The 72,089-nt window shown below is 41.2% G+C and overlaps 1 protein-coding gene across 2 annotated transcripts; it reads right to left on the bottom strand.

Moving 5' to 3' along the window:
* Nucleotides 1-38,271: 38,271 nt before the first annotated feature.
* Nmd3 (NMD3 ribosome export adaptor) lies at nt 38,272-66,803 on the bottom strand. 2 transcript variants are annotated; one of them, XM_006972647.4, is made up of 16 exons: nt 65,173-66,803; nt 64,807-64,860; nt 62,754-62,888; nt 60,646-60,742; nt 58,301-58,381; nt 57,016-57,144; nt 56,634-56,724; nt 51,184-51,262; nt 49,991-50,087; nt 46,697-46,814; nt 45,291-45,436; nt 43,280-43,392; nt 41,966-42,038; nt 40,377-40,483; nt 38,910-38,980; nt 38,272-38,545 (listed from the first exon to the last, which is right to left on the bottom strand). In XM_006972647.4, the coding sequence occupies exons 2-16, from the start codon at nt 64,848-64,850 to the stop codon at nt 38,415-38,417; spliced, it is 1,512 nt and encodes a 503-aa protein (XP_006972709.1). In that variant the 5' UTR covers nt 64,851-64,860; nt 65,173-66,803; the 3' UTR covers nt 38,272-38,414. The 2 variants fall into 2 exon arrangements, with proteins under 2 accessions (XP_006972709.1, XP_015845408.1); XM_015989922.3 differs by lacking the exon at nt 65,173-66,803 and having other exon boundaries at nt 64,807-64,984.
* Nucleotides 66,804-72,089: the final 5,286 nt, after the last annotated feature.

The following is a 72,089-nucleotide window of genomic DNA, read 5'->3' as shown; positions in this document are numbered from 1 at the left end:
AGTCTACAGAGGCATGGGTTGGGCAGGCAAAGGGGGGTAAGGAAACATTCATCAGAGAAATAAATGACCTTCAGACCAGGGAAAAATAGGAGTAAAGCCAATTTAATAGACTAGTAAACACCTTGATCAAAGTTGACATTTAAGATAATGTCTGAGTCCGGCATGGTGATGCATACCTCCAATCCTAGTACTTAGGAAGCTAAGGCAGGAGGATTGCTATGGGTATGAGCTCATCTTGAGCTGCATAATAAGAACCTGTCTCAAAATACCATTAAAATTAAAAAAAAAGAGTTGTGAAGGATATTCCAGGTAGATATTCCAGGTAGAAGAAACCACAGTTACAATAAAGGTGTAATTATGGGAAATTACTAATTTATTGGCAAGTTTAAAGACTGGTTCCTTCTTTCTCAGCTACTATGAGAATAATCAGGTCAGTTTTATGTAGGGAAAAAAATCAAATTTTTTTCCTATAACCTGTTGCTGGCTAGTTTTAGAAATCTTCCCCTCTACCCTCAGGACCTTCAGGGTTAGCTGACCACCCAATAGCACTCCTTCTCCGCTGTGTGTGAGACCTGCCTGTTGCCTTCCTGACCCAGGGCTTTGAGACAGCCTTCCTCCAAACCTTAACATAGTTGTTTCTTTTTCGTAAACCTCCTTCCCTCCCAACTGGCTCCCTTCCCTGGTCTCCTCTTCTCTTCTGTATCTCTACGATGCCATAGCTAGTCCATCTGTCTTCTTTCTATTACCCAGTACCACCTCCACACGTGTACTTAGGTAAGGCCCCTGAGAGCAGATGCATGATTTCCAGCACTCAGAACAACATCCCGCTCCCTCCCAAAGGACCAGGCAATTGACAACCATATGAATAAATGAACTCCACAGAATCCACCTGTTTTCTGGAAAGGAACATTTTCTTCTGCTCCCAGGTTTCTCCCCTGTGATCTGAGGCCATAACATAAGCAATCTCTAGGGCTCCCTTCAGTCTGTAATTGAATACGCCCTCTAATAGTTGGCTCAGTCAGGGAATCCTTTCCACACAGGTACTTAGGGCTATTTGAGCCTTCTGCTGAAGTATCAATTAGTGTCTCCAAGAATGGGGTGAGACTTCATTAGTCATACAGTCGAACCTTGCCAATAAAGTAAGGCACAATAAAGGAGAAGATAGAACTCACTTGCTACAGCAAACCTCGGCACGAATGGCCTGGGTGCAGGGTTTATTTATAGCTGGCATTTAGTTTTTCTTTTATTTGTCTCTTCCGAGTCAGAGCGCCAAAAGCAAATGCAAGAAAACAGAATAGAGACAGTTCATTTCAAATGGTTCGTTGTGTTCCTGCTTGAGGCAATATTCTTTATTGTCAACAGTACATGATTTTCAGTTTCCTTTCATTTTTCCCATTTCTTCCTGGCCCCAAAGTAAAAGGGCAGAAGAAATGCTCTTGATTTTGGCAGAGCTCACAGCCACATGAGTTCAGCTCACTGGGTCCTAGCAAATGGCTGCAGGACTCTGGCTGTACAGCAGAACCCTCCTCCCCCAGTGAGAGACTGCCTTTGAAGATCCTGAAAATGAAGGGACTCTTAAGCTCTCTTTTGAGACCCATAACAGGCTTGTTCCAAACCAGGTCTGTGGTCCATTTTACCATATGTAAACACACTGGCTTCAGAGCCTAATGGCATGAAACAATGAGCTTTGGGAAAATGTGGAACTTTGATTAAGAAGATACTAACTAAAATGAACCCCAAAGCATTTGTGGAAATTTCCCTGACGCTCCCCTATACTTGCACAATCTAGCTACCCCAGCCACCTTAAAATTCCCTTCTGCGTGCATGCATATCCTTAGACTTGGCAAGTTGTTGTTTAGATACACTTGCCTCCTGGGGGCAAACCACCTTTCCTACAACCCCAAAACACAGAGAAACTGAGTCCTTCTTACTTACTAGACTGCTCAATCAAAGCTAGGCAGTGATGGCCCATGCCTTTAATCCCAGCACTGGCAGAGGTAGACATCTCTGAGTTCAAGGTCAGTCTGGTCTACAGAGCAAGGTTCCAGGGCAGCCAGGGCTACACAGAGAAATTCTTTATGGAAAGACAAAAACAAACAAACAAACAAACAAAAAGAATACTCGGATTCAAGATGGTGGACACAAGCAGACGCAGGTAGGCCTGTGGCAGCGGCCCGCGGAGGTAGACGGGTCCGGCAGCAGTGGCTGACAGGGACATTTAGGCCCAGCGGCAGCTGGCAGAGACATTCAGGCCCAGCGGCTGCCCACAGAGGTGTACAGGCCCTGCGGCAGAGATAAGCAGACAGAGGTGGACAGGACCTGCGGCGGCGGCCCACAGAGACATTCAGGCCTGGCGGCGGTCCACAGAGGTGGACAGGCCACGCGGCGAAGACAGGCGGACGACTTGAGGAGGTGGAAGGGCCTGGTGGCAACGGCCGACAGGGACATACAGGCCCAGCGGCAACCGGCAGAGACATACAGGCCCCGTGGCAGTTCGCAGAGGTGGATGGGCCCTGCAGCAGTGACAAGCAGAGGTAGGTAGGCCCGCGGTGGCAGCCGGCAGACACATACAGGCCCATTGGCCGCCCGCAGAGGTAGACAGACCCAGCGGCAGCTGACAGGGACATACAGGCCCAGCGGTGGAGACAAGTGGACGAAGGTGGGCCTGTGGCGGTGGGCCATAGGGGTGGACAGGCCCAGAGACGGAGAGGGGCGGACACAGCTTGGAACGGGGACGCCCCTAGCCCCAACACCTGGGGAAGAGGCTATCTCCGTGGGTCGGAACCAGGGCAAGTCTGGACACTTCCTCTGGGGACAACCCAGGGCCCAACTGCTGATCCTGTGAAACCCAACAACTTGGAGGTGTTGGTGAGACTACCCCACTCAGCTGAAACCCATATGGGAGAGGATTCAGATGCCTACAGTTTGAAATCTGAAGAAACAAGATCAGCTGAGGAGTTGACAAATGAACAAAACGTGACTTGGGAACACAGAAGAAGGCGCTACCCAGTCACCAAACCAGATCACGAGAATCATAAGTATATAATTCACCAACTGAAATCAGCTGTCCCCGAAGAAACAGCCCAATAGCACCAATTTAACCAAGAACCCCTACTAAACCAAGACTAAAAATTAGAACAAGAGAGGCACTCTCAGACACAGACACCACCTGCACCGCACAGAGGAAAAGATGAGTAGACGCCAGTGCAAAAATACAGGCAACAACATAAAGATCTATATGGCAACATCAGAACCTAGTGATTCTACACCTGCAAGACTTAAACATACCATGACAGAAGAAACAGAAGAGATCAACCCTAAAAATGACTTTAAGAAGATGATAGAGGCCCTTAAAGAAGAAATAAAACATTCCCTCAATGAGGAAATAAAAACTTTCCTTAAAGAGGAAATGAAAAACTACCTTAAAGAGGAAATAAAAACTTTCCTTAAAGAGGAAATGAAAAATTCTCTTAAAGAGGAAATAAAAACTTCCATTAAAGAGGAAATGAAAAACTCCATTAGAGAGGAAATTAAAAACTCCCTTAAAGAAATGGAAGAAAAAACGAACAAAAAATGGGAAGAAATCAAATCAAGCCAAGAAAAAGCAATTAAACAGATGAAAGAAACATTCCAAGATCTGAAAAATGAATTTGAGACAATAAAGAAAACACATGCTGAGGGAATGCTGGAAATAGAAATCCTGACAAAACGAACAGGAACTACAGAAACGAGCATAACCAACCGATTGCAAGAGATGGAACAGAGAATCTCTGACACTGAAGACATGATAGAGAAAATAGATTCATCAGTCAAAGAAAACACTAAAGACAAAAAAGTCATAACACAAAACGTCCAGGAAATTTGGGACACCATGAAAAGACCAAACCTAAGAATAATAGGGATAGAAGAAGGAGAAGAATACCAACTCAAAGGCACAGAAAATATATTCAACAAAATTATAGAAGAAAACTTTCCTAACCTAAAGAAAGAAATACATATGAAGATACAAGAAGCTTACAGAACACCAAATAGGCTGGATCCAAAAAAAAAGTCCCCTCGCCACATAATAATCAAAACACTAAACACACAGAACAAAGAAAAAATATTAAGAGCCGCAAAGGAAAAGGACCAAGTAACATATAAAGGTAAACCCATCAGAATAACACCAGACTACTCAATAGAGACTATGAAAGCTAGAAGATCATGGACAAATCTCATGCAGACACTAAGAGACCACGGATGCCAACCCAGACTATTATACCCAGCAAAACTCTTTTTTTTTTTTTTTTGGAGGGGTCTCAGCAACACTGAGGCTGAGACAAGTTTATTGCAAGCAATTAGACCTTTTATCCCCTTATCAGAAACAGAGTACAATGGCGGTTGCCAGGGATAATACATTGTGCCAGAATACACTGATGTTTGCCAGCCATACAGAATACACAAGATGAATGTCTAAGACTAATTGTCCAGCCAAGCTTCCATATGCTTCACTGACTTCTAGGGAATGCAGAGACACACAGGTGGCCGGAATGCTCCACTCCCTGAGGGAATGCTTCAGTTTCTCAGGAACTGAAAGCACACAGTGCCCCAGAAGCCACAGACTCTAACCTGAAAAACCTTTGACGCATGCCTCTTAAGGCATCCAGACCAGGCAAACTCCTTGATTCCCTGAAAATGTCCCCATCAGATTGACCTGAAATTTCAAAGACATGCTGATCTTCCTGGGACTTGTGATAGGACTGGAGTAATGCCTGTAGGGCATTTTCTTGACTGATAATTGATGTAGGAAGGCTCAGCCCACTGTGGGTGATGCCACCCCTGGGCAGGTGGTCCTGAAGTGTATACGAAAGCAGGCTGAACAAGTCAGTAAATGGCATTGCTCCATGGTCTTGAGAATTCATTTCAAGTACACAAGAGCATCAGAGTGCTTGGCTCATAAGCTGATTTAGGTTCTAGAGAAAACAACTTTGGTTGAAATAAGTAGAAAAGAAATGTTTTTTGAAGAATATATAGTTGCTCACTAATGGAAATCTGAATTGGAGAAGATACAAGACAAAGGAGCTGAGGAAGCAGGGACCACAGCTAACGACAAACCACAGGCAACCCAGCATCAGTGGCATGGGTCTCTGCAACACCTCAGATGTCCATACCGATGAAACAGATTCTGGATACTACTTTCCTGCTGGATGCAAGTCTCGAAGGCAACCGGCAGACTTGCATGGTTATAGCTCTCACCAGTGGGATGCTCATAGGTGTTTCAGCAATTCTGGAAGCTCCATTGGAGGAACTGAAATGTAACATCCACGAAATAGCAAAGGCAGACGGGAAGGCAATAACCGGCTATTCAGAGGGCCTGATCCAGCTGGGAGCCCCTCAGTCTTTGGTTCATAGTTCATGTGTTTCCATTCATTTGGCTATTTTTTTTCAATAATTGAGTAAAACTGAAATTTATTATATGCCACAGTCGTCCTACGGACCTCCATGCTATATATATATAGCCTCTATGGTTCTATGGGTTGTGGTCTGATTGTTCATTTTATATCTAGAATCCACCAATGAGTGAGTACATACCATAACTGTCTTTCTGGGTTTGGGTTACCTCACTCAGGATGATATTTTCTAGTTCCATCCATTTGCCTGCAAATTTCATGCTTTCATTGTTTTTCTCTGCTGAGTAGTACTCCATTGTGTATATGTACCACATTTTTTTCATCCATTCTTCCGTTGATGGGCATCTAGGTTGTTTCCAGGTTCTGGCTATTACAAATAGTGCTGCTATGAACATAGCTGAGCATGTATCTTTATGGTATGTATCAGCATTCTTTGGGTATATGCCCAAGAGTGGGATGGCTGGGTCTTGAGGTAGTTTGATTCCTAATTTTCTGAGAAACCGCCATACTGATTTCCATAGTGGTTGTACAAGTTTACATTCCCACCAACAGTGGAGGAGTGTTCCCTTTGCTCCACATCCTCTCCAACATTGGTTGTCATTGGTGTTTTTGATCTTAGCCATTCTAACAGGTGTAAGGTGGTATCTCAGAGTCGTTTTGATTTGCATTTCTCTGATGATTAAGGATGTTGAGCATTTCTTTAAATGTCTTTCAGCCATTTGTAGTTCTTGTTTTGTGAATTCTCTGTTTAGCTCTTTAGCCCATTTTTTAATTGGACTGTTCAGTGCTTTGATGTCTAGTTTCTTGAGTTCTTTATATATTGTGGAGATCAATCCTCTGTCAGATGTGGGGTTGGTGAAGATCTTTTCCCAATCTGTTGGCTGTCTTTTTGTCTTATTGACTGTGTCTTTTGCCCTGCAAAAGCTTCTCAGTTTTGAGAGGTCCCATTTATTAATGGTTGTGCTCAGGGTCTGTGCTGTCGGTGTTTTATTTAGGAAATGGTCTCCAGTGCCAATGCGTTCAAGAGTGCTTCCTATCTTCTTTTCTATTAAGTTTAGTGTAACTGGATTTATGTTTAGGTCTTTGATCCACTTGGACTTGAGTTTTGTGCATGGTGACAGATATGGATCTATTTGTAATCTTTTACATATTGACATCCAGTTATGCCAGCACCATTTGTTGAAGATACTTTCTTTGTTCCATTGTATAGTTTTGGCTCCTTTGTCAAAAACCAGGTGTTCATATGTGCATGGATTAATGTCAGGGTCTTCAATTCGATTCCATTGGTCCGTATGTCGGTTTTTATACCAGTACCAAGCTGTTTTTATTACTATAGCTCTATAGTAGAGTTTGAGGTCCGGGATGGTGATGCCTCCAAGGGTTGCTTTATCGTATAGGATTCTTTTAGCTATCCTGGGTCTTTTGTTTTTCCATATAAAGTTGAGTATTTTTCTTTCCAAGTCTGTGAAGAATTGTGTTGGGATTTTGATGGGGATTGCATTGAATCTGTAGATTGCTTTTGGTAAGATTGCCATTTTTACTATGTTAATCCTACCTATCCATGAGCATGGGAGATCCTTCCATTTTCTGATATCTTCTTCAATTTCTTTCTTTAGAGATTTAAAGTTCTTATCAAAAAGGTCTTTCACTTGTTTAGTTAGTGTTATCCCAAGGTATTTTATATTATTTGTGGCTATTGTAAAGGGTGATGTTTCTCTGACTTCTTTCTCAGCCCTTTTATCATTTGTGTATAGGAGGGCTACTGATTTTTTTGAGTTGATCTTGTATCCTGCCACTTTACTGAAGGAGTTTATCAGCTGTAGAAGTTCCCTGGTAGAGTTTTTGGGGTCACTTATGTATACTATCATATCATCTGCAAATAGTGAAAGTTTGACTTCTTCCTTGCCAATTTGTATCCCTTTGATCTCCTTTTGTTGTCTTATTGCTCTAGCTAGAACTTCTAGTACTATATTGAATAAATATGGGGAGAGTGGACAGCCTTGTCTTGTTCCTGAATTTAGTGGTATCGCTTTGAGTTTCTCTCCATTTAATTTGATGTTTGCTGTTGGCTTGCTATAAATTGCTTTTATTATGTTTAGAAATGTTCCTTGTATTCCTATTCTTTCTAAGACCTTTATCATGAAGGGGTGTTGGATTTTGTCAAAGGCTTTTTCAGCATCTAGGGAGATGATCATGTGGTTTTTTTCTTTCAGTTTGTTTATATGGTGTATTACATTGACTGATTTCCGTATGTTGAACCATCCTTGCATCCCTGGGATGAATCCTACTTGGTCGTGATGGATGATTGTTTTGATGTATTCTTGGATTCAGTTTGCCAATATTTTGTTGAGTATTTTTGCATCAATGTTCATGAGGGAGATTGGTCTGTAGTTCTCTTTCTTTGTTGCATCTTTGTGTGGTTTGGGTATCAGAGTAATTGTAGCCTCATAAAAAGAGTTTGGTAGTGTTCCTTCTGTTTCTATTGTGTGGAACACTTTGAAGAGGATTGGTATTAGTTCTTCTTTGAAAGTCAGGTAGAATTCTGCACTGAAACCATCTGGTCCTGGGCTTTTTTTAGTTGGGAGACTTTTGATGACTGTTTCTATTTCTTTAGGGGTTATTGGTCTATTTAAATGGTTTATCTGGTCTTGATTTAATTTTGGTATTTGGTATTTATCCAGAAAATTGTCCATTTCTTCCTGGTTTTCCATTTTTGTGGAGTACAGGTTTTTGAAGTATGATCTGATGATTCTCTGGATTTCCTCATTGTCTGTTGTTATGTCTCCCTTTTCATTTCTGATTTTGTGAATTTGGGTGTTCTCTCTTTGCCTTTTGGTTAATTTGGCTAGTGGTTTGTCTATCTTGTTGATTTTTTCAAAGAACCAACTCTTTGTTTCATTGATTTTTTGTATTGTTCTCTTGTTTTCTATTTCGTTGATTTCAGCCCTCAATTTGATTATTTCCTGGCGTCTATTTCTCCTGGGTGAGTTTGTTTCTTTTTGTTCTAGAGCTTTCAGTTGTGCTGTTAATTCATTGGTATGGGATTGCTCCATCTTCTTTATGTGTGCATTTAGAGCTATGAATTTTCCTCTTAGCACTGCTTTCATAGTGTCCCATAAGTTTGGGTATGTTGTACTTTCATTTTCATTGAATTCTAGGAACTCTTTAATTTCTGTCTTTATTTCTTCCTTGACCCATTGATGTTTCAGGTGGGTATTATTCAGTTTCCATGAGTTTGTGGATTTTCTATAATTTTTGTTGTTATTGAGTTCTAACTTTAAGGCTTGGTGGTCTGATAAAATACAGGAGGTTATTCCAATTTTTTTGTATCTGTTGAGATTTGTTTTGTGTCCAAGCATGTGGTCAATTTTTGAGAAGGTTCCATGGGGTGCTGAGAAGAAGGTATATTCTTTTGTGTTAGGATGGAATATTCTGTATATATCTATTAGGTCCATTTGAGTCATAACATCTGTTAGGTCCTTTATTTCTTTGTTAAGTTTCAGTCTGGTAGATCTATCTTTTGGTGAGAGTGGTGTGTTAAAATCTCCCACTACTAATGTGTGGGGTTTGATGTGCGTTTTAAACTTTAGTAGTGTTTCTTTTATGAATGTGGGTGCTTTTGTATTTGGAGCATAAATGTTTAGAATCGAGACTTCATCTTGGTGGATTTTTCCTGTGATGAATATGTAATGTCCTTCCTGGTCTCTTTTGATTGATTTTAGTTTGAAGTCTATTTTATTAGATATTAGGATAGCTACACCAGCTTGTTTCTTAGGTCCATTTGCTTGGAAAACCTTTTCCCAGCCCTTTACTCGGAGGTAGTGTCTGTCTTTGGAGTTAAGGTGTGTTTCTTGTATGCAGCATATGGATGGGTCCTGTTTTCTAATCCATTCTGTTAGTCTGTGTCTTTTTATAGGTGAGTTGAGACCATTGATATTGATGGATATTAATGACCAGTGATTGTTAATTCCTGTTATTTTTTTGGTTGTGTTGTGTTGTCCTTCTGTGGTGTATGTTGGTGTAGGATTATCTATTGCTTGATTTTTCATGGATGTGTTTAGCTTCTTTGGGTTGAATTTTCCCTTCTAGTGCTTTCTGTAGGGCTGGGTTTGTGGACAGGTATTGATTAAATCTAGTTTTATCCTGGAATATTTTGTTTACTCCGCCTATGGTGATTAAGAGTTTTGCTGGGTATAATAGTCTGGGTTGGCATCCATGGTCTCTTAGTGTCTGCATGAGGTTTGTCCATGATCTCCTATCTTTCATAGTCTCTATTGAGTAGTCTGGTGTTATTCTGATGGGTTTGCCTTTATATGTTACTTGGTCCTTTTCCTTTGCAGCTCTTAATATTTTTTCTTTATTCTGTGTGTTTAGTGTTTTGATTATTATGTGGCGAGGGGACTTTTTTTTTGGATCCAGCCTATTTGGTGTTCTGTAAGCTTCTTGTATCTTCATAGGTATTTCTTTCTTTAGGTTAGGAAAGTTTTCTTCTATGATTTTGTTGAATATATTTTCTGTGCCTTTGAGTTGGTATTCTTCTCCTTCTTCTATCCCTATTATTCTTAGGTTTGGTCTTTTCATGGTGTCCCAAATTTCCTGGACGTTTTGTGTTAGGACTTTTTTGTCTTTATTGTTTTCTTTGACTGACGAATCTATTTTCTCTATCGTGTCTTCAGTGTCAGAGATTCTCTGTTCCATCTCTTGCAATCGGTTGGTTATGCTTGTTTCTGTAGTTCCTGTTCGTTTTGTCAGGATTTCTATTTCCAGCATTCCCTCAGCATGTGTTTTCTTTATTGTCTCAAATTCATTTTTCAGATCTTGGAATGTTTCTTTCATCTGTTTAATTGCTTTTTCTTGGCTTTCTTTGATTTCTTCCCATTTTTTGTTTGTTTTTTCTTCCATTTCTTTAAGGGAGTTTTTTATTTCCTCTTTAATGGAGTTTTTCATTTCCTCTTTAAGGGAAGTTTTTATTTCCTCTTTAAGGGAGTTTTTTATTTCCTCTTTAAGGAAAGTTTTTATTTCCTCTTTAAGGTAGTTTTTCAATTCCTCTTTAAGGAAAGTTTTTATTTCCTCATTGAGGGAATGTTTTATTTCTTCTTTAAGGGCCTCTATCATCTTCTTAATGTCATTTTTAGGGTTGATTTCTTCTGTTTCTTCTGTCATGGTATGTTTAGGTCTTGCAGGTGTAGAATCACTAGGTTCTGACGTTGCCATATAGGTCTTTATGTTGTTGCCTGTATTTTTGCACTGGCGCCTACTCATCTCTTCCTCTGTGAGGTGCAGGTGGTGTCTGTGTCTGAGAGTGCCTCTCTTGTTCTAATTTTTAGTCTTGGTTTAGTAGGAGTTCTTGGTTAAATTGGTGCTTTTGGGCTATTTCTTCAGGGGCAGCTGATTTTGATCGGTGAATTATATACTTATGATTCTGGTGATCTGGTTTGGTGTCTGGGTAGCGCCTTCTTCTGTGTTCTCAGGTCACTTTTTGTTCATTTGTCAACTCCTCAGCTGATCTTGTTTCTTCAGACTTTAAACTGTAGGCATCTGAATCCTCTCCCAGATGGGTTTCAGCTGAGCAGGGTAGTCTCACCAACACCTCCAAGTTGTTGGGTTTCACAGGATCAGCAGCTGGGCCCTGGGTTGTCCTCAGACGGAGTGTTCAGATTCGTTCTGGTTCTGACCCACGGAGATAGCTTCTTCCCCAGATGTTGGGGTTAGGGGCGTCCCTGTTCCAAGCTGTGTCTGCTTGTCTCCGTCCCTGGGCCTGTTTACCTCTGCGGTCCGCCGCCGGGCCTGTATGTCCCTGTCAGCTGCCGCTGGGTCTGTCTGCCTCTGGGGGCCGCCACCGGGCCTGAATGTCCCTGTCGGCCGCTGCACGTCTACCTCAGCGGGCTGCCGCTGGGCCCGTCTTCCTTCACAGGCCGCCGCCACAGGCCTACCTGCGTCTGCTTGTCTTCGCCGCCGGGCCTGTCTACCTCTGTGGACCGCCGCTGGGCCTGAATGTCTCTGCCGGCTGCCGCCGGGCCTGAATATCTCTGTTGGCTGCCGCCGCTGGGCCCGTCTACCTCAGCGGGCTGCTGCTGGGCCCGTCTACCTCCGCGGGCCGCCGCCGCAGGCCTACCTGCGTCTGCTTGTCTCTGCCGCCTGGCCTGTCTACCTCTGTGGGCCGCCGCTGGGACTGAATGTCTCTGCCAGCTGCCTCCGGGCCTGAATATCCCTGTAGGCTGTCGCCGCTGGGCCCGTCTACCTCAGCGGGCTGCTGCTGGGCCCGTCTACCTCCGCGGGCCGCCGCCGCAGGCCTACCTGCGTCTGCTTGTCTCTGCCGCCGGGCCTGTCTACCTCTGTGGGCCGCCGCTGGGCCTGAATGTCTCTGCCGGCTGCCGCTGGGTCTGAATATCCCTGTCGGCTGCCGCCACTGGGCCCGTCTACCTCCACCGGCCCCCGCCACAGGCCTACCTGCGTCTGCTTGTCTCTGCCGCCGGGCCTCTCTCCCAGCAAAACTCTTAATCACCATAGGCGGAGTAAACAAAATATTCCAGGATAAAACCAGATTTAATCAATACCTGTCTACAAACCCAGCCCTACAGAAAGCACTAGAAGGGAAAATTCAACCCAAAGAAGCTAAACACATCCATGAAAAATCAAGCAATAGATAATCCCACACCAACATTCACCACAGAAGAAACAAGCTGGTGTAGCTATCCTAATATCTAGAGAAAAAGGATGTTTCAAAAGAGAAGAAGTCTTGTGGCAATGCCTCAGTGGTCCAGGTAACTACCAGAACTCGGAAAAGTTGGTTGAATTTGGGATTGACTGGGAGGCCAAAGATTTAAAAAGCAGAAGATTCTCTCAAGACACAAGTTGTGTGATAATAGTGTGTTTTGTGTGTGTGAATGAGAATTTGTAAATGTTGAATTCTAGGCTTCGACAATCATTGTCAATGCAGATTAAGCTGCAAGTATTTATGCTTTAAAACTTAAATTATAAAGCTAGTTACGTCTTTCTAACAACTAGTTTTAATGTTTATGAGCATATTTTACCTACATTACCTTTTCAGGATGTTGAGAAAGATGCATCACAAGCAAAGGCTGGAGGCTGGGGGCTAGATGGTTTTGAGGAAGAGGTCTTGGTGGACTCTTACATAGAGCAAAGGGAAGCAATGCCTTCTGGGAAATGAGCTAAGTTTTAATCTAGTCTTTAGGATTAGAAGTCAAAAACAAAAATATTAAGGAAAGGAAAACCTAATTGATCTTTGAAGTATTGTTATATGGAATTGAGTGGGACTTTTGAGGCCTTTCTTCCAGAAAACAAGGACTTGTTTGTCAGGCCTATATTAGGCCTAAACCTTGGTGCCATGTAGTTGTACTTAAATCATTTCAATGGAAAGCGTCTTAGTGATTGGAACTTCTAGTGCAGTTTGGAGTTCTTCCATTTGAAAAATGTGATATTTGCATGGGATTGTTTGAATCTTGTTTTCTAGTCCCTCCCCATCACCACCCTCATAGTCTGAAGGTAGATTTTTCTCTTGATAAAGGAACAAAAAAGGTGAACATCTTGTTTGTAAATAGGTATCTAGTAACTAGTGGTAAACTTGAATTGGTAGAATTCTTTAAAGCCTAAATCTAGGTAGCCTTAAGAAAATGTATCTTAATTATTTTTGAACCTGTGTTCACCTTGTTTTTTTCAAATATCTTAAGTTATATTTTCTTTTTCAGAGCTGCTTCTTATTTGGGGCTACTGTTTTTTTTTTTTTTAATTGAGGCGTAATTCATAAAAGGGTATATTGTTTTGATGAGACTTTTTACAACTGTGGCTGGATGTCTTTCTTTAGTCTTCCAAGAAGGGCCATTTTACTTTTTTAGAGTTACTTTTTAAAGTCATGAGGTCAACAACTTGGACTACTATGCATGTAAGTGCTAACGCAGATTAAAGCCCAAGTTGACCTCCAGCAGCAGCTCATTCTATGTTGACAGTGAGAGAACACTTTGCCTGTTAGGATACTGTTACTCGTGGACTGAAATGCTGAAGAAACCCCTCCCCCTATTTTGTTTTTTTGCAAAAATCAAGGTATATTCTACGGTTTCCTGGTTGACCTCAACAGATAAACTGAGATGATAGTCTTAGTTCAGAAATGATCTGAATGTAGATTTATAGTCTACGTGTTCAGCTGGCTAAGTGAGATCGCTTTCACAGTTCTGCTTGTATCCCATCGGCTCCCCATTAGTCACTGAACTCTTAAAACTGGTATTGTAACATTATTACAATGTTTTGCGCCAATTTTATAAACTTTACAGTATAATATGTGTTCCTTTTCTGAGGCAAACCAAAGGTATATTTCTCAAGGTTCTACTGCTATCAGCAATGTTGATGGAGGATTTTTTATACATTTGTAATAGATAGAAATAAACCAGAAAAAAGAAGAAAAAAAAAGTGGTGGAGGAAAAGGTGAACACTGCAAGAATACTCAAAAGGGCTGAGAGTTGCAAACGCCAAGATTGGCTTTGCATAGTAAATGGAATAGAACAGCTCTGAACTAAAGCTTACTTTTCCTGGTTTGGACTGACAGAATGATTGAATGCTTTTGTACAAAAATCAGAGCCTTAAAAACAAGGATTTGGTGAGATTGTAAAATGGTGTGCCACTTTGGCAAAACAGTCTGGTGGTTGGTCAAAATGCAAAACATTGTTACTCTGTTATTCAACAATTCTACCCTTAGGAATATAACCTCAAACTACTGAAAATGTGCATCTATGAAACATGTACATGAAGGTTTACAGCAGTGTGTTGCTAATAGTAAAAAAGTTAAAACAACTCAAATAGCTATCAAATACTGGAGAGAAATAAAATGTGGCTTATTCATACAATAGAATATTATTAAGACATAAAAATGAATGAGAAACTAACAGATTAAATGACTTTGGTGAACCTTCATAATTTCATTTGTAGATCTTTCCATTTCTAATTTATAAATACATTTGGGGTTATAAATTATAAATGTACTGCCTCCTGTCAACATTGTATACTTCTATTTGATGATTTCTGTGTCAAACATTATATGGAAATGTTTCCAAGTATTTTCTGTATTAACTGTGAATGAATAGAACAAAATAAATTGCCTCTGGAAAAAAAAAAAAAGAATACTCAATAAAGCCTAATATCACACTTTTTTTTTCAAAGTCATTATTGCTCCTTGCATACTGTTGCTAAATGATAAATACTCTGTTTTTGGTTTTGTTTTTGAGAAAGGATATCACTGGGCAGCCCATGCTGGCCCTGAACTTAGCAATCTTGCTGTTTCAGCCTTCCAAACTTCTAGATATTCTTAACAAACATTTTCAGTCCCCGTATTGATTTTTTTAAAAAAATCTTTTTCATTTTGAAATAATTATAGATTCCAGGAAATCGCAAACTATCCAAATTTATTATACACATCACACAGCCCTTCCTCAATGGTAATATTACTATACCCAAATAGGAAAGTGGTATTGAATAATGCCGTTATCATGACCCTTGGCCTTACTCAGTTTGGGGGTTTTCACACGCACTCTTGTATCTGTCTGTGTATTTGTAGTTTTGTGTGGTTTTATCTTGCATGTACAGTTCTCCTTCCTGTTCCCATAACAAAGCAGATGAAGCAATCAGCTCTCCAACTGAGGTTTATTTTGACTCGGGGGCTCAGTCCCCGCCTAGTTGGCCCTGCTGCTTTGGAGCCTGTAGGAAGAGCAAGTGTGAGCAAAGTTGCACACCTCACGGAGAGGGGAAGGAATTTGGGTCTCACAGTCGCTTTCAAGGCCACCCTCTCAATGGCTGGAAGATTTCCTGAGAGTTTATCTCTTCAAGTTCTACTGCCCTTCACTAGTGCCCCGGAGGGACTAACCCCTTGAATGGGGGACATTCAGGATCCAAACAGTAGCGTGTGTGTGTGTGTGTGTGTGTGTGTGTGTGTGTGTGTGTATTTATGCTCCCATCAGCACACTCACGGTGCTGGACCACACTGGAACCTCCACATGCTCTCTGTGTATTCACACTCTCCTTGCTTGCCTCTGCCTCTTTGGAACCATTAACGGCGCCATCTTCATTTCAAGAACGCCACATAATTGAAAGATACAACATATCACCTTTTGAGATCTTGTATTCCCCTCAGTATAATGCCCTGGAGAGCCATACAGGTTGTTGCCTATGTCAACAAGTCATTCCTTCTTAATGCTAAATAGTAGCTCATGGTATAGATGTGCCAGAGTTCTGCCTATTCTGTTTTGGGCTATAACAGTAAAGCTGATTTCAATATCCATTTACACGTGTTTGTGTGAGCATGAGTTTTTATTTTTCTGGAAGAAATGCTGAGGTGTAAAACTGTTGGCTCTCTCTGCTACGTACGAATTTAGTTACATAAGAACTTTCCAAGCTGTCTCCCCAAAGCGGCTGTGCTCCTGCCTTCCGGGGAGTACCTGAGCAATCCAGTTTCTCTGCATTCTCCCCAGCATTAGGCATCCACCACCCTAGCTCATCCGACTGGTAAGTAGACTCTTATTTAGTGTGACTTTAATTAGCACTTTCTTAATGACTGTTAATAAGCATCTTTTCCTGCGTTCCTTTGCCATCTGTAGCTCTGGTGAAATAGCCTTCCATGTCTCTTGCCCGTTTTCGAATTGAGCAGCCTAGTTTTCCACTGTTGACTTTGAAAGGTCTTTGTCAGTCAGTCTGAGGCTTGTCTGTCATGTTCTTGTTTTTTTTTTTTTTTTTTTTGGTTTTTCAAGACAGGGTTTCTCTGTATAGCTTTACGTCTTTCCTGGAACTCACTCTGTAGACCAGGCTGGCCTTGAACTCACAGAGATATGCCTGGCTCTGCCTCCCGAGTGCTGGGATTAAAGGCGTGCGCCACCAACGCCCGGCCTGTCATGTTCTTAATGAGATCTTCGCAGCACAGATTTGAAGTTGGATGCAGAGCCACTCGTCAGCTGTCCGATGAATGACGTCATTGGTGTCCTCCCTAGGAACTCTTCACGGCGCCCTCAGTGCAAAGGAGTCTTCCTTTTGTTTTTCTCCTGGGAGATGTTGTTCTTGCATTCTTGTGCACGGCGGGCATGGGGAAAGCAGAGGACAGCAGAGTTGCCTCTCTCCTTCTACCCCGTGGGTCGGAGGACTCAAACTCGGGCCCTCAGACCTGGCTGCAGAGCCTTTACCCACTGAGCCATCTTGTCAGCCCTTCAAAGTTTTTATGGGTGATCTGTCTTTGAGGAATTAAGATTTCGGGGTCAGATCATGCGAGGTTGGCTCTGTGGCTCGCTTGGCTCCGGGCGCTGCTCTGCCCCAGTGCCTTTGTTGAGAACAGTCCTTTTCCGCCACTGAACTGCTTGGCCCTCCGTCTGACGTCAGGAGGGCAGTTCTACCCGTCCGAGGTGAAGCAGACACTCCAGCAGGCACATGCGCACTGAAGTTCACAGTAGCCAAAAGGTGAGAACGGCCCAAACGCCCATCAACAGAGAACGAACACTCATGTGCCGATCTGCAGGCCCAGGAAGGAAGAGATGAAATGATGCGGTGTCACGTGAACGTGAAAAGGAAGACAGTATTGACACATGACCCCCGGAAATCTATGCTTAGTGGAAAGGAATCAGACACAAAAGGTGACAGGTTGTCCAATTCCGTTTATATGGAGTATCCACGAGACACAGCTCCATGGAGACAGGACGAAGATTGCGGTCCAGTGGGGCCGGAAGCAGCCTCCAGACTTCCTCCTGGATGATGAAAATTTGGAGCTAGAGACGCTCACAGCACTGTGAGTGCAGTAAGGGCCACTGGATTGTTAAATTTGAGCGAATTTCATTCCATGTGAATTTTCCTTCTGTTTTTAAAAAAGCCATTTGAGTAAATGTGCAGGGTGGTAGGCATGTCGCTACCATTGCGCTCTTCACACTCAGGAATCCCACAGAGGAGAGCAGAGTGGGGGTGAACTTACACTTCACTGTGTACTTCCTGTATGGGCAATTTTATCTGAGGCCCAGATCCCTGACACCAACACACATTCCCGAGCCCCTGTAACACTCTGGTGGGGTTGGCTGGACTGACGCTATGGTGTACCGTTGTCATCCCACCGACAGGAGGACGATAATGTCCAATAACTGGCTCTCAGGAAACTACAGATTCGGCCAAAGTCAGTTCCTTTGATCACTCTTCAGTTTTCTTTTGCCCACTTTACTGTCAAAAAATCTCCTCCATGGCCTGGCATAGTGGTGCCTGCCTTTAATCCCAGCACTCAAGAGGCAAAAACAGATGGATCTCTGTGAGTTCAAGGCTAACCTGGTCTACATGGTGAGTTTCAGGACAGACAGGGCTATGTAGAGCAGTGATTCTCAACATGTGGGTTGTGACTCCTTTGGGGGCTGAATGCCCTTTTAACAGGAGTCGCCTAAGAAGACCATTGGAAAACACAGATACTTACATTATGGTTCATAACAGTAACAAAATTACAGTTATGAAGTACCACCAAAATAATTTTATGCTTGGGGTCACCACAACATGAGGAACTGTATGAAAGGGTTGTAGCATTAGGAAGGTTGAGAACCCCTGATGGAGAGGGGCCCTGTTTCAAAAAAAAAAAAAAAAACAAAAACAAAAAAAAAAACCTCCAAATACTAAAGGTACTGTTTGCATTATTTAAAATTGTATCCAAAGGGGCTGGGTGTGGTGGCACATGCCTTTAATCCCAGCACTCGGGAGATAGAGACAGGCAGACCTGTGTGAGTTCCAGGCCAGCCAGGACTACATAGTGAGACTATATAATAATAATAATTAATAATGATAATAATAATAATAATATCAACTGTATGCATGAAACAAGTGGGAGAGGAGAGCTTTTCATCTTCCCTGGCTCTCTAGAGCTGTTCTGATTAGGGTTTCACAGCTTCCCTTCCTTCCAGTTTTGACAGTGAGGAGGAAACTTCCGGAAGGCATTATTACCAAGACCTGCATGAACGCTCACCATGTTGCCTCTGCAGATCTGCCGCACACATCTGCCACACACATCTGCAGCACACATCTGCAGGACACAGAAGGCTGTGCCTGTGATTTGCTTTCTTCACTCTCCAGGCTGGAGGCTAGCTGGGGAGGACAGCCTCCCCTCATAGCCGTTACCTAACTCAAGAGCTTCGAGCATCACACCATCCATTCACTGACGTCACGGATCTGACGTGAGGATTGATTTTTGCTGCCCTGTCCTTCCACTCTAACACTGACAGTGGGTCGATGAGAGAATCTGCTCAGTCAAACTCCAGCTTGGAGCCCTTGTATCCAGCGGCTCGGGATATGGCCCCACAGCCGGTGTCACGTGAGCCCCTGGCTTGTAGCTTCCTCGGCTCCCTTCTCCAGCCCCAGGGCCCTGTCTCCCACCCTGGCGGGATACTTACCTTTCAAGACAAGCCCCACCCCCGCTCTTTGCATGGCGAATCTCACAGGTGCTGTCGACTCATCTTCCTTTCCCATAAGACTAAAGACAAAGATTATGTCAGGAATATGGCAGATGCTCCAATGTTGTTTTTTTTTTAATAATGCAATTATTAATTATTTATTTTCTAAGAAGTTTGTTGAACCTTTACTTTACGCCACCAGACACTGCTCTCAGTATGAAGGCCCAGCAATCACTAATAACGCAAAGTCTCTGCCCTCTTGGAGCTTATAACACAACAAGAAAAGGGAGAGACAATGATCCTGTGTGTGTGTGTGTGTGTGTGTGTGTGTGTGTGTGTGTGTGTGTGTGCACTCACGAGAGCATGTGTGTTTTCAAGCAGTACTAAAGGATGCAAGGATAATAAAAAGCAAATTGATGAATGAGTGAAGGAACTCAGAGCTCAAAGTCAAGTAGCTCAGCCCATGCTGCCATAGAGCCCCATTGAACTGCTACCAATCCAAAACTTGAAAGTGTGTGAGAGCTGAGCCTGGTGACTCAGGCCTGTAACCCCAGATATTCAAATGGCCGAAGCAGGAAGACCATGGTTTCAAGGCTTGCTTGGGCTACAAAGCAAATGCAAATTCCTCCTGGGAAATTTGGTAAGACGGGGTCTCAAAATTAAAAGTAAGCACAGGGTGTAGATCAGTGGTAGTGTGCTTACTTAGCATTCACAAAGCCCTGGATTTGATCCCCAGTACGTGCACGCACACACACGCACGCACACACGCGTGCGCACACACGCATTTACTTGTAACATATATAATCTATAAACACTTGTCAAGTGCTTCTAGGGCCAGCTAGTGCTGTACGTCCGGGACAGAGCAAGATCAGAAAAGAAAACATGTTCTTGTGGAGTGTGTCTGTCAGTGTGAGCAAGTGAATATGTACTATGTTAGACGGACAATAAGCAATTTAAGGGAAAATAAAACATGGAAAAGGGAGATAAAATTTTTGGATATGTGTCAAAAGCAGGGAGTTATTCATACTGTAACTACTCAGGAAAGAATTAACAAATAAAGAACATTCTCCCACCCCCTGGCCATTCCCAGAAGGCGATTTCTTCCACCACCAGCAGCAAGATGAACCTCCCTGAGAAGGTTGGTCTAGACCGCATGGCCGGTCCTGTAAGACTTTAGGGGTTGATTTCAACTCCGTCTTTCAGGAGAGTGGAATGCTGACCATGCCAGAGAACTCTGCATTGTCCTGGTCAAGGACTTGAAGTCAGCACGGAAGGATGAGCAGGAATAGGCATTTCACAAGTGACCCTCTCACATACACACCGTCACACTTCTCCAGGCACCCGCCCCAAAAGACTCCTTTCTCTTTACCCAGGATTGGTTTAGTCAATAAATGGATAGAATTGGAAAATCACAAATGAGTTAATATTTGAGCAGAGAGGTATAGGAGGTGAGAGGAGGAGATAAGCACACAGCAAACAGCACTGAGGAGGCAACAGGAAGGTCCTGAGGCAGGTCGGACTTCTGATCCTGAAACCCACTCCCAGGATGCAGCAGCACACCTGATCAAAAGCCAGAGACCCAGGTGAGACTTGGGAACCTACCTTACTTGGTGATTGTGCGTTTCTTCTCTCCTCCCCAGTGCCAAAGGAAAACCTGAACTTGAAGGGCTGTGCTATGCTGTGGCAGAGAGAATGGAGAAATAGGAATCCTTGTCCTGCTCGGTTGGGCTGACCCATAGCTTTCCCCAGAACCAGGGCAGATAGTCTCTTAGTTCTAAACCACTAAATGCTCTGGATTTTCTTTTAAAGTGTATTTCTAGCTAGGTGTGGTAGCACATACTTGTAATCTCAGGAGGCAGAGGCAGGCAGAACTTTGTGAGTTCCAGGTCAGCCAGAATTATACAATGAAAGTCTGCCTATAAAAATAAAGTGGATTTCTATTCATTCATCTCTCCCTATTTCTAGAAGAATATGAGGGAGTTATCCTGACCTACCAAGAACTGTGGTGGTAATCTAATTGTATTGAAATATTATTTTGATTTGTACTGAAATATTAATTTGATTGTATGTTAATAAATAAAGTTGTCTGGGGGTCAGAGCTATTAGAGCCATAGCAAGAGTGTGGCGGTGGTGGCACACGCCTTTAATCCCATAGATATCTGTGTGTTCAGGGTCAGAGCTATTAGAGCCATAGCAAGAGTGTGGCGGTGGCGGCACACGCCTTTAATCCCATAAGATCTCTGTGTGTTCAGGGATACAGCCAGCATTGGAGACATATGCCTTTAAGACCTAGGGGGCTGTACATTCAGACAGTGACGAGGCAGTCATGTGTTTGGGTTTACAACCAATGAGAAGGCAGAACAACATACTTTAAAAATACGAACCGACAGGAAGTAGGTCTTTTTTCGCGAAGCTGGGACAGCAGGAGGAAGGGTGAGATTTTAGCTCTGAGCTCTGACTTCTCGGCTTTCTCTTTTACATTGTTTCTGTGTTTCTTATTTAATAAGACGGTTGGTTACATCTACAAAGAACAATCATATTAAAAAAAAAAATGAAAGGGGCTGGAGAGACGCATACAATTTAAGAGCACTGGACGGTCTTTCAGAAGACCTGGGTTCAATTCCCAGCACCCATGTGGCAGCTCACAACTGTCTATAATTTCAGTTCCCTCTCTGGCCTCTGAAGTTACAACCAGACACTCATGTGGTACACAGACATAGATGCAGGCAAAATGCCCATACACATAAAATAATGTTTAAGAGAAGAGATGAGTCTTTAAATACTCAATGACCAACCTAAAGTCAAGCTCTGCAATCATTGTCCACAATCCAAAATTTATTAGGTTGAAATAAACCAGCTGCTCAAGGCAAACCCAACTACTGTCCAACCTGAGGATCAGACGAGCATTTTCCCCTAAAAGCAAAGTGGCGGCCTGTAACAGGATGAGCAATCTTCATCGGCTGAGATGGCAGCAGACTGTGGAGCCAGGCTGTCTCCGCACCTAGTACAACCTGTCTGGCCTCAGTTTCTTCTCCTGTGAATGGGAAATGAGCAACCCTGGAGGGTTTTATGAGATAATGGAGGGCCTTTCTCACAGTGTCTGGCCAGCAGGAGGACCCTGCACACGCAGGTACTGATGCTGTCATTGGCCTGCTTCTGAACCAGCCAGGCACCTCCTGCCTCAGGCTTCTGTATCTAGCATCCCACTCTCCTGGCCTGGTATGCTTTCTCCATGATATGCCTGTCTGACTCCTCCTTTCTCATCATGGTTTTTCTACAGGACATTTGAAACCAAACTGCTTTGGGGCTGGGGTGGGTGATGGGTCAGTACTAGAGTTCTTATCTAGCATATGTGAACCTCTCAGTTCAATCCTTAGTACCACCAAAAAGATAAAAGGACAGATGTCTTTTCCTACTTGCCTGTCCAAAGCGGCAGTGAACCTCCCCTGCCCTGGCTCACTTTTCTCGGCAGCATTTGTCATACTCCAGCAAGCAATTGCTCGGCTTTCTTTATCCGTAACAAGGCCCCTGACCTGAGTAGGCCCCCAGAACTAAGTACAACAGACTCCACGACGGAAGTACCCTTCAGGCCATAAAACTCAGCACATTACACTGCACCACCTTCCAAAATGAAAACAAAGACCTAGTCCATCAAAGTCCATAGTTCTGGGAAAGTCCCTAAATGCACTATAACCTTGCTTTTTGGGCTTCTGTAGTTCTGCTTCTGGCTAACTGTTCTTGTTAACTGAAGTATGTCAACCCAGGGCATGGTTTTTGTGCTTAAAAGCTCACCCTGAGAAAGGTTCAGGGCTACACTGAGATCCTGAACATCCAGTGTAGTAGTAGCCTAGCTAATAAAAAATTTTCTATTGGCTTAACTCCATGTCTGAGAAGTCTTCTCTGGTGAATACCCCACACCACCATCTACCTCCCTCCATTAAATGAGAGATATCTCTGTCTCATATACTGCTCTATTCCTAACAGCTAAAACAGCAGGGCAGAGTAGAGACCTCATGAATGAGTGAATGAATGAGGTAGTCGGTCAACAAACTTTCTACTTTACAGCTTTCTACAGGATCCCCTTCACATACTTATAGGATTCAGTTACTCAGAAGGTGATAGCAAGTTTCTAGACCTTTCCAACCTGTAGTAACAATTCCAGAAGGCTTTGGAAGTCTCAGAGAATGGAATGGTGGCAAAAATCATGATGTTGAGATTTCTGGTGGCAGCTATCATTTTACCGTTTTCCGGCGAGCTTAGAATTAGTGATTAGACATCACTTCCTGCAAGGGCAAGGCTGTAAGAATTACTCAGAATGAAGAGGAAACACCAGAATCAAACCACTCCTGTCAATTATGCCAATTCATGTTTTTAAACTTAAACTCTCCTGTGTGTGTTTGTGCTCGTGTGTGTGTGTGTGTGTGTGTGTGTGTGTGTGTGTGTGTGTGTGTGTGTGTGCGCGCGCGCGTGTGTATGTGTGTGGTGTATGTGTGCTCTTGCCCTCAGAGATCAGAAGAGGGCATCAGACAGGTAGTTGTGAGCTATTCAACATGTGTGCTGGGTCCTCTGCAAAAGCAGAAAGTGTTCTTAACTGCTTTACTTTTTTATTTTATTATTATTTTACTTTTTGAGAAAGGACTTTTCTGTTATGTAGCTCTGGCTGTCCTGGAACTCGCTCTATAGACTAGGCTGGCCTCCAACTCACAAACATCCACCTACCTCAGACTCCTGAGTGCTGAGGTTAAAGGCATATGCCACCATGCCCTGCTTAACTGTATTGTTTTAACAAATACAGAAAAGCCAGAAAATTGTGGGTATTCATGAAGAGCTGCCAATTCTTTATGCAGCTGGTCTGAGTGACCACACGCTCTGGTTTGCAGCTCTGTCATGGCACCAGACAAAGGCAGGACAGCAGGTCACTGGCACCTTCTGTACTCCGCACCTTGGAGACACTCAGAATCCCAGGGTCCTTGGTGTGAAATGCAGGAACTCGGGAAGGTGCGTGTTCTGGAAAGGCGGCAGGAGAGGTAGGGCTCTGTTTATCAAGGAGAGGTACATGCCTGCACAGGCCACCGGCGAGAGGTCATCTTTTCAGCCAGTGAGAGGCAACCTAGCAGAACAGAAAACGTGCTCCAGAAAGAGCATCAAAGGCATTCAGAGTGAGTCAGACTGCAGGTGGAGCTGAGAGACTTGCCCAGTCACTCCGAAGGCCAGTCCATGTGGTGAACCGTGGCCCTCTCAGAAGCAGCCGCCATTGTGCCTCCCCCTCCCTTACCAAATAGCAGGGTTTGAGGAGCCGCCCTGTGCTTCCCCATGTGTAAGTATTTGAGCCTGGAATATTCCCCAGATAAATACTATTTTTAAGATATTCAGAAGGAGAAAATGTAATCAAGTATGAAGCTGCCTTCAACAAAATGGTCTAGCACCGTCACCTTTGCGTGAACTGTGGCCAGAACACGGGGATCCCTGTGGTGTCTGTGCACTAGGGATTGCTGGCTGGGAGTCAGCGGGGATTTCTGAACTCTGCCTGCTGCAAAGCCCCAAAGCCTTCACGCCCTTTTAGTTCTCACGGACTCAACCCTTTCCCACAGAAGCCTTCATTCCAGTCTTCTAGTTTCTAATTAAACCCAAGTTCAGCCTACTCTTCTTTTAAAAGATGGGATTCCTCTCTCATAGCTAGGCTACACGTTCTCACCAAGCAGAAATATACATTTAAGAAGTTGGGTTTTTGTTGTTGTTGTTGTTGGTGGTGGTGGGGTGTGTGTGTGTGTGTGTGTGTGTGTGTGTGTGTGTGTGTGTGTGTGTGTGTGTGTGTGTGTGTGTTTGCAGGGCGGGTTAGTATCCACAGAAATAGACGCCACTGTATCTTTAATAAACAAGCTGAGCCACTCCCAAAGAGAGCTGAGATGGGCATGATGGCACAGCATGCAATTCCAGCACCCAGGAGTCGGAGGCAGGAGGATCACCAGTTAGAGGCCAGTGTGAGCTCCACAGTAAGACCCCATCTTAGCCTAGATCTCACCACCCTGCGTGTGTGTCTGTCTCCCTTCCTCTCTCTGTTTCTCTCCCTCCCTCTATCCAGGCTTTAGCTCCCATCCCTTCAACTGTAACTCCATCCCTGAGCTTTGAAAACTGCCCCTCATTTCCTATCCCACTGGGTTAGAAATAAAACCAGCTTTACGATCCCCCTTCACCCTTGCTGTGCCCACCCTGGGCACTTACTCCAGGAGATCCAGCCTATGTTGGATCCCAGGACCCACCACTGGGCTCCTCACAATTCCAAGCCATCGGGGAGAGCTGGATGTACTACAGCCATGTTGAGGGTGTCAGAGCAGGCACCTGTCAGGTGAGCAACGATGAAGGTTCCGGCTCAGCTCACCATCCCCTGAGGTGACAGCTGTTTTTATCAGGGACAGTGAAATGAAACTGAGGAAACAAAGTATAAATTGGATAGGCCTGTAGGTTCCCTGAAGGTAAGAAACATGTCTTATTCATACTTCATACTTAGGGCAGACAGGTGTCTGGATAGGTGGCCCCTGAGATACTAGTTGAAATAACGAATTAGGAAAGTAGCAGTCTCTGGCCTTCCTCTTACTGACCTTTGAGGGAAGTTAATAAGCTCGTTATTCTATTCACAACAGAGAACCTGCAAACATGGGAACGGGTGGACAGGGTACACTGGAGCTGCGGAGAGACTTCAGTCCATAGAGTGCTTGCCACTCAAGCACAAGTACCTGGGTTCCATCCACAGAACGGAAAATTTAAAGTCAGGCATGGTGATCCTGGCTTGTAATCCCAGTGCTAGACAGACAGACAGACCCTGAGGCTTGCTGGCCAGCAGCTTAGCCTACTTGGCAGACTTCCGGGCAATGAGAGATCAACCCTGTTCCAAAAAACAAGACGATGGTGCCTGACAAAAGACACTGAAAGTTGATCTCTGTCTTACACACACACACACACACACACACACACACACACACACCACTCAGAAGAGAAAAGCAACTCTTGCTCTTGATAAGCCTATAGCAACTTTAAAGCATACAGGCAGACATATTTTAGATGCTTGTGACTTGCTTGATCAGCAATATATATATATATATATATATATATATATATATATATATATATATATATATAATGCTATGACACACAGACAATATAGAGTAATTTATTCTATTGAGAACCTATAAAAAAAAATGTGACAGCTGAGCTGGGACTTGAAATAGGCAGTATTTCAAAACTGACCTCATTACTAGGACTGAGGCCAGCCCTAGATTCAGCAAGAGCACCTAGTGCTGCTCAGATCCAGTTGCTGACCACAGTCTTCTACCACAAAAGGTCTAAGATCCATCGGAGAAGCCCCAGCAGAACCCAAGGGACAGTGATGGGAAGCAAGTAGCCTTATGATCAGCTTTTCCCCAGGGTCTGCTGATGACACACAGCTCAGCTGAAATGTGCCTCCTTATTCTTGGGGCACCTCTAGGGATTCTCAAGCTGCTCTGAGTGAGCCCTGGGAACTTACTCTGGCTTTCTGATTTAGAATCCTGGAGTCTGGAACCTCAGGGAGGGCCTAGAACTATCTGAGTTTCTAGAGTGACCAGAGTCTCCTGCAGCATTCCCTGAAGTTCTTAGGTGACCAAGAACAAAGGTTCTATGAAGAGCCAGGCTGGTCTGCACACATGGGTGGTAGATATAAACGGGATTCTCTGACCTGCAGTCATTTAAGCAATCTGTAAGCTACAGACTGAGATAAAGCCTGTATGACAATAAGTCTCTCCATGCACGACCAGGAAGAAGCTATGGGGACACAAGAAAGCCAGAAGGTCAATTTGTAGAAAAAGGGTATCTACTTCCCTAAACAGTGTATTAGTTATGTAGAGGAAGGAGCTAAGGGTAGTGTTGCATTGAAAGTTTGAGACCAGCCTGGGCTAGAAAGACACTGGGAGAAGGGGAAGGGAGGAGAGGATGAGGAAGAGAAAGATGTGGGCAAAAAGGCCATGCTTGTTCAGTGTTTGTCCACTGGTCCCTAGCTACTCCAAGCACTCATACTGTACCTCAAGACAGGCATGTGCCACGCCCACCCTTCCCCGCTAGGTGTTTCAGCTGTAGGGTGCTTTGTCCAAATTCCACCTCATCTCTACTATTCCACCTCGTCTGTCTCTACTATTCCACCTCGTCTGTCTCTACTATTCCACCTAGTCTGTCTCTACCATTCCACCTAGTCTATCTCTACTATTCCTAGTCTGTCTCTACTATTTCACCTCGTCTCTACTATTCCACCTCGTCTGTCTCTACTATTCCACCTAGTCTGTCTCTACTATTCCACCTCGTCTGTCTCTACTATTCCACCTAGTCTGTCTCTACTATTCCACCTAGTCTGTCTCTACTATTCTACCTCGTCTGTCTCTACTATTCCACCTAGTCTATCTCTACTATTCCACCTCGTCTGTCTCTACTATTCCACCTAGTCTGTCTCTACTATTCCACCTCGTCTGTCTCTACTATTCCACCTAGTCTGTCTCTACTATTCCACCTCATCTCTACTATTCCACCTCGTCTGTCTCTACTATTCCACCTAGTCTGTCTCTACTATTCCACCTAGTCTGTCTCTACTATTCTACCTAGTCTGTCTCTACTATTCCACCTAGTCTGTCTCTACTATTCTACCTAGTCTGTCTCTACTATTCTACCTAGTCTGTCTCTACTATTCTACCTAGTCTGTCTCTACTATTCCACCTAGTCTTTACTATTCCACCTAGTCTCTACTATTCTTCAGTCCAAGTTTGAAAGCATAGGCAGGCCTCCATGTTGGATGGGTAATAAATTTGTATTATAGTCAAAAAGAAATGAAAACCCAGTAAATAGCTTAACAAAACGTGGCAGCAGGCATCAAATAAAAATGTTCTAGTACAAAATAAGTTTAGCTAAGGGACAACTCTCTAGACTTTTAAATATAGTAGCTCCCAGATTTACCAGACAAGGCATTCTTGTAGTAAGCCATTTTTAACACCTTAATTACTACCCTGAAATAAAATTCAAATAAACTCTGCATCAGCCTAACTTCCAAAAGAGGCAACAACGGTTTAGTTAGATCATTTCATCTGTATTATCACCACGAAGGCGACAGCTACCAATGTAAGCTAGGCTACACAGCTACGCTCAAGCAGTCATTCAAATGCCAACAGCAGTGTTGACGGTGGTGAGCAATTTCAGGAAAGTTCCATGCAAAGTAAGTCTGTACTTGATTTACATAGTCATTATATTCTTAAGCTACTCAGTGTCTATATAAAATCTCAATTACTCCGTATTCCAATGTAAACAGACTTAGGCAGCAGTCTTAGTTATATACTGCCACATGACTTAACAAGATGAGCTAAAATCCAAGGGGGAAGGGAAGGGACACTTGCTTTATGAGCCTCTTTCGGAGACAACATGCTACCCAGCATCCACCTGTGGTTTCCAGGACACTGTGACAACAACTCCCATAAAATGTCCCTCAGGGAGTAATGCCAGTCATTGAGAACCACTGCCTTTAATAGGATAATGTAAGCTGAACAGAGGCAAAGACAAAACCACCTTTTCTTAACCCAAATTCCTACACTCCCCCAAAGCAGCTTCTTGGGGGACTATTGCTTCACTGATCACACTTGGAAGATGTGGGTATAATTTTTCAAAGTTTAGTCAACAATGAAATTATACAGAGTACCAACCAGAAGGATCTGGAGATTTCTATTCCATGAGTGGGAAGCCATTAGTCACCGGTGCCTCCCAGTGCACCAGTAATAAAGATGAACTAGTTAGGAGGCTGTGGGAGCTGATGGGAACCTTCCTAGGGCAATCACACAGACAGCCTGGCTCCCATTGGTGCCATGGACGCTCCATGGCCTTTTGACTATTATTTGGAGTCCAGGAAGTTGAAGGTTATGTTCCTTGGATGTATTAATTCATAATGAACTTATCTTTTCAAGAGCCTAATCTTTACGGTCCTTTCCCACGAGAAAAGAGGATTTCTAGGTCAGTCTAGTAAATAAGGTAAGCAATATTATCATCAGTTCAACTAATAAAATTAAGCAGTTTAATTCCAATTTTTCTGTGAACCTGTAAAATTTATGAGTTCCAACACACTTTTTTTTTTTAGATTTTGTAGTGTTCTGCCTGTAGGTATGGCTGCATGCCGGAAGAGGGCACCAGATCTCATTATGGATGGTTGTGAGCCATCATGTGGTTGCTGGGGATTGAACTCAGGACCTCTAGAAAGAGCAGCCAGTGCCTTTAACTGCTGAGCCATTTCTCCAGTTCCCTCAAACACAAACTGGGAAAAATCTACACTTGAATTTTTTTCTAAGCCTAGCTTTAAATCATAACCCAAAAGTCACTTAAAGAAAAAAATCTAAAATGTCTCACTGTTCAAAGCCTAAACTAGTGAAACTGAACATGTTCTGATCTTTACCTCAAGTGGTGGAGACTCATGTAAATAGAGAATCAGTGAGTGGTGTTAACCACAAAACCAGAGGAAAGACTCTCGCCCACCCAAGAGCCTCACATGGAGTTTCTTGAAGAGTGGCAGCATGCCTTTCATGATTTGTCAGGCATTAGTGCCACCTGGTGGACATTTGAACTAACCCTAGAACTACTGCCTAATCTTAAAACTTAAAAACAAAAGGTAGAAAACCTTTCTATTATCTGGTAAATACTTCATTATCTTCGCTTCAGAGACTTAGTTTCAGAAGACCAAAACCCATGCCAACCACTCTACCCAGAGGCTAGTCCTCATTTTAATCCAGACCGTGACTGGATAAATTACATTACTTATAAAGCACTGGGCAGAGGTGTTGAAAATTCAGCCAAGACAGGGATTGTTCGGGGTGGTATGTCTACACATGAAAATTCAACAGACAAAATAATCGACCACACAAGTCATTCAACAATTTTATTTATTATTCATATTTGCATGATCAGAGTTCCCTTCCCAACATGTGGGTCCCAGGAATCAAATTCAGGACATTAAGCTTGATGGCAGGAGCCTTTACACCGCTGAGATATCACACCATCCCGCCCCCCTTTCTGGTTTGTTTTGAGACAGGGTCTTACTATGTAGCCCCAGCTGGCCCGAACTAGCTATATGGACGGACTGTTGACTATCCTGGAACCCAGAGACTTGCCTGCCCCCTGCCTCTCCAGGGTGGATTTAAAGGCATGCACCACTGAATCTTGCTCCTAAACAACTTAAGTTTTTTATTTTATGTATATGGGTATTTAGCTTGCACATACTTTTGTGTGCCTCATGGGTGCCTGGTGCCCTCAGAGGCCAGAAAAATGCAGCAGATCCCCTGGATCTGGAGTTCCAATGTTGTTACAGAGTTGTGAGCTGGGAATACAGCCAATTCTCCCAACCACTGAGCCATCTCTCCAGCCACACGCTCACCAATACTTAATACAAAGGCCACTGGAGTATTTGAAAATCTGAATTTCAGATGTCAGTTGTCCTGCCTAGTAAGAGACAAATCTTAAACAAAATGAATGTGACTGTAACTACGTCAACGTGAAACTTGTTTGGCAAAGGACAGCAAACAAGCACACCTCAGGGCATTTTCAATATCCAAAACCATGAAGAGCCACTTATGTACGAAATGTCTTCAAATCAACAAGACAGAAAAATAAATATGAACACTCAGAAATGGAATCTCAAGTATCTAGTTAAGTAATATGAAATGCTATTCAATATGTAATCAAGTAAATGTAATTAAAATGAATACCACTGTTACCACCTACCAGGCTTACAAAAAAAATTAAAATGGAAAAGTCTAGTGTGTGGGAAAGTCAGGAAAGAGAAACCCTTGTATAATGACAGTGAAAAAAGAACACTGTAGACCTCGAGGGTACATATAATAGTTACCTACTGTTAGCCAGCAGATAATGCACCCCCACCCCCACAGATGTAATGATTAAAATAACACTTGTCATCTTAGCTCCTGTGCCCAGACATGTCTTGCTTGAGTGTCTTCATAAAGACTGCAGTTTACAGTTAGTTGGGGTTGCAATCTTAGGAAGGGTCAAGTGCTGTGTAAAGCCTCAGAAATCAAGTTAGGCCAGTTATGACCCTCTTATACCAGGACATACATGGACTGTGACTGAAGAGGATGTCTATGTTTAATGGTTGTTAAGGGTTGGAGAAATTTATCCCATTATTTAGAATGGAGTGTGTACCTCAATGAGGGTAAGGGGCCCTAGGTTGCTAACAGGTTGCAAGGTAAATTATTTGGGCGCGCGAGAGAGCGACAGACACAGAGACAAAGACAGAATGTGTGTGTTTGTGTGTGTGTGCATGTTACACACAGATAATAGTCTTAGAATGCCAGGTGTGTTACTACAAGAGGGGTGTGTGCATACCCAAGCCAAGCAATTACTGTAGTAAGCATCACTGAACTACTTTCCAGTAAGTAGAATAAGATCTGTGGAAAATGGCCAACTCAAGGGAGGTAAAACACAAGCTGAGCATAGACATTTAGCAATTCCAAAATGAAAACAGATGCTCAGTGCAAATACATTATGCCAATCAAAAGGGCACAAGTGGTAACTGAACGAGTTCTCAATGACTGAAGCTAGGATAATTCTAAGATGAAACAGTGTAAGATGGTAATACAAAGTATAAAATAAATACCCATGAATCCATACTGAGTTAAGTGACTGAAGAGTAAACAGGATAATTCTCCCATGCAAATGAATCAAAGAGTTTAGGTACCTCACCCTCAGGGTTGAGGAGAAAAACTCACTACCTCTTAGCTATGGGTTGTATGCTGTACACAATGATTTTCTTCTGAAGGAAGGGGAGGGGGAAGGAGTTACTTTACAGGATAAACGTAGATCAGTAAGAATTTCATCTAGCATGCTTGAGGTTCTAGGTGCTATCCCTAGCAAAATACACACACACACACACACACACACACACACACACACACACACAGGAACCAGATACTCAAAGTAGCTGGCTATTAGGTGGAAGAAGGTAAGAGGACTCCAAACTGTTTCTTTTTCTGTCTTGCGGAAGTGGGGACTGAAGCAGAGCCTCAAGCATGTCAGACAGGGGCTACACCACTGAGCTACATCCAACTCCCACACCCCAAATAGGCCATTATTTCTCTATCTGCATCACAAGGCCTGCCTAGAGGAATTGCTTATTTAGCACTTCAGGAACTAATGCTAATGAATGTTATCTCAAAATATTTCCCAAGAATGCTCTAAGTACCAACTCACAGGACACTGACAGAATCCTAACTGCAGTGCTAACCCCAGCAGATCAAATGCAAGCAGCACTGCTAGAGAAATGCGTGGCTACCCCAACTCCTCCTCAGAGAACAGGCATGGAGACTTCTACCCCAACTCCTCCTCAGAGAACAGGCATGGAGACGTCTACCCCAACTGCTCCTCAGAGAACAGGCATGGAGATGTCTACCCAAACCGCTCCTCAGAGAACAGGCATGGAGACGTCTACCCAACTCCTCCTCAGAGAACAGGCATGGAGACGTCTACCCCAACTGCTCCTCAGAGAACAGGCATGGAGATGTCTACCCAAACCGCTCCTCAGAGAACAGGCGTGGAGACTTAAGCCTTTCCCCCTGGAAACAGGCAGTTCATTCAAAGTCAACATCATTACAAGAATTCAAGTCAAACAATTAAAGATGAGTATTTTCATCACACCACTCTGCAGGAAGAAGAGATACCTAGACAGATCTCTTGCCTTCCTGAAACTGGTCGAGTTATTTGAACATGTGACAGAAAGCCAGGCATGACAGTAGACACCTTTAATGCCAGCCCTGGGAGGTTTGCAAATGTGGGTCTGCATCTGAGGCCGGCCTGGTCTATACCATAAGCTCTAGTCCAGCCAAGAGTACACAGTGAGACCCTGTCACAAACCAACAAAAACCCAACATGTGACAAAACCCTTACATGTATCTGACTTTTTATGAGAAACTCTTTCATGATTCCTTAAAACAGATGGCTCAACAGAGCGCTGCCCTATTTCTAACTAACAGCACAGCCTCATGAAGCAAAATAAAGCAATGAGGGCTGGAGAGATGGCTCAGAGGTTAAGAGCACCAGCAGGCAGCTCTTCCAGAGGTCCTGAGTTCAATTCCCAGCAACCACATGGTGGCTCACAACCATCTGTAATGAGATCTGGTGCCCTCTTCTGGCACGCAGGAATATATGCTGACAGAACAATGTATACAAAGTAAATAAATCTTTAAAAAAAAAAAAAAAAAAAAAAGCAATGATATAATGTAGGACCTGATCAAAGGAAATCCAAAAGAGTACACCACCCTTGAACAAGATTTTATGTAGCGAAAACGCAGGTATCAAAGACAGAATCTAACTTGAAGAGGCATCCACTGGTTGGTTCTGGTATGTCAGCATTAAATTTAAAAATTAACTGCTCAGCAATAAGAGCAAACAACCTTCTAAGGGCTGGAATGTATGGTCCCCAAATGTACATGATAAAATCTAATCCTAAACCGGGCGGTGGTGGCGCACGCCTTTAATCCCAGCACTCGGGAGGCAGAGCCAGGCGGATCTCTGTGAGTTCGAGGCCAGCCTGGGCTACCAAGTGAGTCCCAGGAAAGGCACAAAGCTACACAGAGAAACCCTGTCTCGAAAAACAGAAACAAAAACAAAAACAAAAACAAAAAAAAAAAAAATCTAATCCTAATGTTAACATTAGGCAAGGCCTTAGGCAAGTAATTAGGTTGTGAGGGTAGCACCCTTACCAAGGGATTAGTGCTCCCAGGAGGTGACTCAGAGAGAGCTTGCTCTGGCCTCTGAGGACTCAGGGTCTTTGCAAAACTGTAAGGCCCTCCTAACCATAATGGAACCCTATACTTGACTTTCTAGCCTCCAGAAACATCCAAGTTTATAGTGTTTATGTAGCCCAGTCTATAATATTATTCATAGCACCCCACACTAAGATTAAAAACCATGTTTAAAAAAAATAGACAAAAGGAACTACAGACAACTGAGCAAAACTGGGAGCCGGAGATGTGGTATTCCCCAGAGAACAACACATCAATCATTTGTCCAGTGCCAAACAGCCAGCCCTGAAAACATACAGGCAAGTAACATTATATGGACAGAGCAGGCTGTATTTAGGAATATATGTGTGTATAAATTATACATATATGCATGCAATAACAATTAGCAAAAAAAGAAGCCAAGTATTTAAAGGAGAGTGGGGAGAGTATATGAGAAGGTTTGGAAGGAGGAAAGGGAGAAATGTTCTAATTATAATCTTAAAAAAAAAAAAAGGTTAAAGATTTAAACGACCATTTTATACAGGAGACACACAAGTAACTAGCACATGAAAAGATAGTGCTATGAAAGTGCCTATAAAATCACAACTAGAGGGCTGGAGATACAGCTCAATGCTGGACTACTTCTCTAAAGTGCACAGGCCTGGACCAGTCCTCAGCAACACACACACACACACACACACACACACACACACACACACACACACACACAACACACACCCCAAGTCACAAAAGATACCATATCACCTACCAGGCTGTCCTTAAAAACACTGACGAGGATCAGAGTAATGAAGCTCTCATCCACTGCGGGTCTGAAAACTCAATGGCACAGCCACTTTGGTAAAGCCTGGCAGATTTTTATAAGCTTACATTCACTATAGGATGCCACAATCCCATTCTCACTTGCTGTTGTTTTTCTCTAGTGTTGGGACCCAAAGCCAGGGCCTCACACATGCTAAGCAGGTACTCTACCACTGAACTATAACCACAGATTCCTCTTACCCCCAACTTGTAGTTCTTTACTAAGGTAAAATGAAAAAACTAAAGACAAAAACCTGTACAGAAATGTTCATACCAGTTTCACTTAAGAATCTAAAGCTAAAAACAAATGTGCCTTGACAGAGGAATAGATAAATCCATCTATACAGTATAGTATCAGAAATACATGGAAACTCTGGACATAAATAACTTGAGAAACTAAAGTGAATATGTGACTACACACACATACACTATGTGATGTCATTCACTTACTTTAGAAGAAGCAAACTAGGTTCAGAATCCAGATTAGCTATTACCAAGGGAATACAGGTACAGCATAAAAACAAAGAATGAGGGGATATTTAATGTGTGTGTGTGTGTGTGTGTGTGTATGTGTGTTTGTGTGTGTGTGGTGCGTGTGCACTCGAGCATGCTTGCATGTACTGACCTACACCTTGATTGCAATTACATAATCTGCACATGTAAAACTTCAGACCTATATATCTGAGTGATTTTGTCTACATGTTGAAAATGAACTTTTAAAAGAACAAGTAAGCCGGGCAGTGGTGGCGCACACCTTTAATCCCAGTACTCAGGAGTCAGAGGCAGGCGGATCTCTGTGAGTTTGAGGCCAGCCTGGTCTACATAGTGAGACCCAGGTCAAGCACCAAAACTACATAAGAGAAACCCTGTCTCTAAAAAACAAAACAAAAAAAAGAACAAGTAAAAATAATAATTGTACACAATTAGATCATACTAGAATCGAGGGGGAGAAAAAAAAAACCCTAGTCTATAATGATATAAAAAACAAATGAATAGGGCTGGAGAGATGGCTCAGAGGTTAAGAGCACTGGTTGTTCTCCCAGAGGTCCTGAGTTCAATTCCCAGCAACCACATGGTGGCTCACAACCATCTGTAATGAGATCTGGTGCCCTCTTCTGACCCGCAGGCAGAATACTGTGTACATAATAAAATAAATCTTGAAAAAAAAAAAAAAAAAAAAAAAAAAAAAAAAAAAAACAAATGAATAAACAAATACAGGTAATGAGAGCTCTTCCTCAGAACAGGAAGGCAAAAACCCAATGCCAGGTTTGGGAGCATCTGGACTCATGGGCAGCACAGGCATCCTATGACACTACACCAAGTCTGACATCTCTTCAGGGCAGTCCCACCAAAAGGACATAACCTAAATCTAGTCACAGGAAAAGAAGACAAAGCTAAACTGAGATCCTTTTATAAAATAACTGTCTTGGACTCTTTAAAAATGTCAACTAAATAAAACCTACTCTTAAAGGACTGGTCCAGATCAAAGAGGTATGAGATGCTAATGTAACACAGACTCTTACATGTTCTGTAAAGGAGTTCACGGAGACAAATGCCAAGACCTCAGTATTCTACTGACTGGGTAAAAGTTTACAATCAGTATTAATTTCTGAATGGTACATTAATTATTATTAAAGAATTATTTGTTTCAGGATGAAAATATTAATCTCTCACAGGGTTGTCCAACCTTTAGATACTGCAACACAATGCTGTTGGGCCACACAGCTATCATGGGCCACACACAGCACCTGGATACCGGCTGGGCATGCCCAATGCTTTAAAAAAAAAAAAAAAAAAAAGCATCGCCCTAGTCTTTTTTTTTTGGGGGGGGGGGGGTGCAGGGTGGTAGTGGAGAGGAGTGGTGGTGCTGGGCATTTAGGCTTTGACCATGCTAAGCCAGTGCTCCCTCAAATCCCAGCCATTCTCTGAAATGGCTGAACTAAAAACTAGTAAGGAAGAAAGGAAAGACAAAGCCAACAAGGTCAATGTCTTACTTGGCCAAATCCAGGTAAAGGTTATCCAGGAAATCTCTGAACAATTCTTGTACCTTTCTATAAGTCTGAAATTAGGGGAAAATGTTATTTTTAAAAATGCCCCTTGGGCTGGAAGTAACACACCAAGAAAGCTAGGGAAAACCACCAACAACAACAAAATACCAAGCAATCTAAGATTCGGAGTCAACATGCATACACTTATTAAAATTAAGAACCCTGACTCACACCAGCTAAGGAAGCACACCCTGGAGTCCCCAGACTCCCGCATTCTATCGTGGCAAGGTATTCCCTTGAATCTGTTAAGTATCTCAATTGCTAAAGCGACTCTCCCTCACCTTCTTCCTTGCTCATCAGACTTCTGACTACAAACCAGTAGCTTTCAAGTGTGTATCCCATTACATACAATGATAATCAGACTTTCAAAGCTGACTATACACAACTTCTTGGGAATTGGACTAAGAGTAGCTTCCCAACCACTATCAACCCTGGAACAGCACTCGGAGCACCATGGGACTCACTGGAATCGTAGACTTAGCAAGCTGCTTCACCCTGCAAGCTCTCGGATACCTTTATTCAAGAATGACCAAGGTTAGAGGGAAACTAAATTTTTAACTGGGAAAATCACTTCAGTATTTAAATTAACTCCACTTGAGAAAACTTGGTAAGACACTGCCTTAAAATCTTGATAAACCAACCAGAGGTACAAGTGAGCACTTGCTATGGCCATGCTCATCTCTGAAGAACAACCGTCCCCATCCGTCTACCACCAGGACGACGAATACACACACAGAGATGGAGGACATTTGAGCCTTTATTCCTAACTTCAAAAACTGGGACAATGAATACACATACAGAAATGGAAGACTGCAGGATATCTGGGCCTTTATTCCTAACTTCAAAGACTGAGGAGTCAGGTCTTAAAAGACTGTGTTGCACTGAGCATTTGGCTCCCTCTACATATTTAATGGTATACAATGACTAAAGAGTATTCAGTAAGGTGTTTAGCAAATCTTGCTTATAGGAACAAGGTCACAAAACTTCATTTTCAAAATGCTTAAACCCAAGCCAACTCTCTTCTTTCAGAATATGGAAGGCATTATTCTTGGTTTTATAAAAGATTTTCCTATTCCATCATCTACAATCATATTCTTGCTGATGGTAGTGTGTTATGTTCAATGATACAAACTTACAAAAAAGTAAGTCTTCCAAATTTAAAAACTATATCCTTGATACAAGGGGCAGACATTTTTATAATATAAGCAAGCTATCACCCTAAGCTGCTGTCCAAGGTAGAATCAATACAGAACAATTTTTATTTAACCTATAAAGCAAGTCTGTGTTCCCTTCAAATCTATATACATTTTAAATCCATTTCATTCTACTGAAATAAAAATTAAAATAACCCTCAGTTACAAGTTTTGTAGAGCTAAAGTTGTAGCTCAAAGATAGGACACCAACTTTGCAAGCACAAGGCCTTGGGTTTAATCCCAAGAAGGGAGAATAGGGGTAAGTACACTAATTCTATGTAGAAATAAAATTAACTTCTCAATTGTCCTGAACCTTCATTTCCCAACCCCAAAGATATAAAAGTGATTTAAAGTGGATCAAAGTGCTTGGATTTATATTAAAAGTGCTTCATATGTATTTTTATATGTTCATAAAGCAATCAATATAAAACAAATGTAAGAGGTTGGTTTATATTCTAATATTTGGTTAGTAGCCAAAGAATCCTAACTTTTTCACTTGAATCCAGAACTAAAGTAGTAAAACTACTCCAGTTCCTCTGATAAAATTGCATAAAATGCCCTAAATATCAGTAACAATTACATTCCATCTAATCTCTTATTTCTTACTATCAAATCATGAAACCTTTCAATACTTTAAGTGAACAATCAAAATAGTCATTTATTCAAGTTTAAGACCAAATTTCTCCTCTCTCAATATAAGGGAATACATGCACTATTCAATAAAAGCTCTTTGGCAGACTTCCTGAGGTCTCAGATGTGCAAACACATCTAACGTGACTCATCAGGACATCATTGACGCACCCTCTTCACCAGTGGCGTCCTGAGAAATGTGAAGGTCTTCAATCATCTCAGCCAGACTAATTCGAGGCGCTCCCTCATCATCTGTGTCACTTTCCACAGGGATGGTGGAATCTAAGGAAGCCCAGAGAGTTCACATACACAAATGGAAATGCACAACCACCACCCTTACCATCAGCAGTACTAAGTAACTATGCTGTAGTAAAGCTCTCAGATCCTATATACAGCAGGCTTCCAGATACTTACAGAATAAATGCGTAAATTAAATATGCAAGAGCTAGCAACTTAAGGAATAAGGCTCAGATAACAATCACATCATATGTATATAGCAAGCGATATTTAGTAAATTTTACTGCTCCTTATTTATCTGTAGGTAAAAGCCTGACTACAATAGTTTATAAGACAAACAAGTCACTTACGAAAAGTAAATACCAAATATCCTCAAAGATACTATCTACAACACACCCAAAACACCAACCTCTGTAAATGTTGACATTTTTTCTAATTGCCTCATCTTCTTCAAGATCTTCAAGGAAATCTTGATATTGCCTGCAAGAAAAAGAAACTTTGAGCACTCTCTCAAGTATTATACTATTCACAAAGGTCAAATATGGATGCTACTTAATTAGGCAGGCTGGAAAACAAATTTCCTTGCAATAGTACATAACCACTAAATATTAAGGTGATGATGTTAAATGCAAGACAATGAAAAGATACCTCTCACCTCCATTTTATCCACACAAGCCAATTCTTATAGGCAAGTGAAACAAGCCTTTTAAGACTACGGTTAATTTGGGTTATTCTGTTTTGTGTTTTAATGATTTACTTTTATTTATCTCTGTGTATGTGCGTGAATGCGTGCGTGCGTGCGTGCGTGCGTGCATCTGAGTATATGCCAAGAGTGTGAGGGTACCCAAGTGGCCAGAAGAGGGCACTGCATGCTCTGGAAATGGAGCCACACCATATGGGTGCTGGGAACTGAACTTGAGTTCTCTGAAAGAGCAGGAAGCATTTCTTAATTACAAGAGCCATCTTTGCAGCCCAAGAGGCAGCCCAGAAGATAATGCTGTTGAGTCAGTTCTCTCCTTCAGACTCTATGTTGGTTCTAGGGGCTGGAATTCTGGTCACAAACCTTGCTGAAATAGTCAAGTATGTACTTCTAAACAGTTTAACAGGTTACATATGTATATATTTTTTAAAATCACACTATGAAATGCTATTGCTTCCCAATAATGTAAATTCTTCATTTTTTTTCAATGTTTTTTTTACCATCATCAAGAATTAAGGCCACAGACTGAAGAGATAGCCCAGCAGTTAAGGGCACTGGGTCCTTCAGAGGACCCAGGTTCATTCCCCAACACCCACATCATGGCTCAAAACCATCTGTAACTCTAGTCCTAGAGGAGCTGACACCTTCTTCAGGCCTCACAGGGACTGGATGCACATGGTACAAACATAAATTCACACAAACACTCATACACATAAAATAAAGGTAAATAAAAATATCAAAAAAAAAAGAATTAAGGTCACATCTTAATTCATTTAATACACATTTTTGGAAAACATTATTTTCACTTCTGCTTAAGTTATCTGAGTAACATCTAATGTCAATTTAAACTAATTTTGTTAAGCTTAAGACATAAGCAATCATCCATGATATCCACATGGTAATTATTCATTATATTTGAACTTTTTAATGAAATTATTTACATCAACACTGTAATTATAAAGACAATAACCCAGGCAACAATTACTGTATAATAATTGCTTATATGTCATTACATTCTTTCATGGATTCTCTTAAGCAGATTCCATTCATAAATTCCTAATCCAAAGTTAATTTTGAAGGCAACGATCTACTGGGTAACAGTAATTTCTTTACAATGGAAGGCTGATTTCTAAGGGTTTCCCTTGAAACAACTTTAAGGCTTAAGGAAAGCAGGACCTTTCATCATCTGTGTCCATGTCTTCTCGGTCCCTCGCAAGCTCTTTCAGTTTCCAGTTTCTACGGCGCTGGCGTTTCGTCCGATCATAGCTCTTCTTAATTAACACCTGTTACAGAAGTATCTGCAGTTACAGCATGTCAGACACACACAGGAGGAAAAAATTCAAACCTCAGGCATGCCAGGGATTCCAACTGAGGGCAGCAGTTACTCTTCAGAAGGGTGTAGAGATCAAAAGGCAGTGTCAAGAGGACTTTAAACTTTTACCATGTACTCATTAGGATGCACTAGAGCATTATGTATCTAGCTGTGAAAATTTCAAATTACTAAATGTTAAATTTTTAATTCCCAAAACTTGCACTTTTTCCTAAATTTTAATTTTCACTTACCATTCATACAGCACATTTTGAAACATTACAAATACTTAGTTTTTCACAGTAATAAGCACTTAGAAAATGTATATGAATTTTATAACATTTAATAATTATGTATTGAAATTTTTAGAAAAGAAAAAAATTTCAAGATGACTAGTTATCTTGTGTGACCTTTTAATAAATACCCATCCTGCAGCTGGAGAGATGGCTCAGCAGTTAAAAGCACTTGGTGCTCTTGAGATGACCTGGATTCAGTTCCCAGCACCGACATGGTGGCTCACAACTATTCGTAACTCCAGTTCCAGGGGATGTGACACCACCCACACTGTACACACGTGGTGCACACGGATACAGGCCAGCAAGACACTCACACATTAAAGAAAGAAATAGAAAAAATAATACCCATTCTGACTCATATCCAATTTTTTTTGCTACTTTATCAACTGAAGACCAAACAGATGAAATAGGAGCCTCTATTACCAGGACTTCATTTCTGTTCACAGTTAAAGCAATTCATGTTTATTCTAAAAAGATTAAGCAAGTGAAAGTAGAGTATTATCTTCATTCACTGCTGTTTATGAACTTTAAATTCATCATGGTACAACTCTACAAGCTTTTCAAAAGTCAGTCTTTCTCCAAGAGGTGATACTATGAAGATTACTTTCGATTCTAATTTGTATCTAATACTGAATTATGGTCTTACTTCTAAAGGGCCTATGAAGTGGAGAAAATATATAAAATAAGCGGAGGCTAACCTGAGAGTGAGTCTGAATAAATGTGAAGTCATCATTTCCAGGTACAAACTTGGCTGCACTCTATCAACAGTACTGTGAGTTTTGTTTGGCAGCACCGGAGACTGAGGCTAGGCCTTATGCACGCTAGGCAAGCACTTCGTCACTGAGAAACATCCTCAGTCCTCTCGTCCGTGTTTGCTTTATTGAGACAGGCTCTCATTAAGTTTCCCAAACTGGTCTTAAATTCACTTACACTCACTCTCTAGCCCAGGTAGGTCTTAAACTTGTGATCTTCCAGCTCAGACTCCTGCATACCTGAGATTAATTATGTATATGTACCATCAGGTCAGGCACTATCAAGGGTTTTGCTAAGAATATGAAAATTTGATTATTGGAGGTGGGGGTGCCCTGAATAAATCCTCAGAATCACACCAACCCTTTATTGTAACAGGAAAAACAACAACAAAAACCTTAGAGCCTTACCACATCTGGAACTCTATCTGAGTTCATTTTGTTGACATGCTCATCGTTTAAATTACAGTTGGCCAAATCAAATCTGAAATGTAAACAGTGAAAAGTTTAATGAGTATCCTTTTTGTATAATTCTATTTTATATACAGCATCCCTATACATGTACACACACACACACACACACACACACACACACACACACACACACACACACACACACCCCTACCTTTCTAAGTAAAAGATTTCATATGCTCCCCATTTTAAGTTTTGAAATTTGGGGCTGGAAAGATGGCTCAGTGGTTAAGAGCACTGATTGCTCTTCCAAAAGACTTAGGTTCAATTCTCAGCCCTCACACGACAGCTCACGACCATTCTGTGCAGTTCAAGGGGATCCAACGTCCTCTCCCAGGCTCTGTGGGCACCAGGCACATACACTCATGCAGGCAAAAGATATACATAAAGTTTGAAATTTTTAAAAATCAAAATAAATAGAGGTTCTGAAATACGCTATATGGTGCACATGCCTCTGCAAACAGGAACACACTGCACTCTGAGTTTTCACTGTCCACTGCGGACCCTCTTCTCAAAAGACAGACTGACACAGCAGCCTTAATTCAGAAGGCAACTGAATGAGTCTGCACAGTTTATAAAATGAGCAACACTTTCACTCTTATAAATGGAACTCAAGACTCTGGAAACAAAGCCCATGTCTAGAGCACACTAATGAGCGCAGGTATAGAGACTGTTACTTTTATGGGCACTGTCTGGCACATAGAGCTGTTTTCTTTCTAATATTTTTTTTTATTAATTATGTGTATGTGCCTACACACATTTATGAACACTGTATGCATGCAAGTGGGGTCAGAAGTGTCAAATCCCTTGAAACTGGAGCTACTAAGAGTTGTGAGCTGCCTGATATGAGGACGGGGAACTGAGCCTAGGTCCTCTACAACAGCAATGCACACAACCTCTGAGCCATCTCTTCAGCCCCGCTCTTTCCAAAAGGTGAAGTATTATCACAGCCATTAAACAACCCACTCCCACTAAAAAGCTATAAATATTCAAACTATATAATTCAGTGTTCAATTACCAAAAGCTTTGAATAAATGAATGACTCTTTCAGATGATGGCCCAAATGGAACAACTATTAGCTTCTGTCCAATACATGGGTTTATAGTTATCAATAATAAAATAAGCTAGAAGGCTCGTAAGAACTCTGAAATCTTTTTTGAAATTAACAAGTTTAGTATTTTAAATATTTATTGACTCCTGAAGAAAACTTGCAATGCTATCTGGCAAGTCAAAACACAACAAAATGAAACAAACCCCAGCACCAGGTCTCCAGGATTTAAAAGATGTCCCAAGTGAGTCCGACAAAAATACTGTTTATCTGTATTCATTTCAGATGTCTTCTGGACCCAGACTTCCCCAAGGGTGTGCTTTAACAGAAATGAAAAAAAGATTCAGGAACAAAACAATTCAAGAATCATTTCATGAAAAAATTAAATACAATACTGACTTTTTTTCTCATTTAATATGCATTTAGAACTGCTTCTACTTTCCAGAATTCTAAAACACTGTCAAAACTAATGAATTACCAAATCAGAAATACACAAAATGACTTCAAAGGAAACCATAAAAACAATCTAAAACTTGTATGAAACATTAACACTGCCCCCTGAAAAAACAAACTCACAACATATACATCTAGCGTTTTCAAAGGAAATGTCTTCATAGAGACTGGTTAACTCAGAGGGAGCACAAAAGTGACCGGAGGAGTAAAAGGATCTTAGAGCAAGAAAACAGTCCAAGCAAATGCCTGTGAGACCTAAGACTTAAAAAAACAAAAACAAAAAAACCAAGAGTTCAGAAAAATGGACAAATTACCCCAGCACACTAATACTGAAAGCACACAGCCCGCCCTGGACTGGAAGGATAGCTCAGTGGATAGAGATAACTGCCCCCAAGTCTAACGACCTGAGTTTGCTCCTCAGATTCAACTCCTTCAAGGTGTCCTCTGATTTCTACATGTACACATGTGCATATGGCACAGCTTTCCCCTCCCCAAATAAAATTTAAAAATACACATCATCACCAGGTGGTGGTGGTGCATGCCTTCAATCCCAGTACTTGGGAGGCAGAGCCAGGCGGATCTCTCTGAGTTCGAGGCCAGCCTGGTCTACAGAGCAAGAACCAAGATAGGCACCAAAACTACAGAGAAACCCTGTCTCCAAAAAAAAAAAAAAAAATACACATCATCTCTTAAATATTTTCATAAAAAATAATTGTTTGCCAAAATGTAGGTGCTCTTCCAATTTAGAGGAAAGACATTAAATCAAGTTAAATGGCACTAGAAGCACACAGTAACAGAGATCCAGAAGGCAGCATATTCTACAAGGCCTGTGCCCTTTCAGTTTAGGAAGTTGGTATCATAACAACACAGGAAGGCGTTACCACTAAAGAAAAGATTTAAGAATACAATATTCACATAATTTAATGTGTGTTCTCCACCTCGATACCTGTCTGAGCAAGCTCCAAGACACTTCTGAGACAAAGGAAGGAATCTGAATGTGGACCAAATGTAGTTCTCCTAGTGATAAAAAGACTGACTCAAAAGATTCCTATGTTGTATAAAAATATATGATTTCATATTCAATAATGATTCTGAAATTTAATGTCCACTGGTTCTCTTCCACCAAAATAAAGGGGGAAAATGACTTTTTAAAAATAGAGCAAATTAAAACAAAACAAAAAAAGCCTTTCTTTTCCCAACACAAAACGAAGACAATTGACTTACCAGACTACTGTCCTGCAACCTTCATCAAGATGACTCCACTCAACTTTATTGTCTGAGACAGGGACTCAGTGTGCAGCCCTGGTACTTGGTACTTGACATGTAAACCAGGCTTCTGCCTCCTGAGTGCTAGGATTAAAGGGATGCACTGCCACAGCCAGCCATGACAACTCAATTTTAAAAGAATTGTAGTGTGTGTGTGTGTGTGTGTGTGTGTGTGTGTGTGTGTGTGTGTGTCAGAGAGAGAGAGAGAGAGAGAGAGACAGAGAGAGAGACAGAGAGAGAGACAGAGACAGACAGACAGACAGACAGAGGGTGGCGGCACATGCCATAGCACATATCTAGAGGTCAGAGGAAAACTTTGTAGTATGGATTCCAGGGATCCAACTCAAGTCATCAGACTTCACTTTTACCTGTCGAGTGATGTCTCTGGCCCTCACAGCTAACCTGTGTTTTTCTTTCTTTCTGGACTCCACATTTTATAATGACCAGCAACTGAAAACCAAAACATTTTAAACAGTAAGAAGGGTAGATGCTGCTTACCTTTTTTGATATGACTCCAGCCCCTGCACTTCGTTTCAGATCTCTGACGATGCTGCATTCCATCACGATAAACTCTTCGAGCTGTTTAGGATGGCATAAACTATTGAAAGGGTGACTCCAGAAAGTGTTTCCATCAATATCTGCAACTAAGAATAAGCATAAAAAACAAGATAACATGTTGACCAGAAAGATGCATATAACAAGCAGGAAGCCATCACTTCTGAGCCCCATACACAAGCCCCAAACCTCCAACTGGAATAAGGGAAATATCCAGTATCAAAAATATTTACATCTTATTTAGTTATTGTTAAGCAGAATGCCACAGAACAAATTCAACCAGTTTTAGGTCACGTGCTGACATTTTATGGTAGAAACCTATTGGTCATCATAGCTACTTAAAAGTTATAAGCCATAAAACCTACTTTTATCTGAAAAGTATCAAAATAACAGAAAGTTTATTAGAAACTTAAGAAAAAGATTGAGGAGACAAATAACAAGACTTCTATCACTATTCAGTATTCCTTTTATAAAAAATGATTTATATAAAGATATGCTAAAAATGACCCATAATAATGATAAAAAGTTAAAATTCTTACTTAAATTAGTTGTTCCACTGGATCACAGCTCAGATATCCCAAAATGTAAAATACTTGTTTAAAAAAACATATAGTTTGCCGGGCGGTGGTGGCACACGCCTTTAATCCCAGCACTCGGGAGGCAGAGGCAGGCCTCTGTGAGTTCGAGGCCAGCCTGGTCTCCAAAGCGAGTTCCAGGAAAGGCACAAAGCTACACAGAGAAAACCTGTCTCGAAAAACCAAAACAAACAAACAAAAAAAAAACATATAGTTTAGCATCAGAATCTCTGTCTAGTAGGCACAGGGCTCTATGTCCAATCCTCACACTTGAACACACACACATTTGGCAAAAGACTTCGTCACCAAAATTGTATGAATCAGAAAATTTTCAGAAAAATGAATGGAATGGTTTCTTTAAAAAAGAAAGAGAATAACAAAAAGCTTTCTAATTCCTGTATTTTTAAAGTACTAAACTATTAGTCTTTCAAAATATTATCAAGAATGACATTTGGGGCTGGGGATGTAGCTCACTTAGAAGAATGTTTGCCTAGCATCCACTAGGCCTCAGGTTCAATCTCCAACAGCATCTAACTCGGTTTCATGGCACACCTCTATGAGTACTGGGGAAGTGGAGGGAAGAGGATCAGGAATTGAAGGTCATCCTTGACCTCATGCAGAGTTCAAGGCCAGCCTAGGCTACATGAGACCCTGTCTCAAAAAAACTGAAAGAAAGAAAATGAGAGTGGGGGAATAAATAATATAAAGGCAAGAGTGATTACTGTTTACCACAGAGGACAAAATTGTTAAAACAAATGTAGTTCCAAAGCTTACCTTGTAGGGTATTTGGGTCTATGAGATGGATGGCACTAGTTACTCGAATACAAATACATATCTGGTTCATATTTCCAAGACTCTGCGCCAGTTTTGGTGACAGGCAGACAACATTATCCTAGGCAAAAACAAATAATATCTAAAACAAGGCAAATTCTAAGTTAGCAGCCTTTGATAAACACTCATTAATAAACCTGACTAAACCATTCTTTCCCAAGCAAAACTGTCTGCCTGTCTGTCTGAATGTGTCTATGGACTGGTCTAGAATTATCAAACCTCATGATTCAACCTATAGGATGCTACCATGCCTGGCTCCACAACATTGTTTTTCTTTCTTGGGCCAATAAAGGACCTGCAGATAAGAGTTACACCTTAGAGAAACCGAACACTCCATACCTTTTAAGAAGGGTTTATTTGTCATAACTGAAATGTTTTTTAAGAATCTTTTTGATAACCAGCCCTCCACACCTATGTTTGCTAAATTCGTTTCAATTTAATTGTAACATGAATACTTATCATTCTGTATGTTAATATGGTATATATTCTAATCAAAGTATAACACCAAGAAGAGAGTAACTTTCTAAATCTCCTTGTGATTTCTTTTGATTGCCATAAAACCAAATTTCAATGGGAAATGCATTTCTCTAAAATAGCTAAATGTTTGAGTGTGTAATCCAATACTAAATGACTAAAAAAGTCACACCTACATGGAAGATGCTACATTAACCAACAATGGTACTCATCTGTTTGTTAACTGCACTAAAAGATAGAAATGGCTGGGCATGGTGGTGTATACCTCTAATCCCACACTTGGGAAGCAAAGACAGAGAATCTCTGAGTTCCGGTCCATCCAGGATTTAAGGTTAAGACTTTACCTCAAAAAATAAATAACTAATAAAATTTAAAAATAAAATTAAAATAAAAAAAAGATTCTGGGTCATACATAAAGCTGTACCTGAGCACAGTCACAGAATTTTTCACTGAGGTGGACACTATTCATTAGCACCTACTCCAACTTTTGGTTTTGAACTCAGGAGCTCCCAAAGACAAACAAAAATATAATCAGCCTTCTATATCCAGTGTCCCATACCCTCTAGTTCATACAATTGTGGCTCAGAAATATTTTTTTAAGCACTACGCCTTTAGTGGACAGGTAGAGTCTTTTTCCTTCCCTAAAAATTCAGTTTAATTAACAACCATTTACATAGCATACATACCATATTAGGTTAAAGTAATTTATAAAAGAGTAACATATACCATACAGTCTTAGGAGGGATTTGTACATCTCTGGAGTTTGGTGTCTACAGAGAATCCTTAATTACCTATAGATACCACAAGACAACTACAGCCCTTCATTGTATTTAATACACAAGGCCTAATTATGTCATCATATCTAAATTTATATTACCCAGGCTTTTACTGTATTTAATGAGGACTGGCAAAAGTGGTACTCAAAAGAACTACTTTTAGCTAGAACACAGCTATGGTCATTTGTTTTCATATTACCATCCATGGCTATCCTTGTCAACACTAGAGTCGAACAAGCACAAAATATTTACTAACAGAAATACTGTTACAGGAAGCCTGCCGGCCATATTTTAGGCTGTCCTTTCATCCCTGGTACTGTACTATTATATAATTCACTGCTGACAACTTCAAAAGCTGTAGTCACCGACCTAGGTACAAAGAGCAGCTTATCACTTTGTGGTTACATTAACTTTGGATAAGTCATCTATCTAAACTTTCATCAATATCATCATCTTTAAAATGATATACTCATCTCTATTAATAAGACATAAATCTAAGGGAAAATAGTGAAATATAAAGATATCAGCTTAATGTAGAAGAGCCACAATAAATTATGATAGTGATAACTTTTAATGATTCAATATGAACACAAGTTTCTACATGGTCAAGAGCTCTAGTTACATATTCATTAGTAAGACCTTTTCTTTCTTTTTTGAGATAGCCTCATGTAGCATGAGACTTTATTTGTAGCTGAAATTGACCTTCAACTTCTGATCTTCCTCTAACTCCCCAGTGCTGGAACTGTAGCTATGTGCTAACACATCTGATTTCATATGGTTATAAAGACTTAACCCAAGGCTTCAAACACCTGGGCAAGCACTCTATCAACTGAGCTATATCCCCAGCCCAGTACAACCATTATTACTATTTGTTGAAGCTTTTTTGTTGCTTGTTTTTTTGAGACAGGGTCTCACCATGTAGCTCTGGCTGTCCTAGAACTCACTGCCTTTGCCTCCCAAATGCAGGGATTAAAGGCATGCGCCACTACACCTAGCTATTTGTTGGATTTTACTCATATGGTTTTTTTTTAATGTTTTATCTTAGTACATGTAAATGAAATGATAATGCATGCTTTAAATGTTTTATTGACATTATGTTCACAAGTAAAGATGACTCTGTGATCTCATTTCCATTAATAATGTAGTCAAAATCCTGTTGGCCAGGCTAGAGAGACAGCACAAGCCGAGTACAAATTCTGAGCACTCAGGTGAAAAAGCTTGTAAGCCTAGAAGTGGGGAAGCAGAAAGACAGGCGGATCCCAGGGGCTCATTAGCCAGCTAAGCCAGCCTAATCAGTTGGCTCCAGGTATAGTGAAAAACGCTCTCCTAAAGCGGACAGCCATTGATGAAGACACCTAATACTGACTTCTGGCCTCCACATGCACACATCTATGCATATATGCACTCACATGTGCATACACAAAACACTTACCCACACATATTCTAAAGTGGCTCACTCATCTTTTTAACTACCATTTCTTATAAATGAAAGTTTCATGAAATTATTGTATGTCCACTAAGATTCCAATTTTTAATAAAATTGAATTATAAAATTTCACTATCAATTTGTTCTAATTTTATTGTTTATGTGCGTGGACATGTGTGTACACGTTCATGCAGGTGTACGTGTTTAAGTGTACATGTGGATATCAGAGGACAGCTGTGTGGAACTGGTTCTCTCCTACCTTACGGGCTCCAGGAATCCAACTCAAGTTATCGAGCTTGCATGGCCAGCACTGTAAAAAGGCTGAGCCATCTCACCAGCCCAATCTTTTCATCACAACACACCAAAAGGAAGGGCATTCCAATTCATAGTTTTAAACACATATTTTAAATCTTTTTAACAAAGCTGAGCATGTCAGAAATCATTGAAAAAAGTTATTCTTAATTTCTAGCCAGTAGGAGTAGGAAACCAGGAGCAATATTATATACAACAATTAATTCCTATTCTCTTACAGACATGAATTAATTACATGAAAAGAGGTACCTTGCATATTGGAACAATTTCCACAGAAAAAGTGCTCTTGTAATTGTATGTGTTACTATGGATATCTTGAGAGATCAATCTCTGTGATGCTTTATATCTATTAAGAAAAAAAATTATATTAACAGAAAGGACAGGTCCTTCCTTATATAAAGTTGGGGACACCAATTTTTATCAAATCCAAGTCCAGTGTCTTCAAACAGCTTCCTGATGGTGTGATTAGCTTTGTCAACTTGACATAACCTAAAAGAACTGTCTTAGGACTGAGAAGGACTGGGTTCTATGAACATGTCTGTGGTGGACTATCTTAATTAAGTAAATTGATGTGGGAAGACCCAGCCCCACAGTAAGTAGCACATTCTCTAGGCCAGCAGTACTCAGTCTGTGGATCCTGCATCTCAGACATTTACATTACGATTCATAATAGCAAAATTAACAGTTATGAAGTAGCAATGAAATTTTATGGTTGGGGTCATCCACCATGGGGTCATCACCATGAGGAACTATATTAAAGGGTCCACAGCATTAGGAAGGTTGAGAACTACTGCCCTAGGCAGAGGGTCCTGAACTGTTTTAGAATAGAGAAACCTAGCTGAGACAAGCAAGCATGTGGACAGGCATGTCCACATCCATTTCTCTCTGCTCTTGATGTGATGTGATTTATTGATTTGATTTATCAATGAAGATGTACTGTAACAATTGTAAGCCCAATAAACCCTTTCTCCTAAGCTGCTTTCTGTCACAGTGCTTTATCACAGCAACAGACATGAAACTAGAACATAGGGCAATGTCTAATATTATGCACTTTTATTTCAAACCTTCATCAGAATGACTAAACTCTAAGCCGCACTAATGTACTCCCGGGTCTTTGTTCCTGCTAATCTCATCTTTCAGTATAAGCTCAGCTTATGAAAATTTCTCCCATCTTGAAGTCCTAGTTCTTCTACCCATCTTCTATGGCTCATCATTACAGTGCTTATTGTTATGGAGTTAGGTTTAGCTATGAAAAGATTCTTCAGCACTCTTAGACTAATATAAAATGGGTAGGTCAATGTTTCATGACTGTTTAAATATTCATACTAAAATTTTAATTTTAACAAAGTTAAGTTATCTAAGCCTGAAGACCAGATGTGACCTATATTTGGATATCCTATTCCCAGATCCATGGCCTTAACATATTTAGGTTCACAACGTACCTACAGGGAACCGTCCCCTGAAGAAACTCCACCATCTTCTGAGCATGTTGTTTGGAAGAATAGTAGAAATCCAGACCATCTAAAAATAATAATAAAAACAACCACATGACAAATTCAACCCATAAGCAAAACATATTATTAGGAATTACAGCCAAAAAAGGTTGGGGATATCAATTAAGACCTGTTTGGCAAAAAGGCAGACAAAAAATAATGAAAACAAGCTTCACATTAATTCACAAGAACAAAATTCAAAGCCAAGAGAGGAAAGGAAAAGAAGATTTGATGTAATAAATAGAACAATCTACCAAGATGATGGCAAGAGCCCATGTAGTTAACACACATGAAAAAATTACATGCCGAGACTGAACATAGTCACTAGACACCATTATCTGCCAGTATCATTTAACACTATCAACAAATAGCCAAGCAAATCTACTGCTAAGAAATATTTATGAGATACCTAATAAGAATTAAATTTACCCATTATAGCCAAGACAGTATTGAGGGAAATGAGAAAATTCACAGGACTTACATGAAATTAAGACATTATGAGACTAGCATAAAATTATAAGTTCATGTAAACTTGAGATTGCAGAAATAGGCTACTACATTTAATCAAAAGAACTTAACAGAGTCAATGGCATTTAACAGATAAAAGATGAATTTAGGCACTTCACACCAATTACAGAGTTAAGACCTAACTATGAATTACATTATAAAGCATATAAAAAATAGGATTTTTTGTGACCTTAAACAGTTCTCAAGCATAAGAAACGTATGATTGACAAATGAAAAAATTGGATTAGATGGTGCTGTGTACAGTTTCCTCAAGATTGATACATTCCATCCTGCAGGAAGGAAAACAACTCAAAATAGCTTCAGGAAGTCCCTAAAACTAACCAGATTCACTAGAGCCCTGACTGCCACAGTTAGCAGAGGTAAGCTACAAATAAGACTCCAAGATCAGACCAGGTGCCTGGAAGAGGTTTAGACCAAATGAGTCACTTAAAAAGGACACTCTCCAACCTGTTGAGCTGCCTGCAGGCTGTGTGCAGTCTGTTCCTGGTGCCCAGCTTTGTGAGCTGTTGCCCACTTGAGGTGGGCTTGGGTGATGCAGCTGTCTTTGAGTTATTCCTGCTCCTGTAAGCAACCTCTCACCCATACTCCTGTAGTAACCCCAATCAAATACACTGGTTTATCAAGTTGGACTTTGGTGGTGTCCGTACCTTTGGTCTGTAGTGAGATCCCTATATGGGGTAAGTAGACGTGTGTGCTGCAATACCTCCCCAGGAAAACCTCTGTCACCCAATAGCTGGACTTTATCAGACTTTAAAAGTTGGGGCTGGAGAGATGTCTAAGCAGTTAAGAGGCTCTTTTAGAGGACCTGAGTTCAATTCTAGCACGAACATGGCAGCTCACAACTGTCTGTAACTCCAGTTCTGGGGGAGGGGGTCTAATGTCTTCTGGTCTCCAGGGGCACTGCATACATATGGTGTACTTATAAACATGCAGGCAAGGCATTCATACATAGAAAATAAATAAATTTTTAAAAGTTAAAAAAAAAAGAAAGGACACCATTGAGAAAAGGAAGACAGGCTACAGTCCAGGAGAAGACATTGCAAATCATACAGGCAGTAGAGATTTATATGTCGAACATGGCTCCTCATCACTAGTCCTTAGTGAGATGGAAATAAACCCACACTGAGACACCAGCACAGACTTCCCTCTACAAAGATGGTCAGCAACTGCAGCAGAGAACTGGAACCTTTCAACATTCTGTCAGGAAAGTGAAGACCACAGCCACATACACTGTGGCTGTTTCTCAAACATAAACACCAACCTAAATTTCCCATAACTCAGCCCTTCGGTCTTTAAGTACAGAGCTCAAGAGATGGCTAAAGACAACAGACGTTCCCTAACTTCCACACGTGGCATGGCATATGCCCCAACAAACAAAATTAAATACATAAATAATGTAGTGAAATGGTTCACAAGGAGAACTAGCTGAAAGAGATCGATGTCTTAAAGGAAAATGATATTGCTTATGCCCAGGAGATACCTCACTAAATGGCTTAATGGACAAGTTCTTCAAAAGCACAGTTAATAAACAATGAAGAAAATGAAGGCAAACTTTGTAACTTTTTCCAGTGGTAACGTAACTGACAGCAAAATTGGTCAAAGCGCAGAAACATGTTTATATATGTATGTACATACACACACCAGCACATGGATCAATTAGAAACCTCAACCACTGCTCACACATAAAATCCCAGAACTACAGAGAATGAAACAGGAGCTCTGAGAGTCCAGACAACCTGGGCTACAGAGACCCTGTCGTTCAACACAAACTGGTCTCCGTATTTGTATGTGTTTTGAGAGGGTTGGGGATTGGGGAGATTGGTGTTTTTTGTTTTTTTCTGAGAGAAAGAACATGAAGTTGGAAGGCAGTATCTGACAGGAGTTGGGAGAGGGGAAGAATATGAATAAAATGTATTGCATGAAAATTTTTTAAAAATTTAAAAAAACATGAGAAAGGGAAAAGAAAATGTTAACTTCAACAAATATCATTCTTAGCACTGGAAGGTAACCACCATCCTAAAAACACATACAAAACTAGAAAAATAGATACATGAGTGAAGGATAACTAACCACAGATGACTCACAATAGAAAGAAAATGATTAAGATGCATAACAAAACTGTTAGCCCTTATCACTAATCAAGTACAGATTAAAACAACATGCCATTGTCGTGTCTAAAACTTAGAAAGGCCAATACAGTTTTTAACTATTACCAGCAAGTATCTGGAAAAAATGAAAGCTTACTAGTGCTGGGAAAGTATACTAGCACTATTGTGGGACATCAAAATTTGTATTTGGATTCTCTTGTCCAGTAATTCCAATTCTTTAAATCGATTCCCAAGAAAAAACACTACATATGCACAAAGGTGAACATAAGGATAATTACTTAGTGCTGTTTTCAGCAGCAAAAAATAAAATGTAAGTCCACTAATAAAGAAATAAATATATATATCCACTAACTAAGGTCTATCAGACAGCAATTAAAAAGAATTAAATGAAACTACATACACATGCACTGTTGTTCAGTCTTCCAAATGTGTTAAAAGTGTATCAGAGTCATGGAGCACTCCATGAAAGCAACTACTGACACATACAGAGTATATTTTGTCTTAAGGAACTATACCGTCTCTAGAGATGACAGATAAAGGGAAAGTGGGGGAGGGGCCCTTATACATGGTTTGAATTTGTAGAATTTTTTAAATACATAGTTTATTTTTATTAAAGTGTGTGTGTTTATGTGCACAAGGTGCCTATAGGACAAAGAAGGCATTGGACTCCCTGGAGCTGGAATTACAGGTGATTTTGAACCACTGAAACGGGTGCTTGGAACTCTGTCCTCTGAAGAGCAACTAGCACTCTTAGCGGCTGAGTCATCACTCCAGCTCCAAATACATTTCTCTTTAAATTACTAATATACAAGCTACGGAAAACACGCATCTAAATCAAAAATTAGTAATGAAAGACTTTAGCTGGAAGAAGGGTTCTTAAATCTGCAGCGTTGGGGGTTTGGCAGTAATTTTAAAATGTATCCACTCTTTTGGCAACAAAACATTCTGTGCAGATAATTTCTTCCACAGTCCTTAGCTAGAATATGTGTTCCTTGCCTCATACAACTTAAAACAACAACAATAACAAACAAACAAAGCAGACTCTCATGCTGCCCAGGCAGGCTTATATAGAGGACAACCTTCAAACTCACTCCTCCTGCCTCCAACTCCCAAGTACTGAGATTACAGCACACCCAGCTTTGAGTTTCTCTATCAGGCCTTACTCAGCACACTTTTGCCTAGGGATTAGCCAATAAAGGAACTTTATACACCAGTGTGGTGGTCTGGATGAAAATGGCCCCCACAGGCTCACAGGGAGTGGCACTACTAGGAGCCATGCCCTTGTTGGAAGAAGTGTATCATTGGGGGAGGTCTTTGAGGTCTCAGATGTTCAAGCCAGGCCCAGTGTCACTCTCTTCCTCCTGCCTGCCAATCCAGATAGAGAAATCCCAGGGGTTTGGGGATTTAGCTCAGTGGTAGAGCGCTTGCCTAAAGGCCATGGGTTTGGTCCTCAGCTCTAAGGAAAAAAAAAAAAAAAAGAAAGAAATCCCAGCCATCTCTCCAGCACCATGTCTCCCACCATAACAATGGACTAAACTCTGAACTATAAACTAGCCCCAATTAAATGCTTTTTTAAAAAAAAAGAGTTGCCATGGTCACAATGTCTCTTCACAGCAATAGAAACCCTAACAATGCATCACTAAACTGTTCAATGATACAGACCACCCTATGCCTACCAGTAATACACTCAACCTAGAGGCATAGATTAAGTTTTCACGTAACTGTTATTTTCTCATTTAAGGAATTCGGCCATTGTTTCAAGAACAGTCACCACCAAGTAAATCTGTACTTTAAAAAGTGACTTAGGAAAGCAGTTCATCTAAAAATAACAAGCACCAACCAAAACCTATTACTAGCAGGAGTCTTGTGTTTGCTTCAAAACATTTATATTTTAGATATTAATCTCAGAACGATGGCATCTCCATCAAATACATGTAAGTATGCAGCCTCCACAGCGAATGCTACGGGCCTGCAGTGTCCCTCAGCCGCAGAATCGGGTAGAGCCCAGATTGATGCCAATCCCTACCACCATCAAAGAAACCAAGCAAACAAAAAACAGCAAACTCTGAGGCAGACGTATAGACTACTATGAAACTTTTAAAGTTTTAAAACTCTATTCAGACATTATTTATTCATCCCTCTTTATTTACTGAGTTTACACTGAATTCTACTCATCACAAATACCTCTCAGTACATAAAATACAGAAGAATTTAGAGATCTTCCAATCCCAGCAATCTTTCCCATAGCAAACAAGGCTTTATGAGTTTCTTATTACAGCACTTTGCACTGCATCAATGGAATCACTGGCTTAGTCTTCAAGATGAGCAACACATAGAGGACAAGAACTAATATTAATATACCATTCTATTTCAAGCACAAAGAATGGCATCAATCATAAACTAAATGGTTAACAAATGAACTAGGACAGACAGACATCACAAAAAGCAGTTCTAGATTTGTACTATCCAGAGTAGCCACAAACGACATGTGAGTTTACTATCAGCTAACAGAAGAAAATTCAAAATTCAATTCCAAAATTATAGTAGTCACATTCAATACTAGCCACATGTGAACAGTCATTACCATACTGGACAATGTAGACAGAAAATTAAGGTTGTCTTCTTTTTACACATGCACATATATGCACATGAATTTTTTAAAGAATTTTTGCAACTGCTTCAACTTCTGAGAAAGATAGGTTATTTAGGATAACAGAAAGAAAAATTTGATATTGTTTCAAATTCTTTTAAATTTGAACTCACCATGAATCTCTTTGATACGCAGTGTATTCTGATGCATTCCATATTTCAGAATCAACTGTTCCAGATAGTAGAAAGTTTTCTTGTGCAGAGTCTAAATATCCATGCATTATACAATCAATAAATTACATGCCAAAGAAGCATTAATAAATATAGTACACATATATCATCTACAGACACAGCACATTGATTTTTTTTTTCAAACAAAAACATTCTTTAAAAATTAACTAAAACATAAAATAGTGATGTATTTCCAAAGACGAATGTTCCAGAACCTAGATTCTGGTTATACATAAAGGACTTAGGGAACAGAGAAGGTTTTATCAGCTACTTATAATGGACAATAAGTTCAAGATGCAGGATTCCCTCATTATGTTTTCAGTACCTTCTGCCTGACTTGAATCACAGCCTTCCAGAAGTCCTTGGCTTCTACTCTATGGCAATCTCCACACATCTGGGACTGAACGACATAATCCACCACAAACACCTGCTGAAGGATGGCACCATTCATCACCTGGGGAAGAGAGCAATCGCACTCCTTCACTCTCAGTTCTGTTCAACAGTGAGTGCTTCTTGATTAAAGCAAGAAATTGTAATAAGGATTTAAAACTCGGTTCTATGAATGCATTAGGGACAGCAGTAAGAGGAAGTTAAAATTACAAGACTAAGTTACACTACCTCTTTTGGAGGGGGGGGGGGCACAAACAAGGACGACTATGGAGCCTCGTGCATGCTGGCCAAGCACTCTCACTGAGCTACTCACCCCAGTGTAAGTTACACTGCTTACAGAAAGGCACACAACTGAATTCCACAGATTACTATTTTAAGTTTACCTCTAGAAAAAGTGGTTGTCAACATAGCCTTTTAAAAATTGGGGGGTAGGGAGTGCCCTGACTGGGAGAGAGCTTGTCTGTCGTCACACCTGAAGCCTTGGGTTTGATTTCCATCGCCACAAAAAGCCAGGCATGCTGGAACACACCTATAATCCCAGCACTTGGGAAGCAGAGCAGGATGGTCAAAAGTTCAAGGTCTTTCATGGCTATATACTGAATTTGAGAACTCAATCAAAAAGTAAATTTTTCAGCCGGGCGTTGGTGGCGCACGCCTTTAATCCCAGCACTCGGGAGGCAGAGCCAGGCGGATCTCTGTGAGTTCAAGGCCAGCCTGGGCTACCAAGTGAGCTCCAGGAAAGGCGCAAAGCTACACAGAGAAACCCTGTCTCGAAAAACCAAAAAAAAAAGTAAATTTTTCTAAGTTTATACACATGTACATGTTGTGTATTACAGGCACCAACAACATATGACTGAGAAAAAAACGAGGGTTGGGCAGGGTGGTACACACCTTTAATGCCAGAGGCAAAGGCAGGAGGATCTCTGTGAGTTCCAGGCTAGCCTGGTCTACTCAGTAAGCTCTAGGCAAGCAAGGGCTACCTAGTGAGAACCTACCTTAAAACAAAAACAAAATCTTTAAAGGGACGACTGAATCCACTAATTGTGAGCAATGGTAGCTACTAGTGACCTAATCACACATCAGATGATAAAAAAACAACAAGATTTAGACTGTACTCTTCCTTTTAGGCCATTCAGTCCATAAAATAATTAACACTAGTCCCTCATTCCCACTACTTGTATTTTAACCAGGTTTAGGGGGGGAAAAAATGAACAGCTTACCTCTTTCTGAACTGTCAATTTGACTTTCAGTCTCTTGGAATGGGGCTCAGTCCAAACAAAGCCTGCATCGACAAGGCGAACCTTCAATAAAATATTAAAGAAAGAAAAGGGAAACCTAAGTCCCCAGCTGAGGGATGGAAAGATGAATGAATACCTCACTAATAAACAGACTCCTAAGATCGTTGAAGGGACATGTGATGAACACCATTACATACCATTCACTACAAAAAGAGAAAAACATTATCACTAAAGCCATGCCAAAAGAGCAGCAATGGAAGGGCAAGCCAGTGACTGCACCAGTGAACCAAGGAAGAGTTAAAGATTTTCACAGGTGAAAAAGTTATTCGAAGGGGAAAAGTTACTGCTCTTCAAGCAAAAAACATACTTTTTTAATAAGAAAATGAACTGATGACTTCATTATCCAAAAGAAATCGCACAAATAAAACTACTCAAGTTATTATCTTTCTGTGTTGGTCTGTAGCTTCTTTTTTAATTTATTTTTTCCTTTTATGAATGGACATTCGGGGGTGGAGAGATGGCTCAATGGTTGGGAGCACTGACTGCTCTTCCAGAGGACCCAAGGTCAATTCCCAGCACCCACATGGCCGCTCACACGTCTGTAACTCCAGTTCCAGGGCTTCTGACACCCTCACACAGACATATATACTGGCAAAATACCAAGACATAAAATAAATTAAAAAAAAAAAAGAATGGATATTCATTTGAGAACTATTCATGTCCAAGCTACATACCTGTAACACTCACTGATAGATAAGAACAAAAAGAGTCTGCTCTTCTTGATGAACTGACTACAACACAGAAGGCTAGAATGAGAGCTTTGGAACAAAAGACTGAGAACAAGAATGGAGGTTTGTAATAATCAGGGGAGAAACCTCAACAAGAGGTACCAGAAATAAGAAAAGCCAGAGCTGCTTCCTAGGAGAGACTTCTCCAGGACTGAATACCTATATATTAGAAAGAGGAAGAGAACATACACGAGTACAAAGCCCAAGTGGCTAGGTAATACCAATTTTTTTTTTGACACAAATAAGCAGCAGATGTAATGGATGGAGAAAGATCTCTTCATGACATCTATGACATACAGAAGTGGACAGTATGACACTGGTCTAGAGGTGCATGGAGAAATCTGTTCACAGACTGAAATGTGAGCATGCTGATTACAATTCTATGAAATATTGTCTGCTAAGAACAAGACTAGCCAAGGCAGATGCAGTACTGAAGACTAAAACTCACCTAACATGACTGGTAAGCTACAACAAATCCCAGTAGTCAAGAAATCAGGTCAGATAAAGTGATAAGCAGCTTCCTAATCAGAACCCCTTCCCCTCTAAGCCTCATAGTCCTCTCCACCACCTCCTCCCAGTTTCCAACTGCAGGAGTTAGGAGGAAATGTACACAGCATTATGTAAGTCTGTCTGCTCTTCCTAAAGCCTCTAATCTCCATCTGCAGGAATGGCGAGACCTTGACATCCACTTCAGCATTCGGAGGCTCTCCACACTTCTCCTTAGACAGGCAATTGCCAACTTTATTGAGTCCTTTGTCCTTTACCGTAATTACAGACACCTCAGTCATCCTCTTATTTCCTACTATCAATTTCCATGTCTCTTCTGTCCCCATCTAACACTCTTTCAAATCCTAAAATCCTTTTACTATGCTATCTATTCACAACAAAACCTTAAAAAAAAAAATCAAGGAAGCATCCCTTTCTCCTTCTAGTTATCCTGATTATATTGCTTCCCTTCGGACAATTAAAAAAAAACCCAAGAACAAAATTAATCAAGAACTTGAAAGATTCCAGAACTTAAAAATATTACTGCTAGAACTGAACAATGGCTCAGTGGTTAAGAGCACTTGCTGTTCTTCCAGAGAACCTGAGTTTGATTCCCAACACCCACAAATCAGATCACAACCATCTGCAACTCCAGTTCCAGGGGATCCAACAACTTCTGGCTTTCAAAAGCACTGTACACATGTAAGGCACAGACATACATGAAGGCAAAGCACCATATACATAAAATAAAATAAATCTCCCCCCATTTTGCTAATAAATAAATAAAAAAAATACTGCTGAGCAAAGGTCAATGTAAAAATTAAGTAGAGAGAGAGAGAGAGAATCAAAACATTTGCAATGGGACTAGCAAAACAGCTCAGTGGTAGAGTACCTGGCAAATATGGGCAAGGCCCTTGGTTCAATCTCCAGCACCAGAAAAAAAAAACAGAAGGAAAAGAAAATAGGAAAAAAAACAAACAATAGTCACCCAAACAAAACAAACCCCACATGGAAGAACTGTCTGAAAATGAGTGTTTTAACTATTCCACCTACCTTACTCAGAGGAGCTTTAATTTTTTTCAAGCACAGAGCAAGGAGCTCCCTGGATTCTAAAGCGCACTGTACCCAAGATGCTGGTGGCTGAAAATATCTGAAAGAAGATAACACACTAAATCTGCCACTTCTCAGGAAAAAAACAAACAAACAAATAGCAATTCCTATTGGATATGCAGAAATTATACTGATTATTAACCAGGAGTAACCCAAAGCTACTCTGAAACCTTAACCCAAAAAAGATTACATGACCTATGAGACCACTGCCTTTAGCTCAAAACTGAAATTCTGAAAAAGCCCACCTGAGCTATTATATATTTTATCACTTAATTTAGTAAAAATTCCCGTTAAGAGACACTGACAATAGCTCAGAGGGTCAGAGCTTGCTGCCAGGCCTGACAACCTGAGCTCACACAGTACAGGAAGAGAACCAACCCTACAAGTCATCCTCTGACTTCCACATGTATAGCATGGTAAAGTGAACATACATACATAATCAATCCATAATTATTAAAAAATAAATAAAACAAAATTCCAGTGAGGAGGCTGGAGAGATAGCTCACTAGTTAAGAGGACTCTACTTGGGTTTCCAGCACTCGCTATTGGCAGCTCACAAATGCCTGTAACTCTAGCTCTAAGAGGATTCAATGCCCCTGGCCTACAAGGGCACTGCACTCATGTGTACATACCCACATACACATAAATAAAATAAAAACAAGTTTTTATAAAATTCCAGTAAAAATGGCAATATGCCCAAAATTTCCTTGAAGCTATACTGACAAAAAACAGGTTAGAATCATCACAAAATGACACTCAAATTATTTATTTTATACTTCTATAATGTTTGAGAAATGTTTATTTTTCACACACACACACACAAATGAAAACTTAGTACATCACAATACTATGTATAACCAACAGTTTGCCATCAAGTTCTGTTTCAATTTTTAAGCTGAAAAACACAATTTTCAAAATAAGCCTTATTAAGCCAAGCATTGGTGGTGCATGCCTTTGATCCCAGTACTCTACACAGGAGGCAGAGACAGGCAATCTGTGAGTTCGAGGACAGCCTGGTCTACAGAGCAAGTTCCAAAACAGCTAGGGCTACAGAGAAACCCTGTCTTGAAAAGTCAAAATTAATTAATTAAACATCATTAAAGTATAAATCTTTTCTGTATATTAAAAAATTTTAACCCGGTCTTCCAAGGACTAGTACATAGTAGGTATTTATTAATAATTCTTGTTAAATACTCTCAAATGAGTTAGTAAATGCTTTCTTGCCATAGTTATTAAATGGTTAAACACCTTTGATTTTCATCCTTCAAGGTTCAATAAAAATCATTTGTTTATTAAGTATTTTCAAATGGTGTTTCAAATATTAGCTATCATCTAATAAAATTCCTTCATTCTCATAAGAAAATTCAGACTCCGACCATATCTAAGCATTACAGATAACCAGTTGATAAGAAATCCAAGATAAACTGGGTGTCCCAATTCTTTGTCTTGTAAAACCCCCACCGTGTGTATAATAATAAATATTTATAACAGATCAAAAGCCTCATACTCACCAGGACACACAATGCAAACTCCCCTAAATAGAACATTAAGTACATGGATTTGTATATGTGCACACAGAGATATTATTCTGGGGAGACACAGTTTGAATTCTTGGGGAGGTCCAGACAACCTCCCACATACACAAAGCCAAGTGCTAAACCTATTTGGGAAATTACAGGCATATAATTTTTATATTCACTGGCAAGTTATGTCTCTCAATGGACTACCTGATGTAAATAGCATGTGCCAACAACTGAAAGAACAAAACTAAAGAAGAAATGAAACATCAGCTCTCAGAAGGCATCTTCTACTGTCAAATTCAAACTATTTCTACAAATACGTTTACTATCTTGACCAGATTAGTAGAACAGTAGAAAGCACACTATAAAATGGCAAATTATTAAATCCTTGGTACCATCAACCTAAGTAAAAATTAAGTCTCAATTGCACATGCTTCCTTCTGTGTACTGGTATAATCTTAGCACACCACAGTGGCTCTCTGAATGATTATCAACTTAAGAAAGCTAAACAAGTAATGGACCATACTGTACCTTTGACATTGTTTGCAGAAAGAAATGGAGACCTGCTTTGGAACACCTTGGCTGATGTCAACTTTACTTCGTAAACAGGCCACACAAACATTGGCAGGATTTGGACTAATTGGGACACCACACTCACAGCACAAACTTGAGAAAATAAAGTATAAAAATTTTCCAATTAGATTTTATAAATTCACTAGTCAAATAAAATAATATAAAAAAACAAAACTCTACCAAACCAGAGACCCAGGATCTGTTTCTAGCCCCTAAGTGGCAGCTCACAACCATCTGTAACTCCAGTTCCGGGAGATCAATGTTTGAATCAACCATTCATCTCCATGGGCTCCTGCATGCACACGGTACACACACATACTCTCACAGACCACAAATAAGACAAGCTGAGCATGGTAGAAAACCCCTATAATCCTAACAATCAGGAAGCAGGGAACATGTTTCTTTTGAGTCCCGGGCCAGGCAGGACTACATAATGAGACCCTGTCTCAAATAGTAGGGGGTAGAGTGGGGGGTGGACAGAATTCTAAGGCAGAAAAAAAGCAATCTTAAAAAGAGAGTGAAGAAGAGTTTTGGAACACTGATCAAAAAACCAAGGAGGGCTACAATTCTGTGCACTGTGCAATAGGACTTCATACAATGATAGCAATGTTCTAGCCCTTCATCATCCCTTCTTTAAAATCGGAAAACTAAGAAAAAAAGAGATGAACAATGCAAATAGTATAAGATCAATGGCAAAAACTGAAGCACAGCCAGGCGATGGTGACGCACACCTTTAATCCCAGCACCAGGGAGGCAGAGGCAGGATTTCTGTGAGTTCGAGGCCAGCCTGGGCTACAAATCGAGATCCAGGACAGGCACCAAAGCTACACAGAGAAACCCTTTCTCAAAAAAAAAAAAACAAAACAAAACAAAACAAAACCCTGAAGCACATTCCACATGAACAAGGTGGTGCACACCTTTAGTCCCAGCACTTTAGGAGACAGAGGCAGGCAGATCTCTGAGTTCCAGGACAGCTGGATTTAATGTGGGGAAACTGTCTCAAAAGCAAAACTAAACAAAGAAACAACCAAAAACAAACAAACAAAACATGTAAGAGCAGTTTCTCTTTCATCTAAACACTGACAGGTTTAGGACACATCTGACCAGATGCCTCTCTCTGTTCTGAGCACTGTCTCCACATTAGGAACAGTTCATTTACTGGGACTCACAGGAAAGGACAATGTACATATAACTTGAAAACAAAAAGGAGATTCCTAGGGGCAGGAAAGGGATCAGTGAAGGGGGGCAGGGAAGCACAGCAGTAGGGTAAATATGAGCACTGTACAACGTTAAATCTACAGATACTCATATGCATAAAAATGTCCTAATGACCCAACACTCAGGAAGCAAAGGCCAGCCTGGTCTACAGAGTGAGTTCCAGGCCAGCCAGGACTGTTACACAGAGAAACTCTGTCTCGAAAAACAAACAAACCACACAAAAATGTCATAATGAAACACTGTAATTTTTATGTTAAAAATTAACTTTAAAAAGAAAAATAGACCAAAATGGGCTGGACGGCTAAGGCTGGAGGAACAGGCCCTCAAGATCAGTCTTGCCTACAGAGTGAATTTCAGGCCAGCTGGGACTACATAGCAGGCCTCTATCTGAAGCAGATTTAAAAAAGGTTGTGAACCACTGACAATGTTGCCCAATGTTGCCCAAAAAGAAAAATATAACAAACTCCCAGTGGTAGCCACTAGCTCTGTGGAGGAACTGAATTATAAACTTAAATATCCACGTGCGGCTAAAGACTACACAGTGCGGTGCCTCTCCTAGCAGGATGTCTAGTAAAAGCGCTTCTCAAAGCATGCATTTTCTAGATCGAATTTAAAATGAACCGAATAAATTAACACGAATTACACTTCCTAGGGGATTGAGACAATTTTTTCTTTTCAATTGAGAGATGGGCTTCTGCCACTAAAAGTTTTCTCGGGAGTTTTAGAAGACTCGTCTTACGATCTGTAAACTAAGGAACCAAGGGGGGTGTGGGGGGGTGGGCTCTCGACTCACATGTGTCCCGGGCTGCGGTCCACGGCTTCTGTCATGTACTCCATCGTTCGGGACCTACGGACGGAAGGGGAGGAGCGGGGAGATCTCAATCCCGTGGAGTCCCCCCGGCCCGAGCAGGTCAGGCCCCGGGGACTCCGGAGGTGTCCGGCACCCACGACCCCGGCCCCCGCGCCAGCCGCCGCCCCCGCGCTGCCCTTCCGCCCGCCCCAGCGCTGCGGCCCCGCGTGTGGCCGGCCTCCTTCCCTCCCCGGCCCGCGGCTCAGATCCACGCGGTCCGCTCGCGGCCGGGGTGCACCGCCCGGCCCGCTCCCCGCTCCGGCCACGGCTGGCCAGCGCCAGGAGCCGGACCCCGACCCCAAGCCCTACCAGCTCCTGCGCGAAGGGCCGGAGTCCAAGGCCACGCCGCACTCCGGCGCGCTTCCAGTGGCCCGAGCCGCCCAACGCCACTAGGAGGATCTCGCGATAGGAGGACCGGAAATCCCGCGTGCAGAAGGACACCGGGGAAAGGGCCGGGTGGGCGGGCCAAAGGACGCACGTGTAGCCAAGGGCGGGGCCTACGGAGGGAGGGGTTGGGGAGGCGGGGCGAGGTGTGCAGGCGGGGATTGCTGGTTACCGCCCCTTAGCGGATGGATTCCTCCCTCCGGTTTTCACCCGTCCCATACCCTTAAAATGCGGGACCTAGGGCCTGGAGAGATGGCCCACCGGTTAAAAGCAGTTGTTCTTACGGAGGACCTGGGTTCCATTTCCAGCACCCATGCGATCGGCTCAGCCATCTGCAGTTCCCGTTCTAGATACAGGCTCTGACGCCCTGCTCTTGGCCACAAACGTGGTGCACATACATTCCTGCGGCCCAAAAACTCATATACATAAAATGGATAAACATTTCTTTAAAATGCCCAATAAATAAATATCACCATGGACAGCCTAAGACTATCAAATCACTGTTTACTAAACAATTGATATACACAAAAAAAACCCTGAAAACTTTCTCCTGTATTACAAACATTGTACTTTTTTACATGATAAGCAGGAAAAAAAAAAGTTCTTCATTAAAGAAAATTCTTCTTAAAGAAATAATCCAGACTTAGTTTTCTGAGAAGTAAACTCACGAAATAGATGGAAATAGATATATCAGCAACTGTTACAGTGTGGTTCCAGAAACTGGTGTCAAAAGGAAGATCCTAACATTTTTACAAAATTTTTTTAGGTTTATTCTCCTTTGAGTGTTTTGCCTGCATGTGTGTCTGTCCTAAATGCATGCCTGATGCCAGAGGAGATCAGAAGGCGGCAACTGGTTGGGAGCCGCTTTGTGGGTGCTAGGAACTGAAGCCATGTCTTCTGTAAGCATAAGTACTCTTAACCTCTGAGCCATCTCTCAAGTCCCAGTAAAGACATTTTCATTTAAGCACAGTGTGCTGGATAGTTTTATGTCAAATTGACAAGTGTTAAAGTCGTCTGAGAGGAGGGACCCTCAGTTAAGAAAATGTTTCCTTAAGACTGAGCTGTATAGGCTCCAGAGAAGCTAGGAAACAAGGAGGCCCCTAAGAGGGACATAGGGATGCTCTCTTGTCAGGGTCGTGGGTGTGGGACACCTCCGGAGTCCCTGGGGCCCCACCCGCTCAGATTGAAATCTCCCCGCTCCTTCCCTTCCTTCAGTATGTCCCAAACAATGGAGTATATGACAGAAGCCATCGATCAAGGAATGGGGGATGAGAACATGAGGGAATGGGATGGTCGAGCGAGGGGAGGGACGGAGTGAAAGAACAATGAAAGAGAAATCTTGATAGAGGAAGACATTATGGGGTAGGGAAGAAACCTGGTGCTAGGGAAATTCCCAGGAATCCACAGGATGACCCCAGATTAGATGACTAGGATAGTGGTGAGGGTGCCTGAACTGGCCGACCCTGGTAAGCAGATTGGTGAATACCCTAACTGTCATCATAGAGCCTTCATCCAGTAACTGATGGAAGCAGATGCAGAGATCCACAGCCAAGCTCCAGGAGTCCAGTCGAAGAGAGGGAAGAGGTATTATAGGAGCAAGGGGGGTTCAAGATCATGATGGGGAAATCTACAGAGACAACTGAACCAAGCTCCTAGGAATTCACGAACTTTAGACCAACAGCTGTGGAATCTGCACGGGACCAGACTTGACCCTCTGCATGAGCGAGACAGTTGTATAGCTGGCTTGTATAGCCCTGTTTGTGTGGCCCCTGGCAGTGTGATCAGGACCTATCTCCAGTGCATGAGCTGGCTTTCTGGAGCCCATTACTTGTGGTCGGACACTTTGCTCACTTCTTGATGCAGCGGGGAGGGGCTTGGTCCTGCCTCAACTCAATGTACCAGGCTTAGCTGTCCCCCTGTGGGAGAACTTACCCTTTTGGAGGAGGAGATGAGGGGTAGGTTCGGGAGGGGAAAGGGGGAGCAGGGGAGGGATGAGAGGGGGATCTGTGGTTGGTATGTAAAATGAATTAAAAAATTAAAAATAAATAAATAAATAAATAAATAAATAAATAAATAAATAGCTGTAGGTGGGCCTGTGGGGCATTTTCTTAGTGACTAATGGAGGAGGTCTGTGGGTGGTGCCCTCCTTGGGCTGGTGGTTCTGGGTTCTACAAGAAAATAGGCTAAACAAGCCATGGTGAGCAAGCCAGTAAGCAGCACTCCTCCATGGGCTCTGCATCAGCTCCTGCCTCCAAGTTCCTGCCCCGCTTGAGTTTCTGTCCTGACTTCCTTTGATGATGAGCTGTGATGTGGAAATGTAAGCAGAATAAACCCTTTCCTCCCCAACTTGCTTTTGGTCATTGTGTTTCATCACAGCAATGGTAACCCTAACAAGGACACAAAGTTACCTCCTTCTGAAGATGTTACTAAAGAAAATAAACTAAGAAAAAGGAAAACAGAAACAGTTTCTGGAAATTATCACCAGGCCGTTGTAGCAATTACATGGCTGAGAGAGACTCCGTCAAAGAAACAAAAATTGACATCTGTAATGTTTTGGAACAGGTTCAGAAGGAGCAAAGTTTCATATTGATGAGGGACTTCTGTAATCAATCTATACATATAAATTCACAATTACCTTTTTTTAAAAAAATGCCTTGGAATAAACCTATCTAAAGACATGAAAGGCTGTTGCAGGAATCCTACATTGTCTTATAATAAAAACCCAGAGCCAGATATCAGGGTTAAAGCTGAAAGATCAGAGGAAACAAGCCACAGTCACTTCTCACCTCACCAGCTCCTCAGCCGAAAAGAGAAGATCCTGTCTCCACAAATCCTCAGACTGAATGTCTGAGTCCTCAGCCGAAAGGCCCAAATTTCTGTCTCCTCCTGCCTTATATTCCTTTCTCTGCCCAGCCATATCACTTTCTGTTTCAACTTTCCTAGTGTTGGGATTAAAGTTATGTCTCCTAAGTACTAGGATTAAAGGTATGTACAACCACTGCCTGGTTCTATTTCTCTTTTAAACTGGATTAATCTTGTGTAGTCCAGGGTGGTTTTGAACTCACAGAGATCCAGACAGATCTCTGCCTCCTGAGTGCTAGGATTAAAGGTGTGTGCCACCACTGCCTGACCTCTATGGCTAACTCTATGGCTAGCTCTGTCTTCTGATCTTCAGACAAGCTTTATTTCTTAGATTACAAATATATCACCACAAAAGACCTCTACAATGAAAACTTAAAAATATTCAAGAAAGAAATTGATGGGGAGATACCTCATTCTCACAGACTGAAAGAATCAATATTGTGAAAATGACTATATAGGCCCCATCATCCTTTTGGAGACTTCACAGGTCACTGTCAGGAATGGTCATTTATTCAGTGCAGAAAAACTTAAACATTTTAAATGCCATGTATAGCAGATCTCAGAGAAGTTAATGGACCACAATCTACTAAATACACCTCGGGTACACAAGCTTAATTCCTAGTTACCTGCTTCAGACTCAAGCCCAAAATCGCATACAGGAAGCTAGATGAAGCCTATTTCTAGAATAAGTTAGTACTTTATATGGCCATTAATATCACAACAAAAAAGTTTAAATGTATATATATGTTAATTTATAAATTTTTAGATAATATTTATACCTTTCCTACATAGGTCTTAAATTATTTACTCTGTGTGGCAAAATGCCCATTCTAAAATATCTTTTCTCTGCATAAGAATTCCTATGGGAGAATACCTAGAAGGTAAAATAACCTGAATACAAGCAAGCTCTGGATCCAATTGATCCACGTGTGCATCCTTGTAGCTTCTTTTCTACCAGCACCAATATTCTCTCAGTCTCAGCTGATAATTTTTTGGACTGTTTAAGTCCTTATCACCTTCTAAGGTTTGAAATAAGTTACTTAGTTCTTGAATTGTTAACCCAATTGTGAGCCGTAGCCAGTTAATATCTCCCGGGAATTTCTGAAAATCATTAAGAGTTCATAATTGACCTCTCTTGGTTGAATTTTTTGTAAGCCTGTCTTATATCCTAAGTAATAGAATCTCCTCTTTGTGTTTTTTCAGGAGCGCCTTGGTGTGATCTAATAATGCCAAGCATTGGATGCCAGATGCAGTGTTTATATTAATTACTCTTTTATCAATAAAAACTCGAGAGTCAGATAGTAGGGTCAAAACCTGATAGATCCACAGAGCAATGGAGAAACAATCAGCCGATCCTGCCTCTCCATCTTCTCAGCTCGAAAAGGCTCACGAATCTTTCTAAGCCCCTCCCTATTCTTTGCTGTGTCTCTCTATCCAAATCTAGCTCCATCAAAAACTCCATGGCCAGCTGTACATGGACTCCACCCTCTGATTCGAGGTTTAACTTTATTGTCAGTCTCAGAGTGGCAGTGCAAACCAATCTCCTGCAACATCTGTCTCCTCCTATCAGCTTTGGGTAACATTTGGGCACAGAAAGGGAATATCTAGAAAAATACTTGTAATAATGAGATTACATTATCTTTTATTTAAAAATGTATCTCATAATATTATGGTATGTGTTCATCTTCCTTATTTCTTTATGACTGGAAAAACTATTTGGACTCAATCTGAAGGATATGTATCTTGTTCCAATTGTTCTTTATTCCTATTAATTTGAGTTCCCAGAGCATTTAGGTACTTTGAGCCCAATTTGGACTTTAGAAACCTGTACAGATAGATCAAGCCTGGGAAGGATCTCTCTCCATGTCTATGCTTTATCATAAATCAGACTAAATGAGGAAAGGGACTAATAGAATGGTTAGACCAATTATTACCATCACTACCACTGCCGCTACTCCTGGAGTGGTCCTGCATCAAAGCATTCAGAATGTACATTTTAGTTAAAAATGGAATTCTGATTCAGAAAAATTATGGAACACTCAAAGACATATGGATAGCAGGTTGCATGTTGGAATCACTGATTTAGAATCAGCTGTGGTTATGTTAGGTGATTAAGTTGTTATCTTACAAAGACAATTACCATTAAGCTATAATTAGAATGTGACTCAATTCCGTGCACTGGAATCAGACCTTGTTCCCTTAGAATAAGGTTAGAAAACAATTATTAAATCATAGTAATATGACTCAAGAAATATTGAAATTACAGTCTGGTACTAATCACATATTTGCAGAACAATTGTGTGGACTATCTGGTGACAGATTATTGGAGGGTATTGCTGATGGTTTGGACAACTTAAATTCATTTTAATTAATTTAAGATTGCAAGCTCCTCTTATGATGTATATTTATAATGATTGTTTGCTTGGCTTTGGCATTTTTAATGGTCTGGGGGACAAAAAACCTCCCAACATGAAGAAATGACAACATTGAGCAGCTATATTCAACATTATGTCACAAAATATGGCTAAACAAAGAGGGGGGAATGAAGGAGGGCTGCTGATCTGATGTCAGGCCAGAATAATGCACTTGCCAGACATCCCTTGAGAGCAAAAGGATGTTTGCAGAGTTTGGGCAGAAGGGTGCCTTCACACTCCAACAAGTATTTCCTTGGCCAGGTGTTATGTTCCTCACATTCATCTCCTGGAAGAAAGGTCCAATTAGTAACATATAAAAAGCTGTTCTTTGTCCAGTAAGAAAAATTTTAGCCAACATTACAGATTGGTATCTTAGGTACTATGTGTTTTGTAATCAAATCTGCAACAGTATAACATGGTTAAGAACTCTGCAATCTGAGTCCCAAATAAGCTGAGTCCTTTGCTGTTCCTTATTTCAGTGTCCATGGTCTTGACCCTGATCTTTCAGGAGAAGATCCAGATTTAAACCTACACAATGGCAGCCAAAATACATCTTTTTACAAAGATGCCCAAGATATACATTAATAAGAGACCAATTCTTTAACAATGGTGCTGGAGAAATTGAATATCACATGTAGAAGAATGAAGCTAGATTCCTATGCTGTATCCAGCACAAAAATCAATTCCAATTGGTTTAAAGACCTTAATGTAAAACATGAAACAGAGGAAAATGTAGTGAGTACATTAGGAGATTATAGGCATGGGTAAAGACTTTAGGAATGAGAGTCCAACTGCTCAGAATATAAGATGAGCAGTCAACAAATAGGACTCCATAAAACTAAAGTTTCCATACTGCAAAGGAGACAATTGGTCATATGAAGACACAGCCTGCAGAATAGGAGAAATTCTTTGCCAGCTATGAATCTGACAGATTAATAACAATAACACACAAGAAACAAAAACAAGAAAACAAAAACTCAATAAATAGTCTAATGAAATGAACCGATACTTAACAAAAAATGAAATAAAAATACCCAATATGAAAAAAAGAATGTTCAGTCTCACTAGCAATCAGAGAAAAGTGAATCAGAGAAAAGTGAATCAAAACTCCATTGAGATTCCATTTCACCCTAGTCAGAATGTCAGTCATTAAGAAAACAAGCAAGAAATGCTGGCTAGGACCTGGAACAAAAGGGACCCTAAATACACTGGTGGTGAGCATGTGAACTCTTCCAACTCCTACAGAAATCAGTACAAAGTGTTCTCAAAAAACTAGGTCTACCAAGTGACCCAGCTGTACCATCCCTTGGTATTTGCTTAAAGTCAACACACCACAAAGCACACCACTGTTTTCTGCAGGTCTACTCACAATAGCTAAGTTATAAAACCAATTCAAGTGCCCAACAGCAGAGAAGTGGATAAGAAAAATCTGGTTTATGTGCACAGTGGAAATGCTTTTCGGCCACAAAGACAAATGAAGTTATTTGTAACAAAATGGATGCACCTGAAGGCAATCATATTAAGCCAACTGAGCCAATTGCAGAAAGACAAATCTGAGATGTTTTC

The sequence above is a fragment of the Peromyscus maniculatus genome, chromosome 6 (genome assembly GCF_049852395.1).
Source record: "Peromyscus maniculatus bairdii isolate BWxNUB_F1_BW_parent chromosome 6, HU_Pman_BW_mat_3.1, whole genome shotgun sequence".
In the NCBI taxonomy this organism is placed as follows: Eukaryota; Metazoa; Chordata; class Mammalia; order Rodentia; family Cricetidae; genus Peromyscus; species Peromyscus maniculatus.
Note: the sequence above shows the minus strand (reverse complement) of the source record. Positions and strands in the feature narration are given on the sequence as shown.

Excerpts from the sequence above, each read along its gene's own strand:
- Nmd3 (XM_006972647.4), bottom strand. The coding sequence starts at position 64,850 with ATGGAGTACATGACAGAAGCCGTGGACCGCAGCCCGGGACACAT. Across the intron at positions 58,382-60,645 it reads TTAAAGCTCCTCTGAGTAAG|GTTCGCCTTGTCGATGCAGG; the intron begins GTAGGTGGAATA and ends ATTTTATTGAAG. Across the intron at positions 50,088-51,183 it reads CAGGGGACGGTTCCCTGTAG|ATATAAAGCATCACAGAGAT; the intron begins GTACGTTGTGAA and ends TTTTCTTAATAG.